Source organism: Salmo salar, chromosome ssa03, assembly GCF_905237065.1.
Source record: "Salmo salar chromosome ssa03, Ssal_v3.1, whole genome shotgun sequence".
NCBI lineage: Eukaryota > Metazoa > Chordata > Actinopteri > Salmoniformes > Salmonidae > Salmo > Salmo salar.
In genome coordinates, this window is record NC_059444.1 from 91,726,312 (window position 1) to 91,798,400 (window position 72,089).

Below are 72,089 nucleotides of genomic sequence, written 5' to 3' on the forward strand. Positions count from 1 at the left end.
TTTGCTTGTATATTTGTTGCTATGAGTAACTGAAATAGGGTTTGAATTTGCCAATTTCTGTTTTATTTCAGATACCAACTATCTGAATGCTGCTGTGGAAGACAATACATGAATGACCAATGACCATGAAGCAGTTAACAAATCAAATCAAATTCTACTGGTCACATACACATGATTAGCAGATGTTATTGCGAGTGTTATGAAATGCTTATGCTTCTAGATCTGACAATGCAGCAGTATCTAACAGGTAACATCTAACAATTCCACAACAAAACCTAATATCTAACACATTCCACAACAAAACCTAATATCTAACACATTCCACAACAAAACCTTATACACCAAATCTAGTAAAGGAATGGGATGAGAATATATAAGTATAAAATATATGGATGAGCAGTGACAGAGCGGCTAAGATGCAATAGATAGATAGTGCAGTATACAGTATTTTTTATTTAACCTTTAAGCCAGTTAAGAACAAATTCTTATATACAATGACAGCCTACCAGGGAACAGTGATACAGACGTGACTGTACTGCCTTGTTCAGGGGCAGAATGACAGATTTATTCTTGTCAGCTAAGGGAGTCAATCCAGCAACCTTTCGGTTACTGCCCCAACGCTCTAACCACTAGGCTACCTGCCGCACTATATGAGATGAGTAATGCGAGATATGTAAACATTTTTAAAGTGGCATTATTAAAGTGACTACTGTTCCATTTATTAAAGTGGTCAATGATATCAAGTCTGTAGGTAGTGCTATTGGTGGCTGTTTAACAATCTGATGGCCTTGAGATAGAAGCTGTTTTTCAATCTCTCTGTCCCAGCATTGATGCACCTGTACTGACCTCGCCTTCTGGATGGAAGCGGGGTAAACAGGTAGTGGCTCGGGTGGTTATTGTCGTTGATGATCTTTTTGCCTTTTTGTCATGGACGGCAGGTAGTTTGTCCCCGGTGATGCATTGTGCAGACCGCACCACCCTCTGGAGAGCCCTGATGTTGTGGGCGGTGCAGTTGCCGTACCAGGCGGTGATACAGCCTGACAGGATGCTCTCAATTGTGCACTTGTAAAAGTTAGTGAGGGTTTTTGTTGACAAGACACATTTCTTCAGCCTCCTGAGGTTGAAGAGGCGCTGTTGCGCATTCTTCACCATACTGTCTGTGTGTGTGGACCATTTCAGTTTGTCGGGGATATGTACACCGAGGAACTTAAAACTTTCCACCTTCTCCTCTGCTGTCCCGTCGATCTGGATAGGTTGCTCCCTTTGCTGTTTCCTGAATCCACGATCATCTCTTTTGTTCTGCTGACATTGAGTGAGAGGTTATTTTCCTGAAACCACACTCTGAGGGCCCTCACCTCCTCTCTGTAGGCTGTCTTGTTGTTAGTAATCAAGCTGTCGTCTGCAAACTTGATGATTGAGTTGGAGGTGTGCATGGCAACACAGTCGTGGGTGAACAGGGAGTAAAGGAGAGGGCTGAGAATGCACTCTTGTTGGGCCCCAGTGTTGAGTATCAGCGGAGTGGAGATGTTTTTTCAGAGTGGGGTCGAGACCCAGGGTCTCAAGCTTAATTATGAGTTTGGAGGGTACTATGGTGTTGAATGCTGAGCTGTAGTCAACGAACAGGATTTTTACATAGGTATTCCTCTTGTCCAGACGGGATAGGGCAATGCTCAGTGTGAAGGTGATTGCATCGTCTGTGGACATATTGGGGTGGTAAGCAAATTGGAGTAGGTCTAGGGTAACAGGTAGGGTGGAGGTGATATGATCCTAGTCTCTCAAATCACTTCATGATGACAGAAGTGAGTGCTACGGGGCGATAGTCATTTAGTTCAGTTACCTTAGCTTTCTTGGGAACAGGAACAATGGTGGCCATCTTGAAGCATGTGGGAACAGCAGACTGGGAAAGGGATTGATTGAATTTGTCCGTAAACACACCAGCCAGCTGGTCTGCACATGCTCTGAGGACGCGGCTAGTGATGCCGTCTGGGCAGGCAGCCTTACGAGGTTTAACACATTTAAATGTTTTACTCACGTTGGCCACGGAGAAGGAGAGCCCACAGTCTTTGGTAGCAGGACGTGTCGGTGGCACTGTATTGTCCACAAAGCACGCAAAGAAGTTGTATAACTTGTCTGGGAGCAAGACGTCGATGTCCGCGACGGGGCTGGTTTTCTATTTGAAATATATGATTGTCAGTAGACCCTGCCACATACGTCTCGTGTTTGAGCCGTTGAATTGCGACTCCACTTTGTCTCTATACTAACACTTTGCATGTTTGATTGCTTTACAGAGGGAATACCTACACTGTTTGTATTTGGTCATGTTTCCATTCGCCTTGCCATGATTAAATGTGGTGGTACGTGCTTTCAGTTTTGCGCGAATGCTGCCATCAATCCACGGTTTCTGGTTAGGGAAAGTTTTAATAGTCACAGTTGGTACACATCTCCTATACACTTCCTTATAAACTCGCTCACCGAGTCAGAGTACACGTAAATGTTATTGTCTGAGGCTACCCGGAAAATATCCCAGTCCACGTGATCGAAGCAATCTTGAAGCGTGGAATCCGATTGGTCAGTCCAGCATTGGATAGACCTAAGCACAGGTGCTTCCTGTTTTAGTTTCTGCCTATAGGAGGGGAGCAACAAGACAGAGTCATGGTCAGATTTGCCAAAAGGAGGCGGGGGAGGGCCTTGTATGCATCGTGGAAGTTAGAGTAGCAGTGGTCGAGAGTGTTACTCGCTCGTGTACTGCAATCGATATGCTGATACAATTTAGGTTGCATTGTTCTCAGATAAGATTTGTTAAAATACCCAGCTACAATAAATGCAGCCTCAGGATATATGGTTTCAAGTTTGCATAAGGTCCAGTGAAGTACTTGATGGCCGTCTTGGTATCCGCTTGAGGGGGGATATGCACGACTGTGACGACAACCAAGCAGCGTTCTCTTGGGAGATAATACGGGCGGCATTTGATTGTGAGGAATTCTAGTTCAGGTGAACAAAAGGACTTGATTTTTTTAATGTTGTTACAATTACACCATGAGTCGTTAATCATGAATCAAATCAAATCAAATCAAATGTATTTATATAGCCCTTCTTACATCAGCTGATATCACAAAGTGCTGTACAGAAACCCAGCCTAAAACCCCAAACAGCAAGCAATGCAGGTGTAGAAGCACGGTGGCTAGGAAAAACTCCCTAGAAAGGCCAAAACCTAGGAAGAAACCTAGAGAGGAACCAGGCTATGAGGGGTGGCCAGTCCTCTTCTGGCTGTGCCGGGTGGAGATTATAACAGCACATGGCCTAGATGTTCAAATGTTCAAAAATGACCAGCATTGTCAAATAATAATAATCATAGTAGTTGTCGAGGGTGCAACAAGAGTAAGTGTCAGATGGCTTTTTCATAGCCGATCTTTGAGAGTATCTCTACCGCTCCTGTTGTCTCTAGAGAGTTGAAAACAGCAGGTCTGGGACAGGTAGCACGTCCGGGTTCCACGTCAGGGTTCCATAGCTGCAGGAAGAACAGTTGGAACTGGAGCAGCAGCACGGCCAGGTGAACTGGGGACAGCAAGGAGTCATCAAGCCAGGTAGTCCTGAGGCATGGTCCTAGGGCTCAGGTCCTCCGAGAGAGAGAAAGAACATACACCCCGCCCTTCTTCTTACCAGAGAGATGTTTTTTCCTGTCGGCGCCATGCACTGAAAATCTCGTTGGCTGTGCAGACTCCGACAGCACGTCCTCAGCTAGCCATGTCTCCGTGAAACAGAGTATGTTAACATCCAGGATATCTCTTTGGAAAGCAACTCTTTCCCTAATTTTGTTGACTTTGTTAATCTGTTTAGGAGAGGGGGCAGTATTTTCACGGCCGGATAAAAAAACGTACCCGATTTAATCTGGTTATTACTCCTGCCCAGAAGCTAGAATATGCACATAATTATTTGATTTGGATAGAAAACACCCTAAAGTTTCTAAAACTGTTTGAATGGTGTCTGTGAGTATAACATAACTCATATGGCAGGCCAAAACCTGAGAAGATTCTATATGGGAAGTGCCCTGTCTGACCATTTCTTGTCCTTCTATAGCCTCTTTATCAAAAATAGAGGATCTCTGCTGTAACGTGACATTTTCTAAGGCTCCCAAAGGCTCTCAGAAGGCGCCAGAACGGGGAATGATGACTCTGCAGTCCCTGGGCGAAAAACAGTAGGGGTTTTGGAAAGTGGTCGTTCTGAGAACAATGACACTGGTGCGCGCGTGCATGTGAAGACTCCATTTTCTATTTTCAGTGTTTGAACGAAAACAAGGTCTCCCGGTCGGAATATTATCGCTATTTTACGAGAAAAATCGCATAAAAATTGATTTTAAACAGCGTTTGACATGCTTCGAAGTACGGTAATGGAATATTTTGAAATGTTTTTGTCACGATATGTGCCAGCGCGTCACCCTTCGGATAGTGTCTTGAACGCAAGAATAAAACGCAGCTATTTGGATATAACAATGGATTATTTGGAACCAAAACAACATTGGGTGTTGAAGTAGAAGTCCTGGGAGTGCATTCTGACGAAGAACAGCAAAGGTAATCCAATTTTTCTTACAGTAAATCTGAGTTTGGTGAGTGCCAAACTTGGTGGGTGTCAAAATAGCTAGCCATGATGGCCGGGCTATCTACTCAGAATATTGCAAAATGTGCTTTCACCGAAAAGCTATTTTAAAATCGGACACCGCGATTGCATAAAGGAGTTCTGTATCTATAATTCTTAAAATAATTGTTATGTTTTTTGTGAACGTTTATCGTGAGTAATTTAGTAAATTCACCAGAAGTTTTCTGTGGGTATGCTAGTTCTGAACGTCACATGCTAATGTAAAAAGCTGTTTTTTTATATAAATATGAACTTGATTGAACAAAACATGCATGTATTGTATAACATAATGTTCTAGGAGTGTCATCTGATGAAGATCATCAAAGGTTAGTGCTGCATTTAGATGTGGTTTTGGTTTTTGTGACATTATATGCTAGCTTGAAAAATGGGTGTGTGATTATTTCTGGCTGGGTACTCTCCTGACATAATCTAATGTTTTGCTTTCGTTGTAAAGCCTTTTTGAAATCGGACAATGTGGTTAGATAAAGGAGAGTCTTGTCTTTAAAATGGTGTAAAATAGTCATATGTTTGAGAAATTGAAGTTTTTGGATTTTAGAGGTGTTTGTAATTCGCGCCACGCTCTATCATTGGATATTGGCGAGGCGTTCCGCTAGCGGAGCATCTGTCCCTAACAGGTTTTAACAAGGGAGTGGACATTAGCAAGTAATATACTCGGAAGCGGTGGGAGGTGTGCGCGCATCCAAAGCCTCACTGGAAGACCACTCCAGCACCCTCTCCTCCGACGGCGTTGTTTTGGGTCGGCCTCTGGAATCTGGAATTTTATTTCAACTTTGATCAAAGTGTTTTGTACAGAAATGTAGTTGCTAGTTGTTTAACTAAATGTGTTGCTAGTTTCTTTTAAGGATCAGGCCCTTCTTTTCATTTCCCCTCATAAAATGACATACCCAAATCTAACTGCCTGTATCTCAGGACTTGAAGCAAGGATATGCATATTCTTGATACCATTTGAAAGGAAACGCTTTGAATTCCATGCTGTCACAGTTACCAGCCCTTTCAAGCTTAACATCCTTATAATTTATCGCCCTCCAGGTTCCCTTGGAGAGTTCATCAATGAGCTTGAAGTCTTGATAAGTTCCTTTCCTGAGGATGGCTCACCTCTTACAGTTCTGGGTGACTTTAACCTCCCCACGTCTACCTTTGACTCATTCCTCTCTGCCTCCTTCTTTCCACTCCTCTCCTCTTTTGACCTCACCCTCTCACCTTCCCCCCCTACTCACAAGGCAGGCAATACGCTTGACCTCATCTTTACTAGATGCTGTTCGTCCACTAATCTCGTTGCAACTCCCCTCCAAGTCTCCGACCACTACCTTGTATCCTTTTCCCTCTCGCTCTCATCCAACACTTCTCACTCTGCCCCTACTCGGATGCTATTGCGCCGTCCCAACCTTTGCTCTCTCTCTCCCGCTACTCTCTCCTCTTCCATCCTATCATCTCTTCCCTCTGCTCAAACCTTCTCCAACCTATCCCCTGATTCTGCCTCCTCAACCCTCCTCTCCTCCCTTTCTGCATCCTTTGATTCTCTATGTCCCCTATCCTCCAGGCCGGCTCGGTCCTCCCCTTCTGCTCCGTGGCTCGACGACTCATTGCGAGCTCACAGAACAGGGCTCCGGGCAGCCGAGCAGAAATGGAGGAAAACTCACCTCCCTGCGGACCTGGCATCCTTTCACTCCCTCCTCTCTACATTTTCCTCTTCTGTCTCTGCTGCTAAAGCCACTTTCTACCACTCTAAATTCCAAGCATCTGCCTCTAAGCCTAGGAAGCTCTTTGCCACCTTCTCCTCCCTCCTGAATCCTCCTCCCCCTCCCCCCCCCTCCCTCTCTGCGGATGACTTCGTCAACCATTTTGAAAAGAAGGTCGACGACATCCGATCCTCGTTTGCTCAGTCAAACGACACCGCTGGTCCTGCTCACACTGCCCTACCCTGTGCTTTGACCTCTTTCTCCCCTCTCTCTCCAGATGAAATCTCGCGTCTTGTGACGGCCGGCCGCCCAACAACCTGCCCGCTTGACCCTATCCCCTCCTCTCTTCTCCAGACCATTTCCGGAGACCTTCTCCCTTACCTCACCTCGCTCATCAACTCATCCTTGACCGCAGGCTACGTCCCTTCTGTCTTCAAGAGAGCGAGAGTTGCACCCCTTCTGAAAAAACCTACACTCGATCCCTCTGAAGTCAACAACTACAGACCAGTATCCCTTCTTTCTTTTCTGTCCAAAACTCTTGAACGTGCCGTCCTTGGCCAGCTCTCCTGCTATCTCTCTCAGAATGACCTTCTTGACCCAAATCAGTCAGGTTTCAAGACTGGTCATTCAACTGAGACTGCTCTTCTCTGTGTCACGGAGGCTCTCCGCACTGCTAAAGCTAACTCTCTCTCCTCTGCTCTCATCCTCCTAGACCTATCTGCTGCCTTTGATACGGTGAACCATCAGATCCTCCTCTCCACCCTCTCCGAGTTGGGCATCTCCGGCGCAGCCCATGCTTGGATTGCGTCCTACCTGACAGGTCGCTCCTACCAGGTGGCGTGGCGAGAATCTGTCTCTGCACCACGTGCTCTCACCACTGGTGTCCCCCAGGGCTCTGTTCTAGGCCCTCTCCTATTCGCACTATACACCAAGTCACTTGGCTCTGTCATATCCTCACATGGTCTCTCCTATCATTGCTATGCAGATGACACACAATTAATCTTCTCCTTTCCCCCTTCTGATAACCAGGTGGCGAATCGCATCTCTGCATGTCTGGCAGACATATCAGTGTGGATGACGGATCACCACCTCAAGCTGAACCTCGGCAAGACAGAGCTGCTCTTCCTCCCGGGGAAGGACTGCCCGTTCCATGATCTCGCCATCACGGTTGACAACTCCATTGTGTCCTCCTCCCAGAGTGCTAAGAACCTTGGCGTGACCCTGGACAACACCCTGTCATTCTCTACTAACATCAAGGCGGTGACCCGATCCTGTAGGTTCATGCTCTACAACATTCGCAGAGTACAACCCTGCCTCACACAGGAAGCGGCGCAGGTCCTAATCCAGGCACTTGTCATCTCCCGGCTGGATTACTGCAACTCGCTGTTGGCTGGGCTCCCTGCCTGTGCCATTAAACCCCTACAACTCATCCAGAACGCCGCAGCCCGTCTGGTGTTCAACCTTCCCAAGTTCTCTCACGTCACCCCGCTCCTCCGCTCTCTCCACTGGCTTCCTGTTGAAGCTCGCATCCGCTACAAGACCATGGTGCTTGCCTACGGAGCTGTGAGGGGAACGGCACCTCCGTACCTTCAGGCTCTGATCAGGCCCTACACCCAAACAAGGGCACTGCGTTCATCCACCTCTGGCCTGCTCGCCTCCCTACCTCTGAGGAAGCACAGTTCCCGCTCAGCCCAGTCAAAACTGTTCGCTGCTCTGGCACCCCAATGGTGGAACAAGCTCCCTCACGACGCCAGGACAGCGGAGTCAATCACCACCTTCCGGAGACACCTGAAACCCCACCTCTTTAAGGAATACCTAGGATAGGATAAAGTAATCCTTCTAACCCCCCCCCCCCCCTTAAAAGATTTAGATGCACTATTGTAAAGTGGTTGTTCCACTGGATATCATAAGGTGAATCCACCAATTTGTAAGTCGCTCTGGATAAGAGCGTCTGCTAAATGACTTAAATGTAAATGTAAATATAACAACTGGTGCACGTTATCTAAGGAAGTCTCAAGCTATTGCTCACCTGAGGTAGAGGATCTCATGATACGCTGTAGACCACACTATCTACCTAGAGAGTTTTCATCTGTATTTTTCGTAGCTATTTATATTCCACCACAGACAGAGGCTGGCACTAACACAGCATTGAATGAGCTGTATTCCGCCAAAAGCAAAAAAGAAAACTGATTTACAGTTTAAGTCAGAAGTTTACATACACTTAGGTTGGAGTCATTAAAACTCATTTTTCAATGAGTTGGTTAGGAAATCTACTTTGTGCATGACACACGTAATTTTTCCAACAATTTTTTACACACAGATTATTTCACTTATAATTCACTCTATCACAATTCCAGTGGGTCAGAAGTTTACATACACTAAGTTGACTGTGCCTTTAAACAGCTTGGAAAATTCCAGAAAATGATATCATGGCTTTAGAAGCTTCTGATAGGCTAATTGACATCATTAGTCAGTTGGAGGCGTACCTGTGGATGTATTTCAAGGCCTACCTTCAAACTCAGTGCCTCTTTGCTTGACATCATGGGAAAATCTAAAGAAATCAGCCAAGACTTCAGAAAAAAATTGATGTCCTCCACAAGTCTTGTTCATCCTTGGGAGCAATTTCCAAACACCTGAAGGTATCACGTTCATCTGTACAAACAATAGTACGCAAGTATAAACACTATGGGACCACGCAGTCATCGTATACCGCTCAGGAAGGAGACGCGTTCTGTCTCCTAGAGATTAAAATACTTTGGTGCGAAAAGTGCAAATCAATCCCAGAACAACAGCAAAGGACCTTGTGAAGATGCTGGAAGAAAAAGGTACAAAAGTATCTATATCCACTGTAGAACGAGTCCTATATCGACATAACATGAAAGGCCGCTCAGCAAGGAAGAAGCCACTGCTCCAAAACTGCCATAAAAAGCCAGACTACGGTTTGCAACCTCACACGGGGACAAAGTTCATACTTTTTGGAGAAATGTCCTCTGGTCTGATGAAACAAAAATAGAACTGTTTGGCCATAATGACCATCGTCATGTTTGGTGGAAAAAGTGAAGCATGGGGGTGGCAGCATCATATTGTGGGGGAGCTTTGCTGCAGGAGGGACTGGTGCACTTCACAAAATAGATGGCATCATGGCGATGGAAAATTATGTGGATATATTGAAGCAACATCTCAAGACATCAGTCAGGAAGTTAAAGCTTGGTCGCAAATCGATCTTCCAAATGGACAATGACCCCAAGCATACCTCCAAAGTTGTGGACAAATGGCTTAAGGACAACAAAGTCAAGGTATTGGAGTGGCCATCACAAAGCCCTGACCTCAATCCTATAGAAAATGCGTGGGCAGAACTGAAAAAGCGTGTGCGAGCAAGGAGGCCTACAAACCCAACTCAGTTACACCAGCTCAGTCAGGAGGAATGGGCCAAAACTCACCCAACTTATTGTGGGAAGCTTGTGGAAGGCTACCCGAAACATTTGACCCAAGTTAAATCATTTAAAGGCAATGCTACAAAATACTTATTGAGTGTATGTAAACTTCTGACCCACTGGGAATGTGATGAAAGAAATAAAAGCTGAAATAAATCACTCTCTAATATTATTCTGACATTTCACATTCTTAAAATAAAGTGGTGATCCTAACTGACCTGAAACAGAGAATCTATACTGGGATTAAATGTCAGCAATTGTGAAAACTGAGTTTAAATGTATTTGGCTAAGGTGTATGTAAACTTCCGACTTCAACTGTACAAGCAAAGATATGTGTTAGCGGTTAGGTGTTGAAAAATAGAAAAAGGATCTGATAAAATTTGGGAAGCAAAAAATGTATAGGCTTTTTTCTAAGTAATTTAAATATTAATAATAATAATAATTTAAATAAGATTATTTATATGTAATTTAAATAGGATTATTTATAAGTAGTTGAAATAGGATTATTTATAAGTAATTTCAGATGAATCAGAAAAAAATACACTCCCTATAAAGCATTTACAAGGACTTCATCAGAATTGTCAAAACAAATCTGAAATACTGGTAGACATTTCGAATGACAAATTTAATACCTCAACATATGTGACCGACCGGCTCGATTCGGTCTTATGTAGCAAGTAATGCTAAAACAGGGACCAGGGATATATAGCATTTAACTTAAAAACAGAAACAGAAGCCAGTTTCCATATTTCGGCTGGAAGCCTTGGTCAAGAGCATAAACAATTACCAAATCAAATCAAACTTTATTTGTCACGTACAAGTGTAGACCTTACCATGAAATGCTTATTTACAAGCCCTTAACCAACAGCGCAGTTCAAGAAGAGTTAAGAAAATATTTTAAAAAAGAAGAAAGTAACACAATAACATAACAATAACGAGGCTGTATACAGGGTACCGAGTCAGTGTGCGGGGGCACAGGTTAGTTGAGGTAATTTGTACATGTAGGTGGGGGTGAAGTGACTATGCATAGATAATAAACAGCAAGTAGCAGCAGTGTACAAAACAAAGGGGCCAACGTTCTGGTCAATGTAATAGTCCGGTGGCCATTTGATTAATTGTTCAGCAGTCTTATGGCTTGGGGGTAGAAGCTGTTAAGGAGACTTTTGGTCCTAGACTTGGCGCTCTGGTACCGCTTGCCGTGTGGAAGCAGAGAAAACAGTCTATGACTTGGGTGACTGTAGTCTCTTACAATTTTGTGGGCTTTCCTCTGACACCGCCTATTATATAAGTCCTGCATTGCAGGAAACTTGGCCGTACGCATTGCCCTCTGTAGCACCTTACGGTCAGATGCCAAGCAGTAACCATATCAGGCGGTGATACAACCAGTCAGGATGCTCTCGATGGTACAGCTGTAGAACTAAAATTGGGGACCTATGCAACATCTTTTCAGTCTCCAGAAGGGGAAAAGGCTTTGTCGTGCCCTCTTCACGACTGACTTGGTGTATTTGGACCATGATAGATTGTTTATAATGCAGACACCAAGAAACTTTAAACTCTCGACCCACTCCACTACAGCCCAGTTGATATTAACGGGGGCCTGTTCGGCCCGCCTTTTCCTGTAGTCCACGATCAGCTCCTTTGTCTTGCTCACATTAAGGGAGAGGTTGTTTTCCTGGCACCACACTGCCAGTTCTCTTACCTTCTCTTACCTTACCTCCCTATAGGCTGTCTCATTGTTGTTGGTGATCAGGCCTGCCACTGTTGTGTCATCAGCAAACTCAATGATGGTGTTGGAGTCGTGTTTGCCACGCAGTTGTAGGTGAACAGGGAGTACAGGAGGGGGCTAAGTACACACCCCTGAGGGCCCCAGTGTTGAGGATCAGCATGGCAGACGTGATGTTGCCTACCCTTACCACCTGGGGGCAGCCCGTCAAGAAGTCCAGGATCCAGTTGCAGATGGAGGTGTTTAGTCCCAGGGTCCTTAGCTTAGTGATGAGCTTCGTGGGCACTATTGTGTTGAACGCTAAGCTGTAGTCAATGAACAGCATTCTCGCATATGTGTTCCTTTTGTCCAGGTGGGAAAGGGCCGTGTGGAGTGCGATTGAGATTGCGTCATCTGTGGATCTATTTGGGTGGTATGCTAATTTATCTGGGAGGATGCTGTTGATGTGAGCCATGACCTGCCTTTCAAAGCACTTCATGGCTACCGACGTGAGTGCTATGGGCTGGTAATTATTTCGGCAGGTTTCTTTTGCTTCTTTGGGCACCAGGGACTATGGTGGTCTGCTTGAAACATTACAGACTCAGTCAGGGGAGAGGTTGAAAATGTCAGTGAAGACGCTTGCCAAAGCACATGCTTTGAGTACACTTCCTGGTAATCCATCTGCCCCCGCTGCTTTGTGTATGTTGCCCTGTTTAACGCCACAGAAGGGAATTATGATGTGGGGAATCGATAACTGCACGTGGTGAAGATGGCATTGTAGGAGTGGAGACACTAATTAGAGGGCGCGGAACTTCCGTTCATAGTGTGGACGGACCATAAGAACCTGGAATATTATCGCATCGCCAAGCATCTCAACTCCAGGCAAGCTCAATGGGCCGGTTCAAATTCACCATCTCCTGGACACAATTTCATGCCGCTATAGCCCCGCATCTACACCCTCAGACCCAGAGACCATTCTTCCTACCTCAGATGCTGCCCACTCCACGATCCTGGAATGGGCTCTTTCCTCCAGGCTTGCCTGTCAACCTGGTTCCCGTCGGACCCTGGCCTTTGTGCGAAAACGCTTTTGGCGGCCCACCATGGTCCCTGACGTCTCCGTGTTCATCGCCGCCTTCACTGCCAGTGCTCAGAACAAGACTGATCCCGAGCATTTCTGCAGTTCTGTACCTTACGGACTCTGCCATGGATTACTGACCTTTGCCTGACCTTGACCTGTCGTTTGCCTGACCCCTGTTTTTGTAATAAACGTTTGTTATTCTGAACTGTCTGCATCTGGGTCTTATCCTGAGGTCTGATAACTACAGTCCCAGAGTAATAATGTCATTATAGAAGCATGGGCTCTGAAGAGGACTACAGCCCCAGAGTAATAATGTCATTATAGAGGCATGGGCTCTGAAGAGGACTACAGTCCCAGAGTAATAATGTCATTATAGAAGCATGGGATCTGAAGAAGACTACAGCCCCAGAGTAATAATGTCATTATAGAAGCATGGGCTCTGAAGAGGACTACAGTCCCAGAGTAATAATGTCATTATAGAGGCATGTCACAGGGCTCTGAAGAGGACTACAGCCCCAGAGTAATAATGTCATTATAGAGGCATGGGCTCTGAAGAGGACTACAGTCCACAGTATTAAAATCATTATAGAGGCATGGGCTCTGAAGAGGACTAAAGCCCAAGAGTAATAATGTCACTATAGAGGCATGGGCTCTGAAGAGGACTAAAGCCCAAGAGTAATAATGTCACTATAGAGGCATGAGCTCTGAAGAGGACTAAAGCCCAAGAGTAATAATGTCACTATAGAGGCATGAGCTCTGAAGAGGACTAAAGCCCAAGAGTAATAATGTCACTATAGAGGCATGATCTCTGAAGAGGACTAAAGCCCAAGAGTAATAATGTCATTATAGAGTTTTGTCACAGGGCTCTGAAGAGGACTACAGCCCCAGAGTAACAATGTCATTATAGAGGCATGGGCTCTGAAGAGGACTACAGCCCCAGAGTAACAATGTCATTATAGAGGCATGTCACAGGGCTCTGAAGAGGACTACAGCCCCAGAGTAATACATCTAATAATAATAATAATAATAATTAAAATAAAAAGATAATAATTAATAATGTTAACAGCACAAATACATTAAAGAGTTTACCCACCTCCTCTTTTAATATTTATATTTACATGTACAAGATAATTCAATAAAGTTAAACTAAAATGAAGTACTGTACTCTAATTCATATTTCATTACAAACTGCTGATATTTTAGTGAGACTCAACAGTCTTCTGAAATCTATCATGTCCAAACAGGTCCTTCATGTAAATTCTTTTTTTATTGACTGTAAGTTTCTTTTCAGGAACTGAAAGAGAGACATGTAAAAACAGGTAAAAATAGACTTTCGCAAGCTGTTTAACATACAGTGTGACTGTGCTGTACAAACAGGATGCTGCTCCTTCGATGCATTCAGACATCAACTGTGGCGGTCAGAGAACACGTTGCAGCTCTGCATTCTTTTCTTCATTGTCTGTGGGACATTTTATTGTTTCTTTACTTTTGGAACAAATCTAACCACTAAATATTTACTCCTGTTCCCTTGCGATACAAATCAACTGGAGGGTGAAAGGGCAGAACATTGGAACAACCAAAAGGTATGAACTGCTGTTAGTTACCAAGGAGGAACCCATCTGACAAACAACAACAAGAAGAAAGACTCCATACTGTTTGCCATATTCCCAAGGATGTTACAATATCAAACCAATGCTCTACCGATATCCACCGGAACAAAACTATTCTGACAATTATCTCAGTAAATTTTGACGTTGGACGAGATGAGAGCTATGTTTTCCCACCCTGCCGTCCTGTTCCTGTGGATTCAGAGTACTAGTGGATGGATGCATCCTAAATGCCGGATTTATGACAGTGGTGAAGACTTGGGACACTTTCCCACCTGGATCTGCAGCTACCTACCTCGTCATGCAGAACATTACACTGCTGCCTGTGAAGATGTCACAGCCATCGAGGAGGATCTACTTGGACTTCCCCCTAATATCAATACCCTCTGCGTATGTATGACAGATGGCGAAAATAATTTGATGTCTCTGGGTTTTTTCTCTCAGTTTCAGGATCTGGAGTACCTGTACATTAAGGGCTGTTTTACTCAAATCCTTCCATCTGGGAAAAGCCACCTTCCAAATCTGCAGTATTTACATTTGGATGGAATGGGCTCTGGGTGCTGTGATTGTCATACTGGGCCTCATACATTCAGAGATCTAGTCAAGCTGAGTCATTTGACCATATGGGGTTATAGACTATCAGCAATGGCCCCAGATGTTTTCCATGGCATGACTCAGGTACAAAGTTTCATCATTAGTGAACCCTGTGTAGATGATTTGTCAGAGATACTATGCAGAATAATGAATATAAAGTCACTTATAAAGCTAAATATAGAAGCACTAGAGATACAATCGTTAAACCAATCAAACTGCTCCATCTTAAACACCAACGAAAGCATGACACCTGTTTTTAACAATCTAGCAATCTCTGACTTCTCATTTGGTGAAATAACACATGTAGAGGAAGGTGCACTGGCTTGGCTCCAGAACCTCACAAGGTTAACAGGGGCTTTCAGCCAGGAAGTCCTTCTGCGCCTTCCCCTGTCTGGGATTCAGCAAATCCGGTACTTCAGTTGCTCTGGTAGCAATGAAATAGATATTGAAAGTATCTGTAATGTGGTGTTTTTGCTTTCAATCAAGACATTATATTTATACAATGGCAATACAAGCAGCCTCTCCATGTCCAGTGTTGAATTGTGCATTGGGCTAGAATATATGTATTTAGGTGGACCTGGCTTTTTCCATTCAACTCTATATTTGGAATGGCATTTTATTTCCAGTCTAAAAAACCTTATTCAATTAACAATAGACGGCCTGAAAGACAACAGACTTGATATTTGCTCCTTCCAAAAACAACCAATAAAATCGTTAACAAAACTGACTTTAGAGTTGAACAATATACAAATGCTTTTTGCAAAACAATTTATCTGTTTTGGTAACATGCTGTATTTGGATTTAGCAGATAATTCAATTTCAAACATTGAAGACTTTGCTTTCCTGGGATTGACAAATCTGGAATCCTTAGACATTTCAAGAAATAAGATTACGCAGATAAATACAAACACATTTTTTGGTTTACAACTGACAAAACTGACTTTAAGGTTGAACAAGCTACACATGCTTTTTGCTAAACAATTTAGCTGTCTTGTTAAGCTGCAGCATCTGGATTTAACACAGAATTTAATTTCAAACATTGAAGACTTTGCTTTCCATGGATTGACAAATCTGGTGTCCTTAGATATTACAAAAAATAAGATAACGCAGATAAATGCAAACACATTTTTTGGTTTACATAGTTTGACATGGTTAGACCTCAGGAACAATCCACTTATTCACAACATTGAGGCAATGTCTTTCACACACCTCACGTCTCTTAGACAAGTGTTTCTCGGGCAAGTGCACAATCCACTAATAGAACCTGTGATCAAGCTGAATCTGACACTTATATTTGGTGGCATTCTGAGTCAGCTGACCCATCTGTACATTAGTTCAGCTATGAGGCCAATGCAGCTGATTATCGGCAGTAACATCACATCTAAACAGAACCTGAGTCTCCAGCTCAAAGGCCAGACGGTGTCATTTCAGGACTGTGACAGACCTTTCTTTCAGTCTGTAACCCATCTTCATGCTGAAGCTGAAGAATTCCTTTGTGGATCTGAATTCATGGGAAAGTACTTCACGTCTGTGGAGACATTTGACTACAGATCTAAGCTTTCAGCTAAAAGTGTTGATTTAACATCAATTAATCAGCTGATTCACCTGAGGAAACTGACTCTACGACAGGTGGATCTTTTAATACAGCGTTCTGCCGACATCATTTTTCACAACTTGACCAAACTGGAGGTTTTGGAAATGTACCACTGCAGGATTTATTCTTTAGAGGGGAGTTTAACTAAAGACTTGAAATCTTTGAAAACATTGTATTTGCATATAGAGAACATTTATAATGTCTTCTACAGCTTTACTGAACCTCTCTCTAGCCTTAAGTATTTGATACTTCCTCAGATCCAGATCTTTTGCAGTTGTGACAATGCTTGGATCATTACATGGGCCAAAGTGTACAGGCAGGTTGAAGTGATCATGCTTACTCCGTATACTAATCCCGTTATGTATGCTTTGGAGGACTTGATATGCTTGTCGGACAATGGAATAGACACACCTAATTTTGTCAGGTACACAGAAGCCAACTGCACAACAGAGGTTGGCTTTGTGCTCTTTGCTGCGACTGTCCTGGGAGTCCTGTTCTTCATGCTGGTGGTGTTGGTCCATAACCTGGCCGGCCCCTACCTCCTCCCCCTCTACCACATCACCCTTGGCTGGCTGTCGGAGGCCATGCGATCCAATACCAGGGGGCGCTACCACTACGATGCGTTTGTCTCCTATAGCGGGAAGGACGAAAGTTGGGTGGTGGAGGAGCTGCTTCCCAATCTGGAGCAGAGGGGTCCTCCTTTCCTGCGCCTCTGTCTGCACAGCAGGGACTTCCAGCTGGGGAAGGACATTGTGGAGAACATTACAGACAGCCTCTACCGGAGCCGCCACACCCTCTGCCTAGTCAGCCGCCACTACCTGCGCAGTAACTGGTGCTCCCTGGAGATGAAGCTGGCCACCTCCAGGCTGCAGGTGGAGCAAAGGGATATCCTCCTCCTTGTCTTCCTGGAGAAGATCCCCCCTCGCCAGCTGTCTACCCACCACAGGCTGGCTCGCCTGGTGAAGACCAGGACCTATCTGGACTGGCCCCAGGACCCTGATCAGCACCAGGCATTCTGGGACAGACTGTGGGCTAAACTGTCTGAAGCGTGAGATCAGAGGTTGATGTAGGACCTAGTGGACCGAAATGTGACATCAGAGGTTGATGTAGGACCTTGTAGAGTGAATTATGACATTAGAGGTTGATATAGGACCTTGTGGACTGAAGCTTGAGATCAGAGGTTGATGTAGGACCATGTGGACTGAAATGTGACATCAGAGGATGATGTAGGACCCTGTGGACTGAAGCTTGAGATCAGAGGTTGATGTAGAACCTTATGGACTGAAATGTGACGTCAGAGGTTGATGTAGGACCATGTGGACTGAAATATGACATCAGAAGTTGATGTAGAACCTTGTGGACTGAAATGTGAGATCAGAGGTTGATGTAGAACCTTGTGCAAATGAAGCTGTAATGTTGACACATATGTTGAGGTATTGAATTTGTTGTTAAAAGTCCTCCTTACAAAATGTCTTCCAGAATTTTAGATGTGTTTAGACAATTCTGATGAAGTCATTTTAAATGCTCTGTACTTTTTCTGATTAATCTTGAACTACTTATATGTATATATATTCCTATTTAAGTTACATAGAAATAATCATATTTAAATTACTTAAAAATAACTATTTTTAAATTTCATAAAATAATAATATTTAAATTACTTTGAAAAAATGTAATATATTTTTTTCCTTCCACGAATTTTATGATATCCGTTTTGTACTTTTTTTATCACCTAATCGCTAACACATATCTTTGCTTGTATATTTCTTGCTGAGAGTAACTGAAAAAGGGTGTGAACGACAATACATGAATGAATGAAATACATACAATGAAATACATGAATGAAAGACCATGAAGCAGTAATTAATGACAATATGTGAATGATCACAAAGCAGTTCTTTTTATTTCAATATTGATCAAAGGGCTTTGTATTGAAATGTCGTTTTCAGTTGTTTAACTAAATGTAGACGCTTGTTGTTTAACTAAATGTAGTTACTAGTTGTTTAACTAAATGTGTTACTAGTTGTTTAACTAAATGTAGACGCTTGTTGTTTAACTAAATGTGTTACTAGTTGTTTAACTAAATGTAGTTGTTAGTTGTTTAACTAAATAAAGTTGCTAGTTGTTTAACTAAATATAGTTGCTAATTGTTTAACTAAATGTGATGTTAGTTGTTGTAACGGCCGTCGTTGAAGAGAGAAGGGGAACAAGGCGCAGCGTGGTGAGTGTTCATATTAATGTTTTAATAATAAGAAACACTTCAAAACAAACAAGAAAATGAACGACAGCCAACAGTTCTGTCAGGTCACAAAATACTAAACAGAAAACATCTACCCACCAAACCCAAAGGAAAAACATGCTGCCTAAGTATGACTCCCAATCAGCAACAACGATGTACAGCTGTTCCTGATTGGGAGCCATACCTGGCCGAAACAAAGCAATCCCCAACATAGATATACAGACATAGAGTGCCCACCCAAATCACACCCTGACCAAACCTAAATAGAGACATAAAAAGGCTCTCTCAGGTCAGGGCGTGACAGTTGTTTAATTAAATGTGTTGCCAGTTGTTTAACTACATGTCTTGCTAGTTGTTTAACTAAATATAGTTGCTAGTTGTTTAACTAAATATAGTTGCTAGTTGTTTAACTAAATGTGTTGCTAGTTGTTTAACTAAATATAGTTGCTAGTTGTTTAACTAAATATAGTTGCTCGTTATATAACTAAATGTGATGTTAGTTGTTTAACTAAATGTGTTGCTAGTTGTTTAACTAAATGTATTGCTAGTTGTTTAACTTAAGGTGTTACTAGTTGTTTAACTAAATGTGTTGCTAGTTGTTTAACTAAATATAGTTGCTAGTTGTTTAACTAAATCTAGTTGCTCGTTATATAACTAAATGTGATGTTAGTTGTTTAACTAAATGTGTTGCTAGTTGTTTAACTAAATGTATTGCTAGTTGTTTAACTTAAGGTGTTACTAGTTGTTTAACTAAATGTGTTGCTAGTTGTTTAACTAAATATAGTTGCTAGTTGTTTAACTAAATCTAGTTGCTCGTTATATAACTAAATGTGATGTTAGTTGTTTAACTAAATGTGTTGCTAGTTGTTTAACTAAATGTATTGCTAGTTGTTTAACTTAAGGTGTTGCTAGTTGTTTAACTAAAGGTGCTGCTTGAGTGTAGCCTGTATATGGTTCGTGACACATGCATTTGATACATGTCTTAACTCCTGGGCTCGGGGAGTTGTACGCCTTTCTGGACAATTAAGTAATTTCTGCACAATATTGGAGGTAACATAGTTTAATTGTATTATTTCATTATGGTTTGTGCTCTTGACAAAGGCATACAGCCGAAATGTTGGAAACTGGCTTCTGTTTCTGTTTTTAGATAAAATGCTATATGTCCCTGGTCCCTGTCTTAGCATTAATCAGAACAAGTTATTTATATTTTCAGATAAATTAATTGTATTATCTAGAATGCTCCCATATTCTGTATTCTATATGTTCTTAGATCTGACACATGCTGAGCAGATAACTGTCCCTAACTGAGGCCAGCTTTCAGGATCTTGCCCAGGCTAGAAATGATCTATCTACAGTAGACCACAGAGTAGACCACAGAGTATCAAATCAAATCAAAATCAAATCAAATGTATTTATATAGTCCTTCGTACATCAGCTGATATCTCAAAGTGCTGTACAGAAACCCAGCCTAAAACCCCAAACAGCAAGCAATGCATGTGAAAGAAGCACGGTGGCTAGGAAAAACTCCCTAGGAAAAACTCCCTAGAAAGGCCAAAAACCTAGGAAGAAACCTGGTATGGCTGGTTAACCTCCATTATCATGGTGTCTGATGGAGACTACAGCCTTCTCAGTAACATCCACAAAGAAGCATCATCCCTCCAGCTAAATGTCAGGTCTTCCCCGGTGGTAACCTTGCCCGACCCCTGAAGAATTCTGCTGCTTGAGGCCTACAGTAGGATTGAGTTTTGTTTTTATTTAACACTTATTTTACCAGGTAAGTTGACAGAGAACACATTCTCGTTTAAAGCAACGACCTGGGGAATAGTTACCAGGGAGAGGATGGATGAGCTTGGTACGATTAGGTGGCCTTGATGGTACGAGGGTGGTAGGGGAGGGAGGGGGGTATGGGATTCAGGGTGGTATGGGATGAAGGGTGTAATGGGATGCAGGGTGGTATGGGATAGAGGGTGTGGATTGCAGGGTGGTATGGGATACAGGGTTATATGGGATGTAGGGTGGTATGGGATGCAGGGTGTGGATTGTAGGTTGGTATGGGATGCAGGGTGGTATGGGATGCAGGGTGGTTTTCTGCAGGCAACAAATGAAGGAGACCAGAGAAAACCCAATGGCTGAAAGAACATCTCTCTAGGTCAAAGTTCAAGGCCTCCCAAGGTCTTCTGAACAGGTCAATGTAGGAGTAGGTGAAGGTCCCATACAGACAGCAGACAGACCAGTCTATAATCCCGCAGGGGTCACAGTCATTATCAAGGTGACTACGGGCTCCATAGAGAGCAGGGGGGTACACAAACATGACATTGTCACAGGGAAAGCCAGGGGGAGGAGACTGGAGATGTCTGAGCTTCCTGGTTGGGTGGGTTTACAGAGGTGAGGGGGTGGAAGAAGAATCACAAGACTTCTTCTGTGTTTTCAACCACACAGTGTAGCTCTGTCATACTGTACATTCCTATAGAGTGGAAGAGATAGCTTTTAGTGAGTACAGTAGGATATCTGACCAGAGTGGAACAGATAGCTTTTAGTGAGTACAGTAGGATGTCTGACCAGAGTGGAACAGATAGCTTTTAGTGAGTAGAGTAGAATATCTAACCAGAGTAGAACAGATTGGTGTTAGTGAGTACAGTAGGATATCTAACCAGAGTGGAACAGATAGCTTTTAGTGAGTACAGTAGGACATCTAACCAGAGTAGAACAGATTGGTGTTAGTGAGTACAGAAGGATATCTAACCAGAGTAGAACAGATTGGTGTTAGTGAGTACAGTAGGACATCTAACCAGAGTGGAGTCTCAGTGCATGTAGCCCCAGAGTAATAATGTCATTATAGAGGCATGTCACAGGGCTCTGAAGAGGACTACAGCCCCAGAGTAACAATGTCATTATAGAGGCATGGGCTCTGAAGAGGACTACATCCCAAGATAATGGTGACATACTGTAAGACAACAGAGGTACAAGGCAGGCGGGTCACGCCAGCAAACAGTCATGGTAGTTGTGGGACTGAGAACACAGAATAATATTAGTAATGGAACTGCCTTGACTGGTGGACACACACTCTGTCTCCTCCATTTTCACATGCGGTGTGTGTGTGTTTATTTGTTTTGTTTTATTTATTAACTAGGCAAGTCAGTCTTATTTACAATGGACTCCCAATCACGGCCGGATGTGATACAGCCTGGAAGTTTTTGTGTGTGTGCAGAATTTTCAATGCTCAGATGATTTCAAAGATCTTCCTCTATTTACAGCTTTCCTGTAGCTTTCCTGTAACGCTCTATTTATGTTGAAATGAATAAAAATCTGTTGAAATAATGTGTGTTCCGTATGTGGGAAGCTGAGTTTAATCAGCGATGGGGATGGCAACACAGAGGAAAGAAGAAGAAAAAATCAGAAAACTTTCCAACTTAAGGACCATGTTGAGTACCATATGTGATGTCCTCTAAGCTCATTTGGCAAAGCCCCCAGACCTCAGCCCTCAACCCCCAACCCCCAACCCCCAGACCTCAGCCCTCAACCCCCAACCCCCAGCCCTCAGCCCCCAACCCCCAACCCCCAGCCCTCAGCCTCAACCCCCAACCCCCAGCCCTCAACCCTCAGCCCCCAGCCCTCAGCCCTCAATCTTCAGACCTCAGCCCCCAGACCTCAGCCCCCAGCCCTCAACCCTCAGCCCTCAACCCTCAGCCCCCAGACCTCAGCCCTCAGCCCCCAGACCTCAGCCCTCAACCCTCAGCCCTCCCTCAGCCCTTATCCCTCAGCCCCCAGCCCTCAACCCTCAGCCCTTAGTCCTCAGACCTCAGACCTCAGCCCCCAGCCCTCAGCCCTCAACCCTCAGCCCTCAATCCTCAGCCCTCAGCCCTTAGCCCTCAGCCCCCAGCCCTCAACCGTCAGCCCTCAGCCCTCCCTCAGCCCTTAGCACAACCCTGGCATGGCTACCATTAAAGACATGCAGTATACATTTTGGACTGAACAGTTAAAAGACAAAGAACAAAAGAGGAGATTTGTCTCATGGACAATGTGTTCCAGTAGGTGTGGCCTTGACACATGTATGGATCCTGTTGGATATCCTGAACTCATGATGATGATGATGATGTACATCCCAGATTAATGATATGTACTGTACATAGATACACTGTGCACTCTAATCTTCATCCACATATACAATAGGTATTTATTTCAGACGTTGACATAAGTTTATGAAAATGGTTATGTGCCACTTATCAATGTGCTATGCCTGGGTTATGAATGTGGTATCATGTGGGCCTAGGTACCCATCAAGTGTGAACCTTGGTACCCATCAAGTGTGGGCCTAGGTACCGATCAAGTGTGGGCCTTGGTACCCATCAAGTGTGGGCCTTGGTACCCATCAAGTGTGGGCCTAGGTACCCATCAAGTGTGAACCTTGGTACCCATCAAGTGTGGGCCTAGGTACAATCAAGTGTGGGCCTAGGTACCCATCAAGTGTGGGCCTTGGTACCCATCAAGTGTGAACCTAGGTACCCATCAAGTGTGGGCCTAGGTACCCATCAAGTGTGGGCCTTGGTACCCATCAAGTGTGGGCCTAGGTACCCATCAAGTGTGAACCTAGGTACACATCAAGTGTGGGCCTAGGTACCCATCAAGTGTGGGCCTAGGTACCCATCAAGTGTGGGCCTTGGTACCCATCAAGTGTGGGCCTTGGTACCCATCACGTGAAGTATGACCTGCTGATTTTAAATATAATGGATGTTGGAATAACTCCCTGACATCAACAGCTTTAATAGAACTGTTGAATATTCACCTTATAAGGAGCGAAGGAGTAGTCTCAGTTTCTCACAGACATGTTAAACAGATTTAATCACTCAAACACTAGCTTGTCTGTTGTAATGGTGTAAAACTCGATTGTAAAAAAGATTGTAACAGTCATCTTAAAAAGTAATATTCTAAACCCAGTTATTAAATCTGTATGTCTGCACTCCTTAAACGGGAAGGAATCTCAAAGTACATTATTCACTTTGAGATTCCTTCCTGTTTAAGGAGTGCAGCCATACAGCTGTAATAACTGAGATTCCTTCCTGTTTAAGGAGTGCAGCCATACAGCTGTAATAACTGAGATTCCTTCCTGTTTAAATAGTGCGGCCATACAGCTGTAATAACTGAGATTCCTTCCTGTTTAAATAGTGCGGCCATACAGCTGTAATAACTGGCTTTAGGAAGAGTTGAATAGGAGGGCTGTGAGCTAATACATGTTGTTAATTCAACGAGGACGACTTGTTGGGAACTTTTCCCTCACATTAGTGGCTGTCACATGACTTTTCTGGCAGGCTGAAGAACTGTCTGCACATCCAGGATCTACAAGGATAAAATGCTCGAACTTGACCAATAGAAAGGTGGGGTGGAGGGACTTGGTTCAACCATCCACCATGACAAAAACAATGAAAATATGGTGGGTGTTGTGTTCTCCCTGTTAGGCTAATTCACCTGCCAATCACTTATCATTCCTCCAGTGTATAACCCAGGGATTGTGCATTTAAATGTTAAAACCCCCTCGGGAAGTGAAAATTCCAATCCCAAACCCTGCTGGTCCTAGACAATGGGCCTGCTGATCCTAGACAATGGGCCTACTGGTCCTAGACAAGGGGCCTGCTGGTCCTAGACAATGGGCCTGCTGGTCCTATACAATGGGCCTGCTGGTCCTAGACAATGGGCCTGCTGGTCCTATACAATGGGCCTGCTGGTCCTAGACAATGGGCCTGCTGGTCCTAGACAATGGGCCTACTGGTCCTAGACAAGGGGCCTGCTGGTCCTAGACAATGGGCCTGCTGGTCCTAGACAATGGGCCTGCTGGTCCTAGACAATGGGCCTGCTGGTCCTATACAATGGGCCTGCTGGTCCTAGACAATGGGCCTGCTGGTCCTAGACAATGGGCCTGCTGGTCCTAGACATCATCCCAATCCCAAAGTGTGCTGGTCCTAGACAATGTCAATGGTCTGGCTGGTATTAACAGGGATTAGGGCATGGCTATTCTCATTGGTTCAGCCATCAATCTTCAGTCACGTGATTCATTTAAAACCCAGAAGATTGTACATTTACATTTTAAAACCCATGTGCCTTGTCTTCTGAGGGAGTTACAGTAACATCCCAATCCCATTTCGTGCTAGTCCTAGACAATGTCTGCATCCCAAATGGCACCCCATTCCCTATATAGTGCACTATGGCACTATGGGCCTTTTCAAACTATATAGGGAATAGGTTGTAATTTAATGCCAATGGGCCTGATGAATGAACAAGGATTAGGATTGGGATTAGCCTTGTCAGCACATATGTTACTGACACCCCCAGCGCACAACCCCTACTCAGATTAACACGGCATGGCCTTTCCTTCCAGATTAGGATTAGGCCATTTAAACAATGGCAAGGACAAAAGAGGTGGAAGACAAAGCCCACAGCACTGGGAGACAATGTCGAATTACTGTAACACTTGAAACTGTGTGTTCCTTTACCAGAGGGGGGTGCATTTCTCTGTGTGAGAGAGTGAGTGATCATATCAGCCTCTTCTTGAAGAAATACGTGTTTTTCATTATAGAAAATGGGGGTGGGGGGGAATAAACATTAAAAGTGGGTCATTCACCTGAGTTATTTTTTTTCTATTATCTTTCCATTTACTTAAGATTCACCAGCTGATGAGTAAGATGAGGAGGTCTGGAAAGAGAACAGTCCTTTACACTGACCGGCTGATGAGTAAGATGAGGAGGTCTGGAAAGAGAACAGTCCTTTACACTGACCGGCTGATGAGTAAGATGAGGAGGTCTGGAAAGAGAACAGTCCTTTACTCTGTCTGGCTGATTAATAAGATGAGGGGGTCTGGAAAGAGAACAGTCCTTTACTCTGTCTGGCTGATGAATAAGATGATGGGGTGTGGAAAGAGAACAGTCCTTTACTCTGTCTGGCTGATGAATAAGATGAGGGGGTCTGGAAAGAGAACAGTCCTTTACGCTGTCTGGCTGATGAATAAGATGATGGGGTGTGGAAAGAGAACAGTCCTTTATAGTACATTCTGAAAGTGATGGTTTGAGAGGGTTTTCAACACGTTCATGTCAGAAGAAAACCAGTGTTCCCTGGGCCAAGGACTCAAGACCTCCAGACTGAACCATGTAATCCTGCTCTCAGCTATTTTGTTCACGCTTAAGATTCTGTAGGAGAAGTGCACATTGAAGGTCATCAGCAAGCCTTACCTAACCTGTTGAATTGAGCAATAGAGTAGTTCTCAAAAGGACAAAGAGCGTTTATAAAACAGTTGTCAATACTTAACTCTGTTCAAGTTCTGCAGAAAACATGTATATCAAACATCTTCACCAACCCTTAACCTTACCTAACCTATTGAATCCATTGAATCAATATCTACAGATGTAGGATCTTAATTTCAGCCAGTTTGCTACAGCATGAAAATAATCCTGCAGCAACAAGAAATGTGAATTATTATGATGGATTGTAATGAATGTACATTTTGGTAGGGGTGATACATTTTACGTTAGGTTAAATCAAGTCTGACACTTTAAAGTGAAAATTGCAAACTTTAGAAGCCACCTTAAACCTTGAATACACCTCAAGTTTTCAGCAACAAAAAAGTTATCAAATTATGATCCTACATCTGTGTAAAGCTGCACAGTGGCTCTTAAAGGGATGAAAACCGCAAGAGAGCAGTCCTCAAAAGGTCAACAATGACAAGTACTTGAATGTGTCCATGAGCATCTACCAAAGCACTCAAGTGTTCCCATTGCAGAATACTGTACATTGACCCAGCGAGCAAAAACAGGTTGCGATGACGTTATTCTGAGGTATTTGGTGAAATCATGGTCATGTTGTATAATAGTTGTATGAGGATGTTTTTTTTTGTCACGTTGACAATGTCCATGGATGTTCCACTCAAAATACAAACTCTGAACCATATCAGAGGTCCCCAGTATATTGGTCTGTCTCTGCCTGTTATTAGTCAGCCACACACTACAAACCTTGTCAAGTCCTAAAGCACTGACAGACTACATGACATACTCCTGAAGACCACTGATCTCTCTCTCATTTCCTCTGTCTTCTTTACTACTTACTTACTCTTAATCGGCTTCTTACCTGGTCCTTACCGTGCCATGACACAAACACTACCTTACCTGGTCCTTACCGTGCCATGACACAACACTACCTTACCTGGTCCTTACCGTGCCATGACACAAACACTACCTTAGCTGGTCCTTACCGTGTCATTACACCAACACTACCTTACCTGGTCCTTACCGTGTCATAACACCAACACTACCTTAGCTGGTCCTTACCGTGTCATAACACCAACACTACCTTACCTGGTCCTTACCGTGTCATGACACAACACTACCTTACCTGGTCCTTACCGTGCCATGACACAAACACTACCTTACCTGGTCCTTACCGTGCCATGACACAACACTACCTTACCTGGTCCTTACCGTGCCATGACACAAACACTACCTTACCTGGTCCTTACCGTGTCATGACACAACACTACCTTACCTGGTCCTTACCGTGTCATGACACCAACACTACCTTAGCTGGTCCTTACCGTGTCATGACACCAACACTACCTTACCTGGTCCTTACCATACCATGACACCAACACTACCTTACCTGGTCCTTACCATACCATGACACCAACACTACCTTACCTGGTCCTTACCGTGTCATGACACCAACACTACCTTACCTGGTCCTTACCGTGTCATAACACCAACACTACCTTACCTGGTCCTTACCATACCATGACACCAACACTACCTTACCTGGTCCTTACCATACCATGACACCAACACTACCTTACCTGGTCCTTACCGTGTCATAACACCAACACTACCTTGGCTGGTCCTTACCGTGCCATGACACCAACACTACCTTGGCTGGTCCTTACCGTGCCATGACACCAACACTACCTTACCTGGTCCTTACCGTGTCATAACACCAACACTACCTTGGCTGGTCCTTACCGTGCCATGACACCAACACTACCTTACCTGGTCCTTACCGTGTCATGACACAACACTACCTTACCTGGTCCTTACCGTGCCATGACACCAACACTACCTTACCTGGTCCTTACCGTGTCATGACACCAACACTACCTTACCTGGTCCTTACCGTGCCATGACACCAACACTACCTTACCTGGTCCTTACCGTGTCATGACACCAACACTACCTTACCTGGTCCTTACCGTGCCATGACACCAACACTACCTTACCTGGTCCTTACTATGCCATGACACCAACACTACCTTACCTGGTCCTTACCGTGTCATGACACCAACACTACCTTACCTGGTCCTTACCGTGTCATGACACCAACACTACCTTAGCTGGTCCTTACCGTGTCATGACACCAACACTACCTTACCTGGCCCTTACCGTGTCATGACACAACACTACCTTACCTGGTCCTTACCGTGCCATGACACCAACACTACCTTACCTGGTCCTTACCGTGCCATGACACCAACACTACCTTACCTGGTCCTTACCATGCTAGAACACCTGCTCTGCTCTACGACCTAACCAGATGGCCTCTGCCCTTTAGGCCTGTAATCTCTACATCTTAAGCCACTTTAGCTAAGTCAACTCTAATAAGGCCAAGTGTATTAAGGGACCTTGAGCATTCATTAAGTTACTAATTCCATTATACACTACCACTGGATTGGCCAACTTCCTTTGGCTCAGAGCCCATGTGACTTCAACAGAGAAGGGATGGAGAACCTACCCAAGTTGTCTGGAGGTAAGGAGTGCCATCAACCTAGATTCAAACCCTGGTCTCCTGCAGGCCATACAACCTGGGATAGAAGGCTTTAAAATGGATTTAAACCGTAGGACTGTGTTTGTCCTCTGAGCTAAAGCCAAGGCAATAGCTCGGGAAGCTAACACCAGGCTTCAGATCTCAGCCTTCCATTTTAACAACAGAGAGTTGTTTTTTAAAGTTTTAAAGTATTATTGTATTACAGTATTAAAGTATTACAGTATTACAGTATTAAAGTATTACAGTATTACAGTATCCCATAATATCAACAGCATGTTCTGTTCTACTGGATTGCTCTGTTTCTCTGCTCTGATGATACATCAGTCCTCCCTGGAAGGAAGTCATGCCAAGTGGTTGTCTTTCGTACTGCCAATCTGCCAGGTGTCTGTTCTGTAGAGTGTGTGTCAATGTGTGTGTGTGTGTGTGTGTGTGTGTGTGTGTGTGTGTGTGTGTGTGTGTGTGTGTGTGTGTGTGTGTGTGTGTGTGTGTGTGTGTGTGTGTGTGTGTGTGTGTTGCCAGATTCTGTGATTTCGATCCAGCCCTTCGAACAACAGCCTGAAGGGATGTGTGTTAACAACAGTCTCTCAGCTGGGAGTACAGCAATTATACACACACATAACCCCTCCAATCAGTCACTCTCACTCTCACACACACACACACACACACACACACACACACACACACACACACACTGCACTTTCAGAATTGCAGAGGGGGGCTGCCTCCTAAAGGAACTGGCTGCTAGCCTAGTAACTGAGGTACCTGACAGACTTGCTGTTATTCCCTTGCTGCACAGGTGTGTGCACACACACACACACACACACACACACACACACACACACACACACACACACACACACACACACACACACACACAGGGTTGTGTGAGAGGAACTGAACTGGTGTTTACCTCAACTAACATTCTCATTCAGTTCCTACAGGCCTCCAAAGCCCGCCTCTGGGTTCAGAGACAATGATATAGTATACATTCTGTACTCATCCATACAGGTACTATATATATATATACTGTCCAAATCCATACAGGTACAATATAGTATACATACTGTACTCATCCATACAGGTACTATATATATTATATATTCATCCATACAGGTACTATATATATACTGTACTCACCAAATACATATGCTATATTTACTTTACTCATCCATACAAGTACTATATATATACTGTACTCATCCATACAGGTACTATATATATATACTGTACTCATCCATCATGTACTAGTACACTTACATACAGGTACTAGTACATGTTCAATTCACTCCAACACAAACCCATTCACAGGGAATTCCAAAAAATGACTGATCGAACAACTGAACAATCATGTTGACCTGACGTTACTTCTTTACAGTGTCAGGTATTATTAAATATCAGGCTCTCCTTCTTTACAGTGTCAGGTACTATAAAATATCAGGCTCTCCTTCTTTACAGTGTCAGGTGTTATCAAATAGCAGGCTCTCCTTCTTTACAGTGTCAGGTACTATTAAATATCAGGGTCTCCTTCTTTACAGTGTCAGGTGTTATCAAATATCAGGCTCTCCTTCTTTACAGTGTCAGGTACTATCAAATATCAGGCTCTCCTTCTTTACAGTGTCAAGTACTATCAAATATCAGGCTCTCCTTCTTTAGTGTCAGGTGTTATCAAATATCAGGCTCTCCTTCTTTACAGTGTCAGGTGTTATCAAATATCAGGCTCTCCTTCTTTACAGTGTCAGGTGTTATCAAATATCAGGCTCTCCTTCTTTACAGTGTCAGGTGTCATCAAATATCAGGCTCTCCTTCTTTACAGTGTCAGGTGCTATCAAATATCAGGCTCTCCTTCTTTACAGTGTCAGGTACTATCAAATATCAGGCTCTCCTTCTTTACAGTGTCAGGTACTATCAAATATCAGGCTCTCCTTCTTTACAGTGTCAGGTGTTATCAAATATCAGGCTCTCCTTCTTTACAGTGTCAGGTGTTATCAAATATCAGGCTCTCCATCTTTACAGTGTCAGGTGTTATCAAATATCAGGCTCTCCTTCTTTACAGTGTCAGGTGTTATCAAATATCAGGCTCTCCTTCTTTACAGTGTCAGGTGTTATAAAATATCAGGCTCTCCTTCTTTACAGTGTCAGGTGTTATCAAATATCAGGCTCTCCTTCTTTACAGTGTCAAGTGCTATCAAATATCAGGGTCTCCTTCTTTACAGTATCAGGTGTTATCAAATATCAGGCTCGCCTTCTTTACAGTGTCAGGTGCTATCAAATATCAGGCTCTCCTTCTTTACAGTGTCAGGTAGTATCAAATATCAGGCTCTCCTTCTTTACAGTGTCAGGTACTATCAAATATCAGGCTCTCCTTCTTTACAGTGTCAGGTGCTATCAAATATCTGGGTCTCAGAGGAATGGCAGTGTTTTGATCATCTGTCTTTTCTCCTGCTTAGAGAGGTTTCCTGACAAATGGTGCTGTGACCATGGCTACAAACATGGTAGTGTTCCATTGAGTCGCTAACGCTAACACTAATGCTAACAGCGCTCATTAACCTGTCTGGCTAATGAGATTCAGGAAGCGTCAGACAACCCCTCTGGTGCCACTGTGCTCAGTGCTAGGCCTCCAATGACATAGTCACTGAAGACAATGAGGAGAAATGACAGGGGCTTTATAAGCTGGTCATAAGCTGGTTATAAGACAGCATAATTTGTTTATAATGTAGTATGTCAAAGGTGTAGTGTAGTTTTATGACAATGTGACATTCAGAGGATCATTTGGTTTTGGTAAAATAGATATATTCCTTACTTCAAAGAAATAACAACAATAACGCTATTTTACTCACAATGGCCTCATTTACGTCTTTGTAAAATGGAAACTATACAGCAAAATAGTGGATTTGTTCATGTATGTACACAGATTTTTATCAATACATTATCATCATATTTGATGGGTAGAAACATTGTCATTGACGTATCTCTCTGTATAGGGATGAATAAAATCACCCATACACAGACTTAGGAGAAAGGAATTGTGAGCCCTGAATAGCAAGACTTTGGTCACGATTCAATTCAAGGCTCGTTACAGCGCTGCACACTATCACAGAGGTAATGTTCCCGCTTTCGCAGAGGTGACATTGAAGGTAAACGCTGCATTACTTTTAAATGTCAAGAGCACTGCAACGCGCGATCGGATTGAATCGCAGCCTTTGAATTTCCATTTCAACAACAATAACACAACAATGCACCATTGAGTTCCCAATAAATGCGGTCTGATCCAACAGCAGCCCTTTAACTTTACCTAACAGGACTATAGAGGACTGTGATGATAACATCTGATCCAACAGCAGTCCTGTTAACTTTACCTAACAGGACTACAGAGGACTGTGATGATAACATTATACTGTATCATGGTCAGCTCATCATCCCAGAATAGAGTCATCATATCATTACACAAGCAAACCTCACTGCTAGCAAAGTATGGATTACAAACATGAAAAGGTGATGGCATCTCATCAAAAAGACAGCACATTTAAAGATTGTTTAGGTCGGTCAACTGCCTTCGGCAAGCAGAGGAACTAGGAGGGGTGCTAATGACTATGACAGTAATGTAAAGCTTCCTAAATAGCTTACCCCTTCAGAAGAGCCTTGAATCTGGAACATAAAACCCAGATCATTACGTTAATGTGTAGTGGTCACAAGGTCCCAACATACGTTGACTCCAAAGAATCTTTTGACGGATCCTTGTTTTATAGCAGGAGAGTCCAGACAGCACTGTGACATCACTCAGCTGTAATGTGACATCACTCACGTGTAATTGATGTGATGATGAGTTATTACTGTATTGATATAGCTGTCATAGTGACACTGGGAGGGCATCCCAAATGGTTCCTTGTTCCCTAAATGCCCCATGGGTCCTGGTCATAAGTAGTGAACGATTAAGGGAGCAGGGAGTCATATGGGACGCAGACTGACTGGATCAGCTGGGGTTGTATATATTGATCTGGTGGATGAAGTGGGCCCACAGGCCTCTGGAGGTCAGGCTGATCTTCAGGAGGTAAATGATGGGTTGTTTTGGACTCCTTGACTGGTTTTGAACATCTTTTAAAGAAGAGGCTAAAGAGATGTCTCCTTGTTCAATGACCCAACACTAATTCTCTGGTCGTTACAATATTTGTACAACCTCATTCTACCAACCTTTGTGATTGAACCATTTTTGCTGAGATGGTGTGGTATTCGCACAGCCATGTTAAAAACCAACGTGGTAAAGGTAGGGAGATTGAGCTAAAGCAGCATTATAAAGTCATTGCATGTATATAAAGGGAAACAATAGCTCTAGCCTAACCCTGCTGGCCGAGTGCTGCTACCCGTAACAGGATTGTGCTGTTATTCTTTCATTTCCACAATTCCTGCACATGTATTTTTCTGAGGTAATCTCAAGATTACAAAATGCCCTTCAAAGATTTTAAAAACAGGAATGTAAAGATGTGTGATGATCATCAACAAACATGGATAGGCAGCTCAGTAAGTTCCTAATATCCTAGAAATAAATTATCAAAAAATAGACTTCTGTACTTTTTACACACGCTGCCTTATATATACACAGTATAACAATATCTCCAAAATGTTACAATTACAACCAAAAAACCTCTCAAAGAAAAGCACGACATCTCTGTCTGAAAGGGCACCATAATACCTCAATAGTGCACTACATTTGAGCAGATTAGGGTACAACAACCTCAATAATGCACTACTATTGACCGGGGTAGTGTACTACATAGGGAATAGGGTGCCATTTTATCCTATAATATAGTGCAGTACTATTGACCAGGGTAGTGCGCTACATAGGGAAAAGTGTGCCATTTTGTTCTATAATATAGTGTACTACTATTGACCAGGGTAGAGCACAACATAGGGAATAGGATGCCATTTTCTCCTATAATATAGTGTACTACTATTGACCAGGGTAGTGCGCTACATAGGGAAGAGGGTGCCATTTCGGATTCACTCAATGTCTCCGTCGCTCAGCTCCATGAACCCCATCCAAAGTCATGTCCCGTCATCTGATAAAACCTCCTGTTGAAAGGTTGATAAAACTCCCTCAGCCTCTGTACCACCTCAGGGTCAATATTAGGATGAGTCCTTCCTTTGGTCTTCCCCAGACAGTGAGGTTTACTATTCCCCTCCGGCCTCTTCAGACAGGGGAAGCCCTTGGCTGGGTTGAAGTGAAAGTGTTTGTGACCGACCACCCTCCTGAGCCCCAGGAAGTCCTGTATGCGTGTCATCTCCTCGGCTGGGTCGGAGATCAACCTCTCCCCACTGATGAAGAGGAGCTGGTCCTTGGGGAAGTACTGCAGCCAGCGTTGTAGGTGCTTGGCATACATCCCGATCTGGACGGCGCTCCAGGACGTATCGATGAGACCCGTAGTCCTGTTCTTGAAGGCGAGGCTCTCAAAGGATGGGATGTCAGGTTTCTTGGAGCGGGTCTGAGTGTAGTCTGAGATGGCCCTGGTAACGGGGTCTCGGACCACCACAATCAGCTTGGTGTCTGGGGACATGGTGTGGATACGGGCGGGGACGTCTTTAGTGACGTAGTAGCTGGGGGTCTTCTCCATGGTGATCTGACCCTCCTGGGTCTCAGGCATACGGTCTCTAAGGAGAGGAGAGATGGAGAGGTTTGTTATTATACACACAGGATAAAGACAGGACTGTGAAGCACTCCATGAGATGAGGGATGGAGAGGAGAGATGGAGAGGTGGAGAGGTGGAGAGAGGAGAGGTGGAGAGGTGGAGAGGTGGTGACGTGGAGAGGTGGAGAGGTGGAGAGGTGGAGATGTGGAGAGATGGAGAGGTGGAGAGATGGAGACGTGGAGATGTGGAGAGGTGGAGAGGTGGAGACATGGAGAGATGGAGAGGTGGAGAGGTGGAGACATGGAGACGTGGAGAGATGGAGAGGTGGAGAGGTGGAGAGGTGGTGATGTGGAGAGATGGAGAGGTGGAGAGGTGGAGATGTGGAGAGATGGAGAGGTGGAGAGGTGGAGAGATGGAGAGGTGGAGAGATGGAGAGGTGGAGAGATGGAGACGTAGAGAGGTGGAGAGATGGAGAGATGGAGAGGTGGAGAGGTGGAGAGGTGGCGAGATAGAGAGATGGAGGGGTTAGTATTGGGCTAAGGCACATAGAGCACTGTGTGGTTCAGGAGTTACATTCTGGGACCATGCAGCAGCCAGGCTATAGTTCAGGAGTTACATTCTGGGACCATGCAGCAGCCAGGCTATAGTTCAGGAGTTACATTCTGGGACCATGCAGCAGCCAGGCTATAGTTCAGGAGTTACATTCTGGGACCATGCAGCAGCCAGGCTATTATTTCAGGAGTTACATTCTGGGACCATGCAGCAGCCAGGCTATAGTTCAGGAGTTACATTCTGGGACCATGCAGCAACCAGGCTATTATTTCAGGAGTTACAGCCTGGGACCATGCAGCAGCCAGGCTATAGTTCAGGAGTTATATTCTGGGACCATGCAGCAGCCAGGCTATTATTTCAGGAGTTTCAGCCTGGGACCATGCAGCAGCCAGACTATTATTTCATGAGTTACAGCCTGGGACCATGCGGCAGCCAGGCTATTATTTAAGGAGTAGTCAGACTGTGCATTCAGGTCAGATTACTCATGGAGACATAAAGGTTCAAGCGTTGTGGAATAGGAATGCTGATCTAGGATCAGATCCCCCTGTCCATGTAATCTTATTCATTATGATATAAAGGTCAAAACTGATTAAGGTCAAAACTGTTAGAGGTCTGTCTGTCTGTCTGTCTGTCTGTCTGTCTGTCTGTCTGTCTGTCTGTCTGTCTGTCTGTCTGTCTGTCTGTCTGTCTGTCTGTCTGTCTGTCTGTCTGTCTGTCTGTCTGTCTGTCTGTCTGTCTGTCTGTCTGTCTGTCTGTCCCATGATGCCCCCTCTTACTGAGCTGACCTGACTCTTTTAGATAATAAATTAGCCAGTTAACTGCAGCCCCAGACCGGGGTAATGACCAGGGCTCTGGGTAATGGCTAAAGTGGGCCACCAGAGATTTAGACTAAGCCTAAACACATAGGCATTAGGGGTAGTAGTCCTTGTAGTGCATTAGAAGGATAGGAAAGGAGGGAGGGAGATAGGGGTAGTAGACTAGTGATTAGTGAGTTAGAGGGGTAAGGGAGGAGGGAGGGTTGGAGGGAGGGGAGGAGGGAGTGGAGGAGGGAAGGGAGGGGAGGGGAGGAGGGAGGTAGTGGAGAAAAGAGGAAGACAGATAACATTACATTAGTACAGTCACTAACATTAGGAGTTGGTTGGTAGTATATATCTATCACTACTTTAGTACAGTCACTAACATTAGGAGTTGGTTGGTAGAACATATCTAACACTACTTTAGTACAGTCACTAACATTAGGAGTTGGTTGGTAGTATATATCTAACACTGCTTTAGTACAGTCACTAACATTAGGAGTTGGTTGGTAGTACATATCTAACACTACTTTAGTACAGTCACTAACATTAGGAGTTGGTTGGTAGTATATATCTAACACTACTTTACTACAGTCACTAACATTAGGAGTTGGTTGGTAGTATATATCTATCACTACTTTAGTACAGTCACTAACATTAGGAGTTGGTTGGTAGTACATATCTAACACTACTTTAGTACAGTCACTTTACATTAGGAGTTGGTTGGTAGTATATATCTATCACTACTTTAGTACAGTCACTAACATTAGGAGTTGGTTGGTTGGTAGTACATATCTATCACTACTTTAGTACAGTCACTAACATTAGGAGTTGGTTGGTAGTACATATCTATCACTACTTTAGTACAGTCACTAACATTAGGAGTTGGTTGGTAGTATATATCTATCACTACTTTAGTACAGTCACTAACATTAGGAGTTGGTTGGTAGTATATATCTATCACTACTTTAGTACAGTCACTAACATTAGGAGTTGGTTGGTAGTATATATCTAACACTACTTTAGTACAGTCACTAACATTAGCAGTTGGTTGGTAGTACCTATCTAACACTACTTTAGTACAGTCACTAACATTAGGAGTTGGTTGGTAGTATATATCTATCACTACTTTAGTACAGTCACTAACATTAGGAGTTGGTTGGTAGTACATATCTAACAATACTTTAGTACAGTCACTAACATTAGGAGTTGGTTGGTAGTACATAACTAACACTACTTTAGTACAGTCACTAACATTAGGAGTTGGTTGGTTGGTAGTATATATCTATCACTACTTTAGTACAGTCACTAACATTAGGAGTTGGTTGGTTGGTAGTATATATCTATCACTACTTTAGTACAGTCACTAACATTAGGAGTTGGTTGGTAGTATATATCTATCACTACTTTAGTACAGTCACTAACATTAGGAGTTGGTTGGTAGTATATATCTATCACTACTTTAGTACAGTCACTAACATTAGGAGTTGGTTGGTAGTACATATCTATCACTACTTTAGTACAGTCACTAACATTAGGAGTTGGTTGGTTGATAGCATATGTCTCGTAGGTTTTTTTTATTACAAGTTTTTTTAACAATGAATAACACAGTTCTAAATACTACTAAACTACTGCTTTGTCACAAATAAGGTATTTGCTAATCTCCTTCTGAATATGTGTAACCAACTACTGCAGAAACAGGCATGGTAGCTGAGCACTGCGGACTGGAGCCTTGGGGTGGGTCCTTGGCCTATGGGGAACGCTCCTTTTGGAAAGACCTCATTACTCCAATACAAACACACAGGGGGTTGCTCTTTCCTTCTGTCGCAATCACATAAACCAACAAAACCTCTTCCCCATTAGTCTCTCGATACATCTCTCTCCACTACACTCATACGTTCCATCTCCCTCTCTCCCTATTACTGTGTGAGGTGTGAACAAAACACCAACCACTACAGCTAGCAGCATCACTGCAACACTTCTGCAATTATCTGCCGTATCTCTTGGATACACAAGCGGAGTGCATTTTCTCAAGGCCCTGAGGGAGTCACAGAGAAACTTACTACCAATCAAAATGTACACTTAGTCCCAGAGCAAAACAAACCTGGATGGAAGATGGATGAATAATGCATTAGATAGATATGAGAGAGAGAGAGAGAGAGAGAGAGAGAGAGAGAGAGAGAGAGAGAGAGAGAGAGAGAAAGAGAGAGACGGAGACAGAGCAAGAGAGAGAGAGAGAGACAGAGAGAGACAGCGAGAGAGAGAGAGAGAGAGAGAGAGAGAGAGAGAGAGAGAGAAAGAAAGAAAGAAAGAAAGAAAGAAAGAAAGAAAGAAAGAAAGAAAGAAAGAAAGAAAGAAAGAAAGAAAGAAAGAAAGAAAGAAAGAAAGAAAGAAAGAGAGATAGAGAGAGAGGAGAAAGAGAGAGGGAGCGAGACAGAGAGAGAGAGAGAGAGAGAGAGAGAGAGAGAGAGAGAGAGAGAGAAACGGAGACAGAGCGAGAGAGAGAGAGATAGAGAGAGAGGAGAAAGAGAGAGGGAGCGAGACAGAGACAGAGAGAGAGTGTTGTTAAACAAGTGTTGTTAAAATTGGCAAAAAACACACATTTCTTTCCACAGGGCTGTGGGGTGAGACAGGTATGCAGCTCAACCTACTAATCTGAAATCAAATGTCTACTGTTTGCTGATGATCTGGTGTGTCTTTCCTCAACCAAGGAGGGCCTACAGCAGCACCTAGATCTTCTGCACAGATTCTGTCAGACCTGAGCCCTGACATTAAATCTCAGTAAGACAAAAATAATGGTGTTCCAAAAAAGGTCCAGTTGCCAGGACGACAAATACAAATTCCATCTAGACACCGTTGCCCTAGATCACAAAAAAATATACATAAAAAGGAACATAAAATGTGACACACTAAATAGCATATGTCTAAAAACACTTGAATCAGTTATAGAGCCATTGCCCTTTACGTTTGTCCGCTCACTGACCAATAATTTACAAAATGTGACAAACACAAAATTGAGTTCCGCATGTAGAATTCTGAAAAAACATATCCACAGTGTACAAAGTAAAACACCAAATAATGCATGCAAAGCAGAATTAGGCCAATATCTGCTAATTATCAAAATCCAGAAAAGAGCAATTAAATTCTACAACCACCTAAAAGGAAGTGATTCCTAAAACTTCCATAACAAAGCCATCACCTACAGAGAGATGAACCTGGAGAAGAGTCCCCTAAGCAAGCTGGTCCTGGGGCTCTGTTCACAAACACAAACAGATCCCCAGGACAGCAACACAATTAGACCCAACCAAATCATGAGAAAACGAAAAGATAATTCGTTGACACATTGGAAAGAATTAACCTAAAAACAGAGCAAACTACAATTATATTTGGCCCTAAACAGAGAGTACACAGTGGCAGAATACCGACCACTGAGACTGACCCAAAATGAAGGAAAGCTTTGACTATGTACAGACTCAGTGAGCTAAGCCTTGCTATTGAGAGAGGCTGCTGTAGGCAGACCTGGTTCTCAAGAGAAGACAGGCTATGTGCACACTGTCCACAAGGCGGAAACTGAGCTGCACTTCCTAACCTCCTGACAAATGTATGACCATATGTATGACCAAAAAAACTAGTAATAAAAATAACCTACGAGACATATGCTATCAACCAACCAACTCCTAATGTTAGTGACTGTACTAAAGTAGTGATAGATATATACTACCAACCAACCAACTCCTAATGTTAGTGACTGTACTAAAGTAGTGTTAGATCTGTACTACCAACCAACTCCTAATGTTAGTGACTGTACTAAAGTAGTGATAGATATATACTACCAACCAACTCCTAATGTTAGTGACTGTACTAAAGTAGTGTTAGATATATACTACCAACCAACTCCTAATGTTAGTGACTGTACTAAAGTAGTGTTAGATCTGTACTACCAACCAACTCCTAATGTTAGTGACTGTACTAAAGTAGTGATAGATATATACTACCAACCAACTCCTAATGTTAGTGACTGTACTAAAGTAGTGTTAGATATATACTACCAACCAACTCCTAATGTTAGTGACTGTACTAAAGTAGTGATAGATATATACTACCAACCAACTCCTAATGTTAGTGACTGTACTAAAGTAGTGATAGATATATACTACCAACCAACTCCTAATGTTAGTGACTGTACTAAAGTAGTGATAGATATATACTACCAACCAACCAACCAACTCCTAATGTTAGTGACTGTACTAAAGTAGTGTTAGATATATACTACCAACCAACCAACCAACTCCTAATGTTAGTGACTGTACTAAAGTAGTGTTAGATATATACTACCAACCAACTCCTAATGTTAGTGACTGTACTAAAGTAGTGATAGATATATACTACCAACCAACTCCTAATGTTAGTGACTGTACTAAAGTAGTGTTAGATATATACTACCAACCAACTCCTAAAGTTAGTGACTGTACTAAAGTAGTGTTAGATATATACTACCAACCAACTCCTAATGTTAGTGACTGTACTAAAGTAGTGATATATATATACTACCAACCAACCAACTCCTAATGTTAGTGACTGTACTAAAGTAGTGATAGATATGTACTACCAACCAACTCCTAATGTTAGTGACTGTACTAAAGTAGTGATAGATATATACTACCAACCAACTCCTAATGTTAGTGACTGTACTAAAGTAGTGTTAGATCTGTACTACCAACCAACTCCTAATGTTAGTGACTGTACTAAAGTAGTGATAGATATATACTACCAACCAACTCCTAATGTTAGTGACTGTACTAAAGTAGTGATAGATATATACTACCAACCAACTCCTAATGTTAGTGACTGTACTAAAGTAGTGTTAGATATGTACTACCAACCAACTCCTAATGTTAGTGACTGTACTAAAGTAGTGTTAGATCTGTACTACCAACCAACTCCTAATGTTAGTGACTGTACTAAAGTAGTGATAGATATATACTACCAACCAACTCCTAATGTTAGTGACTGTACTAAAGTAGTGATAGATATATACTACCAACCAACTACTAATGTTAGTGACTGTACTAAAGTAGTGATATATACTACCAACCAACTCCTAATGTTAGTGACTGTACTAAAGTAGTGTTAGATATGTACTACCAACCAACTCCTAATGTTAGTGACTGTACTAAAGTAGTGTTAGATATATACTACCAACCAACCAACTCCTAATGTTAGTGACTGTACTAAAGTAGTGTTAGATATATACTACCAACCAACTCCTAATGTTAGTGACTGTACTAAAGTAGTGATAGATATATACTACCAACCAACTCCTAATGTTAGTGACTGTACTAAAGTAGTGTTAGATATATACTACCAACCAACTCCTAATGTTAGTGACTGTACTAAAGTAGTGTTAGATATATACTACCAACCAACTCCTAATGTTAGTGACTGTACTAAAGTAGTGTTAGATATATACTACCAACCAACTCCTAATGTTAGTGACTGTACTAAAGTAGTGATATATATATACTACCAACCAACCAACTCCTAATGTTAGTGACTGTACTAAAGTAGTGATAGATATGTACTACCAACCAACTCCTAATGTTAGTGACTGTACTAAAGTAGTGATAGATATATACTACCAACCAACTCCTAATGTTAGTGACTGTACTAAAGTAGTGTTAGATCTGTACTACCAACCAACTCCTAATGTTAGTGACTGTACTAAAGTAGTGATAGATATATACTACCAACCAACTCCTAATGTTAGTGACTGTACTAAAGTAGTGATAGATATATACTACCAACCAACTCCTAATGTTAGTGACTGTACTAAAGTAGTGTTAGATATGTACTACCAACCAACTCCTAATGTTAGTGACTGTACTAAAGTAGTGTTAGATCTGTACTACCAACCAACTCCTAATGTTAGTGACTGTACTAAAGTAGTGATAGATATATACTACCAACCAACTCCTAATGTTAGTGACTGTACTAAAGTAGTGATAGATATATACTACCAACCAACTCCTAATGTTAGTGACTGTACTAAAGTAGTGATAGATATATACTACCAACCAACTCCTAATGTTAGTGACTGTACTAAAGTAGTGTTAGATATGTACTACCAACCAACTCCTAATGTTAGTGACTGTACTAAAGTAGTGTTAGATATATACTACCAACCAACCAACTCCTAATGTTAGTGACTGTACTAAAGTAGTGATAGATATATACTACCAACCAACTCCTAATGTTAGTGACTGTACTAAAGTAGTGATAGATATATACTACCAACCAACCAAGTCCTAATGTTAGTGACTGTACTAAAGTAGTGATTGATATATACTACCAACCAACCAAGTCCTAATGTTAGTGACTGTACTAAAGTAGTGATAGATATATACTACCAACCAACTCCTAATGTTAGTGACTGTACTAAAGTAGTGATAGATATATACTACCAACCAACTCCTAATGTTAGTGACTGTACTAAAGTAGTGTTAGATATGTACTACCAACCAACTCCTAATGTTAGTGACTGTACTAAAGTAGTGTTAGATATATACTACCAACCAACTCCTAATGTTAGTGACTGTACTAAAGTAGTGATAGATATATACTACCAACCAACTCCTAATGTTAGTGACTGTACTAAAGTAGTGATAGATATATACTACCAACCAACTCCTAATGTTAGTGACTGTACTAAAGTAGTGTTAGATATGTACTACCAACCAACTCCTAATGTTAGTGACTGTACTAAAGTAGTGTTAGATATGTACTACCAACCAACTCCTAATGTTACATATTATGTATGACCACACATATTTCCCTCAGATTACACAGACAACCAAATAAATCAAAAAAGCCCTTTGAATTTAATTTATTTGAGAGGGAGAGAAGAGAGAGTAAGAGAGAGAGGAGAGAAAGAGAGAGAATGAGAACGAGAGAGAAAAATAATAGAGAGGAGAGAAAAAGAGAGACAAAGAGAAAGCGAGAGAGAAGAACGAACAGAGAGGCAGAGAGGGTACAAGCTAGATGAGTGAAGAAGAGTGCCCTTGGGGGCAGATGTAACAAGCTTTCACAATTGTTTCTGTGTTAATAAACTAGATTGCCTGGAGGAACCAATAGGTTGCAAAGCATCTTCCTCTATCAACCAATAGAGATTTAACATACGCTTCCTGTCCTCCTCCTCCTCCTGCTCTTCCTCCTCCTCCTCTTCCTCCTCCTGAACCACTAGATATCTCTTAGCTCCAGCCACTAATCACTGTGTGAGCTGTGAAACTGCTGTGTTGTGTCTGTTGGTCTGTCAGGTGACTTCATTAACCAATCTCCTCCTAGACAGAGGCTGTTTGAAGCTGCTGGTCTGTCAGGTGACTTCATTAACCAATCTCCTCCTAGACAGAGGCTGTTTGAGCTGCTGGTCTGTCAGGTGACTTCATTAACCAATCTCCTCCTAGACAGAGGCTGTTTGAAGCTGCTGGTCTGTCAGGTGACTTCATTAACCAATCTCCTCCTAGACAGAGGCTGTTTGAGCTGCTGGTCTGTCAGGTGACTTCATTAACCAATCTCCTCCTAGACAGAGGCTGTTTGAGCTGCTGGTCAGTGTTGATATCTGTTGCTATCAGGGAACAGGTTGAAAGGAAGACATCTACAACCCTGACTGACTGGCTGTATGGAGATTGTTGTGCTTGGCTGTTGCTGTCGATGACTTGGGGGAGGAGTGTGGTGTATAGTCATGTACTTTTATCTCTACATTCATATCCAAATAAAACGTTACTTACATACCTGGTCCATTGTAATCAGATAAAGTAATCCTTCTAAGAAGGGTCCACTGCTATCTATCAGCTCAGAGAGGAGGATTCACCAGGACTATAGGGTCCACTACTATCTATCAGCTCAGAGAGGAGGATTCACCAGGACTATGGGGTCTACTACTATCTACCAGCTCAGAGGGGAGGATTCACCAGGACTATAGGGTCCACTACTATCTACCAGCTCAGAGAGGAGGATTCACCAGGACTATAGGGTCCACTGCTATCTATGAGCTCAGAGAGGAGGATTCACCAGGACTATAGGGTGTACTACTGTGGGAACCACTCCTCTCCTCAGACCACCAAACACTGGATAAGAGGTGATGGTATGCAGACACTCAGAATAATCTGGCAACATTTCTGTGAGACAAGTTCCAGACATGAATCAAAGAGAACAGCTTCTTAGAAGGAACGATGAGGCCGTTCTTTGGCCATAGATACCGGTGGAACTTTCTCTTATCAACCGTGTAAAAGACATTCTCATCACTCTCTCTCTCTCTGTGCACTCAGTGCCTTCTTCACTGTGCTCTTATGTCCAATATCTCTACAGCATTCCTGTCAACACAGATAATGCAGAGAAAGGCTTTCCCATGCTCTCCTCCTCTCCTTTTCTATCCACTCCTCAACTCTTCCCATACCAGCAATATGCAGCAGCAGGAATCAAGGCCACCTGATTAACAGTTGGAAGAAGGCCCAGATCTAGAGAGAAGATGAGAGGAGAAGGACGGAGAATAGGCGTAATGTGTATGCACTCCTCTGGTTTTACATTTGAGTCATTTAACAGACGCTCTCATCCAGAGAGACTTACAGGAGCAATTAGGGTTATGTTGCTCAAGGGCACATCAACAGATGTTTTACCTAGATGGCTGGGGATTCGAACCAGCAACCTTTCAGTTAGCTACTTGCCACCCATAGATCTGTCACTTTCAGCCTTGCGCTACCATGTAGCAGTTTTATCACTCTCTGACTTCCTGCTGTTAACGGACCAACAGAACCAACACCTCTGTCAGGGTGGTAAGGATGGATAAATTACAGTTATACATTTTGATCATTTAGCAGACTGTCTTATCCAGAGTGATATACAGTCAGTAAAATAAATGTTTAGCAAAATGTGACAAAATATTCTGGGAAAGAAACTTCTTCCTGCCCAAAACTATATGTTTCCTGCTAGGTGATTTGTTTGATAAATTAATTTGGTAATCCAACTCATGGCTCTATCCTAGCTGCTGCAGGGATGTACAGGTCTACAGTCTGACAGGATCTGATCAGTGATAACATCAGAGATGTACAGGTCTACAGTCTGACAGGATGTGATCAGTAATCACATCAGAGATATACAGGTCTACAGTCTGACAGGATCTGATCAGTAATCACATCAGGGATGTACAGGTCTACAGTCTGACAGGATCTGATCAGTGATAACATCAGAGATGTACAGGTCTACAGTCTGACAGGATCTGATCAGTAATCACATCAGAGATATACAGGTCTACAGTCTGACAGGATCTGATCAGTAATCACATCAGGGATGTACAGGTCTACAGTCTGACAGGATCTGATCAGTGATAACATCAGAGATGTACAGGTCTACAGTCTGACAGGATCTGATCAGTAATAACATCAGAGATGTACAGGTCTACAGTCTGACAGGATCTGATCAGTAATAACATCAGAGATGTACAGGTCTACAGTCTGACAGGATCTGATCAGTAATAACATCAGAGATGTACAGGTCTACAGTCTGACAGGATCTGATCAGTAATCACATCAGAGATGTACAGGTCTACAGTCTGACAGGATCTGATCAGTAATAACATCAGAGATGTACAGGTCTACAGTCTGACAGGATCTGATCAGTAATAACATCAGAGATGTACAGGTCTACAGTCTGACAGGATCTGATCAGTAATAACATCAGAGATATACAGGTCTACAGTCTGACAGGATCTGATCAGTAATAACATCAGAGATGTACAGGTCTACAGTCTGACAGGATCTGATCAGTAATAACATCAGAGATGTACAGGTCTACAGTCTGACAGGATCTGATCAGTAATAAGAGGATAGAGAAGGAGAGAACTAAACAACAACTCCAGGAGGACAGAGAAGGAGAGAACTAAACAACAACTCCAGGAGGACAGAGAAGGAGAGAACTAAACAACAACTCCAGGAGGACAGAGAAGGAGAGAACTAAACAACAACTCCAGGAGGACAGAGAAGGAGAGAACTAAACAACAACTCCAGGAGGACAGAGAAGGAGAGAGCTAAACTACAACTCCAGGAGGATAGAGAAGGAGATAACTAAACAACAACTCCAGGAGGATAGAGAACTAAACAACAACTCCAGGACTACAAAGAAGGAGAGAACTAAATATCAATTCCAGGAGGATAGAGAAGGAGAGAACTAAACAACAACTCCAGGAGGATAGAGAAGGAGGGAACTAAAAAACTCCAGGAGGATAGAGAAGGAGAGAACTAAACAACTCCAGGAGGATAGAGAAGGAGAGAACTAAACAACTCCAGGAGGATAGAGAACTAAACAACAACTCCAGGAGGATAGAGAAGGAGTGAACTAAACAACAACTCCAGGAGGATAGAGAAGGAGATAACTAAACAACTCCACGAGGACAGAGAAGTAGGTAACTAAACAACCCCAGGAGGTTAGAGAAGGAGAGAAATAAACATCAACTCCTGGAGGATAGAGAAGGAGGGAACTAAAAAACTCCAGGAGGATAGAGAAGGAGAGAACTAAACAACAACTCCAGGAGGATAGAGAAGGAGAGAACTAAACAACAACTCCAGGAGGATAGAGAAGGAGAGAACTAAACAACTCCAGGAGGACAGAGAAGGAGGAACTAAACAACTGAACTGAAACACAATGTTTCCATGTTCTTCTAAGTGTCTGACAAAGTGCTGTGGTCTGATGACCTCCAATAAAACCCCGGGTTTTACCACCTGAAATGACAGTTTCCATCCATTTACATTTACATTTACATTTACGTCATTTAGCAGACGCTCTTATCCAGAGCGACTTACAAATTGGTGCATTCACCTTATGATATCCAGTGGAACAACCACTTTACAATAGTACATCTATATCTTTTTTTTTGGGGGGGGGGGGTTAGAAGGATTACTTTATCCTATCCCAGGTATTCCTTAAAGAGGTGGGGTTTCAGGTGTCTACGGAAGGTGGTGATTGACTCCGCTGTCCTGGCGTCGTGAGGGAGCTTGTTCCACCATTGGGGTGCCAGAGCAGCGAACAGTTTTGACTGGGCTGAGCGGGAACTGTGCTTCCGCAGCGGTAGGGGGGCGAGCAGGCCAGAGGTGGATGAACGCAGTGCCCTTGTTTGGGTGTCGGGCCTGATCAGAGCCTGAAGGTACGGAGGTGCCGTTCCCCTCACAGCTCCGTAGGCAAGCACCATGGTCTTGTAGCAGATGCGAGCTTCAACTGGAAGCCAGTGGAGAGAGCGGAGGAGCGGGGTGACGTGAGAGAACTTGGGAAGGTTGAACACCAGACGGGCTGCGGCGTTCTGGATGAGTTGTAGGGGTTTAATGGCACAGGAAGGGAGCCCCGCCAACAGGGAGTTGCAGTAATCCAGACGGGAGATGACAAGTGCCTGGATTAGGACCTGCGCCGCTTCCTGTGTAAGGCAGGGTCGTACTCCCTGATTGATAATAGTTTGATGAGAGATTAACTTTAGTTTTCCAGCTATTGAACTTGGAGAAGTAAAAGTAGGTCTTAACCAATACCGTTCACACAGCTGAGTCAGCTAAAAGTCAACTATTTCGGGAATGTTCAGAAACAAATGTCAGCATATTTCAATACCTACTGTAGCCCTATACTGCCCCTTTGGGCCCTTTCCTCATTCTCAACAGATGTTCTGTTCTTTTCCTGCCTATCAATATGCTGATGCATTGAATTTAGCTCGGAAGAATCTACATGGATGGCTTTCCTGCTTCTTAAACCATTTTATTCCCCTGTGTCCATAAAAACTACTAAGGGTTTGTAGTCAGCAAAAAGAAAACCAAGTGGACTTGTATGAACTACCTGAAGGGAAATGCAACTTCTCCCTCTGAAAGACCTCAGGAGGAGAGTCAACTTTCAGAACAGAATAGAGAACACTGAGGCTTAGTGTTAACAATCTGTCCATCCTGCTAGCCTCAGAGTTCCAGAACCCAGAGTTCCATTTGCAGGCAACGTTCTGAAGGATTCAAGCTGTGTTCGTTGAAAAAGCAGTTCCCCGCTCCTGAGGGACATTTGCATACAACGTAAAGTGAAGAGAAACCACGTTTCACTCTAATGGCCCTGTTCTATTATCACTAGGGTTAATATAAACCCCAGGGGTTCCTCTGCTCCTCTTTCAGCTGTACACCCCACCGCTGCTGCAGATTCTAAAGACTCACTTTCAATTTACTGCCCTCTCTCTGGCTGCATCCCCAATGGCACTCTATTTCCTCGAAAAGGCACTACTTTTGACCAGGGCATATAAAGCTCTGGTCAAACGTAGTGCATTATATAGTGGATAGGGTGCTATTTGGGACTCAACCCCATCTTTCTCTATATATACCTATCCCAAACCCAGCTCCGACCCAGCTCCCACCAAGCTCCGACCCAGCTCCCACCAAGCTCCCACCCAGCTCCCACCAAGCTCCGACCCAGCTCCCATGCAGCTCTGTTTGGGGTTAGAATAACTGTTTCCCGTCCTCTGACAATGTCAGTGAGATAGCAAGCAGAGGATTAGAATACAACCAATCATTGTTTCACAAAAAAGGAACTCTGGAAACTGACGAGAATAGAAAAACCCCACACTATCATATTTCAACAAAATGGGTTCATTTTCCAGGATCACTTCATGTCACATTTCAACAAAATGGGTTAATTTTTCAGGAATTCTTCATGTCATATTTCAAGAAAATGGGAACATTTTCCAGGATCACTTCATGTCACATTTCAACAAAATGGGTTCATTTTCCAGGAATTCTTCATGTCATATTTCAAGAAAATGGGAACATTTTCCAGGATCACTCCATGTCACATTTCAACAAAATGGGTTCATTTTCCAGGATCACTTCATGTCACATTTCAACAAAATGGGTACATTTTTCAGGAATTCTTCATGTCATATTTCAAGAAAATGGGAACATTTTCAAGGATCACTTCATGTCACATTTCAACAAAATGGGTTCATTTCCAGGAATTCTTCATGTCACATTTCAACTGAATGGGTCCGTTTTCCAGGATCACTTCATGCCTTTTGATTCCAGCAGCATGTGGTGCCCAGATGTCCTCCTCTCTAAATTCATAGTATCAAGAAGAGAATAAGTCAAGAAATCTAACTGGGAAATAAAACAGTGACTTATAGAGAAAGGAGGAGGAAGGTTGGATTGGAAAAAAACATTCCCACAGCCTTTGGGAGTTCCCTCCTCCCGCGCTCCCTCCCTCCTGTATGTGTGAGCGTGCAGCCTACAATTTGTCTGGCAGATGCTGTCTTTCTGCCTCTTGGTGTAAGTATGTCTATATTCTGTGAAAGCGTGGCCAACTAGCTATATCTGTGGCCGGAGTCCCCGCTGCGCCAGGCCTTGGCCATAGAAATAGAAGGACTAGATGAGAATCCCCTTTCAAGGCGACCATATTGTGTGCTGTAGTTATTCTATGTGTATGGCCTCTCCTCTCTGTGTGGCTCTAGACTGCAGGGTGGGGGGCTTCTACAGCACTGTTGGATCAACAGTGTGGAGATGTGGGCAGCAGAGATCAATGCCTCCACGGGGGACAGGCCTGGACCAGGCCACCCAGCAGAGCTGCTCCTCAGCCCCCTCTCTCCCCTCCCCTGCACCTCCTCTCCGCAGGCAACTGACTGATAATTAGACAGTGGTGGAGGCTTTACGAGAGTTAGTCAAGCCACACCATACCCTCTCCCTGTCCATCCCCTCCCAAGGATAAAGTTAGGACCAACAGTGAAATAACTAACCTCATGGTAAGAGGACTATCCTCCATGGTGAAAGAGTTGGGCCAACTCAAGTATGCACCGAATAACTGGCACCCTTTCTGATCATCTAGAATGTTTAGGCTGGGCTTAACTCAAGCTGAGGGGTTTTAATTAACCTAACAACCACTCCAGGGAATCAGCTACAGGGTTCTTTCATGACATCCTACAGAGACAACTGCACTGTGTTTCCCCACTGTGGATACTTACTGTAGGCCAACACAGTCATGAACCTGCAGCTCTAACGTGTTTAGAAATACCAGTTCTGAGCCAGAGGATGAGCTGTAGTCAGTTGTCATTCAGACGTTACTGTCATCCAGCTCATTATCTCCGCCAATAGCCTCCAGCTTCTATGATCAACACAGATCATATTACATCAGTTTGCCGTTCTGTATGAACGGTGACTGATTGGGTTATGAAATATGATACTTATAGACTCCCTAAACCACCAGAGGAAGAAACTGTCCGTTCCCCCCCCCGCCCCCCGCACCGCCCCCCGACCCGCCCCCCGACCCGCCCCCCGCCCTCTCACAGTGCGCTGGTCAACCTCACAACCTCAACACAAGTGTCCTAAAACTGTCTGGAGATTCTTGGAGCAGCTTAACCCAGAAGTCGTTTGAACGTTGCTCCCCTGACTACCTCCATTGTAGGGTTACGAAGAGAGTTTGATGAAGACAGCGTTGAACTAGTAGCATTATTAAGGAGCCATTGACATTGACTGCTAATCTCCATGGCTCAAGTCCTTTTAGATGGCTCCTCAAAGAAACCAAAGGTACACGTTTCAATGTTGATGAAGTGGCTCATCTGCTGTTTTTCTGTCTTCAATCAAAACCACAGAATTCCTGAAACTATTTGACTCTACATATCACTCTGATACTTTACAGAGGTCATGTCAAGGGTTGAATCAGGAACAGGTTATAGTTGTTTAGAACAGATGCTGTGGGTTACAACAGGTCTAGCTAACACTGGGAACTCACGGAGATATTGATCATTACAACCACACATTGTTGAACACTGGGCTAACTGTTCACTGTTCCTATAGCTTTGGATCACTGGAACTTGAAATTAACTCATTGTCTGTGTCCCAAGTGGCACCCTATGCCCTACATAGTGTGATATGAGCTCTATGAGCTCCGGTCAGAAGTAGTGCACTATATAGGGATTAGGGTGCCATTCGGGAACCAGGCATGGTTAAAGCTGTGTTGTCGTAAAGGGAATTACAGTCTAAGAATCAATACCTGGAACCAGGAGCACTCAATTGAATTACGATGCTTCTGGCTGCTAGGGGATGATGTCATGATTTAGTCTGTTGACTCCTGGCAGGTAACCATGTGCTGTTTGGGTCTAAACTCCAGAAGAAAAACTGAATAGAAGCTCTATGATGTTTTTCTGAGCTCCAGAAGGAACTGTCAAGCTGAATGGAAGCGGCAGGTAGCCTAGTGGTTAGCGCAATGGACTAGCAACCGAAAGGCTGCAAGATCAAATCCCCGAGCTGACAAGGTAAAAACTATCGTTCAGCCCCTGAACAAGGCAGTTAAAACCCGCTGTTCCTAAGCTGTCATTGTAAATAAGAATTTGTTCTTTACTGACTTGCCTAGGGAGCTCCAGAAGGAACTGTCAAACAAGTCAGTTTCTATGTGTCATTTAAGGTGCATAATTGAATATGGGCCCTTTTATTAGGCCAATGTAGTCCGCGTCCCAAATGGCACCCTATTCCCACTACTTTTGACCAGAGCCTATGGGTACCATTTAGGGCTCTCCCTATGACTCAGGACTATACTTTATATGGACTCTTTTATTACACCAAGGTGGTATTTAGATATGTTTGAGTTGGTAGTCAGCTGTTAGAGTGATACATTCCTCAGTTCACACTTATCACACTGTGAGGAGAGACTTCTAGCTTCATTATAACTTTATTATTGCTTTATTATAGCTTTATTATAGCTTTACTGGCCCAATGAAAATGTGTTTTATTTTCACCTTGAACAGGATATACATTCATAAACACATTCCATTGGATACCCATAGTGTCTGCACATTCATGTTACAGTTTTTCAGAACTACTGTAGGCCTATATTCACCAACCACATGAGCCACAATGAATGGTCACTACTTTAATTAACTTAACTTAGCTACAGGCACTGATTACTTTAACTAATTGTTACCATTGTGTGGAGTAGGCCTATTTCTATTCTATGTGTGTGTGTGTGTGTGTGCGTGTGGGTGGGTGTGGGTGTGGGTGTGTGTGGGTGTGGGTGTGTCTGTGTGTGTGTGTGTGTGTGTGTGTGTGTGTGTGTGTGTGTGTGTGTGTGTGTGTGTGTGTGTGTGTGTGTGTGTGTGTGTGTGTGTGTGTGTGTGTGTGTGTGTGTGTGTGTTTAAATCCATGCTAATCAATCTGGTTATTTTTTCCACTCAGCACAATGGCCATATGTCCATCTAATCTTAGTGTTGCATGTTATCTTAGAGGCGTGTTTAAAGACACTGTATGAATTCGTCCTCCAACAGCTATGTGAAGAGATATAGAGGCCAGCAAACATACTATTCTAAAGAGAGATATTCTTCCCTGACAGCCTTGAGGTTTTGTTTGATGTTCTTTGTGACTTTAAAAATAACGGTGTTTCTCAGAAACCCATTCATCGACAAGCCAACCTGTGACATATGTATGTGTTATAGACTGAATAGTAGCCTAGAAATGAAGATGGATACAAAATAAATAAAATAAAATAGATGGGCTCAATTAAATGGCAAATTATGAATTATTTTAGTAGTATATACATAATTCGTTTGTATTCTAATCAGTTAACGTTATTAAGTGTATGAAATGTACCTGTACCACTCCAGTCCCTTGTCATAGTTCCGATCAAAGAAGTGCGGCTCGGCCCCAACAGCTCTGATGTCTGGATGCACCCGGAGGAACTCCAGCAGCGCCCGTGTGCCTCCCTTCTTCACCCCGATGATAATCGCCTGGGGCAACTTCTTACTCTCCACCGGTCCTGACTCGTTGAAGAGACTTGACACGACATTATTATCCAACGTCCTCTGCTCGCTTCGAATCTCATCCCAGTCCTCCCCTCCTCTGCTGTCCAAATCATTCTCATTATTGAACAAGTCCCTGGATGATGCGCCGAATAACGGATCTAAAGAATCTAACGGGTCTTCTTGGTGTTCGGATTCCAAGTCCCCTTCGTTTTGGAGTCGGGGTTGAGTTCTGTTAGAGTCAACTTTTTCGAGATGTTGTGAATGTTTACTGCTGGCTGTACTGACCATCAGACTTGGCATGGTTGAACAGTATCCGACGCAGCAATATATCATATACACCCACAGGGACAACATGATGCAGAAAACAAATAGTTTATTCTTCACGGGGGATGACGAGGCAACATGCAGGTTCTGATATATTGGGCTATATTCCATAGGACAGTCGGGCGAGACGAGTCATAATCCAAAAACGCATATTGGCTAAAGTTATTCGCTCCTCTTCCACTGCAAACATCCTGGTGAAATTGACATAATTCCACAATTTGCCTACACGCTGTTTATAACGGACTTATTATTATTTAGTGATGAACGCATCTCCTTTCCAGCTCCATTCATACGGAATTCCAAACGAAACGAAAAGATACTCGGGTCAGGTGTGTCCGAGCACTGTGCGTAAAAAGACACTCTCGGTGATTGTTTCCCATCACTTGGCCAACAGGCTTCTGAGCGAGAGGGAGCGCACTACGGCGAATAGATGAGCAGGCTACATCCCATTCATCCCGTTTAGACTTGGTGCTTATGATTGACAGTAGAGCCGACCAATCCTAGAAGACTATAGTGAGAGATAATTATCTGTTGCTTTATTTCCAATGAGGAGTTATAGGCCTATAAACCCTTCACACATCATGGCTACGTGCGTAATAGTCACCTTATAATATAGGCTGATTATAACTTTAGGTTTTCACCACAAGTGTTTTGTGTTTAATATTTAAAACGTGAAAATATGATAGACTTTTTTTTACATAAAATATATTTTTTTTAATCTACATTTCAATTGTTATTTCTTTACTTTAACAAACTGGAATTGTTGGAGGAAATCAACTTTTGTCACTGAAGTGTGCCTGTTGGCGAAGTAGCCGAATCCTCTATCCAACCCGCTGAAATGCAAAATAAAATATTATGATAGTGTTTTAAACATCCTTTTATACACCTCAGACATATAGATAGCATGGCAGCTTCAACACAAGATCTGTTTACTGCCATTGGAATTAGCATCAGAATATCTACCGCTAGAACAAGTGCTTTTCTGCATGACCAGACAAGACAATAGTCTAATGCGGAAAGATCAGTACGAGCACAAGACGTTCTGAACGTGGCACGACGCGGGAAGATGTCCTGATTCTCCTGCGGTTCCAGGGTGAATGGCTAGTTTGTAAAGTTGCGTTCTTTCACTGCGCAACAGCGGTAGGGTGTCATGGGTTGTGACTACTCGACTTAAGGCGGTTTCTGTACTCCTGCCAGCCGGTAGTCAAGATGCGCTTGTAATGTACAGTATAACAAGTATAGGCTACAAGTGGTGTGTGTGCAAGCCTTTGTCCACGTGCCTGCGCCAGTGAGTCTGTCTGTGTGTGTGTGTGTGTGTGTGTGTGTGTGTGTGTGTGTGTGTGTGTGTGTGTGTGTGTGTGTGTGTGTGTGTGTGTGTGTGTGTGTGTGTGTAGTGTGTGTGGTGTGTGTGTACCCCTTCTTGTGTGTGTGGGCCAGGGAAGGTCAGGGGGCAGACATTGTGTTCAGATGGATTATGAGGATTACTGAAGAGCTTGCCATGTTGGTCAGTCTCACCAGAACCACCACACTGACACTGTAATCCCCTTATCTCATCACACACACTCACACACAAGGCTAGATATGGGGAGGGCTTGTGTGTCCTTGTGTGCGTGTGTGTGTGCTCTGTGTTTATCTGAATCCATACACCCAGGCATGTTCCAACAGAAAACCCATTTTCTTCAGAAAGTTGGAGACAGTTTTCTCAGCAGGCCTACTGGAGATGACTTTGACTGTTATAAAGTCAGACACTTATATGGTATACGTTTTATAATGGCCCCAAAAAAACTGAGTTAGTCCTTTACATCTTCAATCAGATTACAGTAACTGGACACATTAAAGGAGTTGTAGTCCTTTACATCTTCAATCAGATTACAGTAACTGGACACATTAAATGAGTCCTGGTCCTTCACATCTTCAATCAGATTACAGTAACTGGACACATTAAATGAGTCCTGGTCCTTTACATCTTCAATCAGATTACAGTAACTGGACACATTAAAGGAGTCCTGGTCCTTCACATCTTCCATCAGATTACAGTAACTGGACACATTAAAGGAGTCCTGATCCTTCACATCTTCAATCAGATTACAGTAACTGGACACATTAAAGGAGTCCTGGTCCTTCACATCTTCCATCAGATTACAGTAACTGGACACATTAAAGGAGTCCTGGTTCTTCACATCTTCCATCAGATTACAGTAACTGGACACATTAAAGGAGTCCTGGGGTTTCACATCTTCAATCAGATTACAGTAACTGGACACATTAAAGGAGTCCTGGTCCTTCACATCTTCCATCAGATTACAGTAACTGGACACATTAAAGGAGTCCTGGGGTTTCACATCTTCAATCAGATTACAGTAACTGGACACATTAAAGGAGTCCTGGTCCTTCACATCTTCCATCAGATTACAGTAAATGGACACATTAAAGGAGTCCTGGTCCTTCACATCTTCAATCAGATTACAGTAACTGGACACATTAAAGGAGTCCTGGTCCTCTTAACACGTAACTGTACTTATTTTCTTCTCTCACCTGTTCATATCAGTCACCATAACACACACAAGAAAAAACAATCAACTCATAAACTATAAGTACATGAATGATCATCTCAAGACCTCATCAGTATGAACAGAAAACTGGAACATTTGTTTTTGAGGGAATTGTATGAGGTTCCGTTATTGCATTGTTCCAGTTTTTCCCATCTGTTTACACATTAAAACTGGCCCATGAGGCACAATGACACAAACCTGTAACTTATTTAGCAGAACCATACAGCAAACCTGCAATACTACTGGCATGTTTTGCTTTACATTCAGATTGCAATTCTATAACAAACATTTGGCAGAACCTTCACAACTAAAATCTCGTGGGCAAATGAAAAGCAACACTGTTCAACAAGCTAAGATCAATTATCAATTGACCACTTTCACTCTTCACATGTGCAAACACTAAATGTTGCGTAAATGTTCACTTTGCAGTCAGACCTTTGGAATGGATAAAGGTGAGCACTCCTGTGTTTTGAGAGAGGTAGAGGTAGAGGTAGAGGTAGAAGTAGAGGTGGAGGTGGGGGTACCGGTGGAGGTAGAGGTGGAGGTGGGGGTACCGGTGGAGGTAGAGGTGGAGGTGGGGGTACAGGTGGAGGTAGAGGTGGAGGTGGGGGTACCGGTGGAGGTAGAGGTGGAGGTGGGGGTACCGGTGGAGGTAGAGGTGGAGGTGGGGGTACCGGTGGAGGTAGAGGTGGAGGTGGGGGTACCGGTGGAGGTAGAGGTGGAGGTGGGGGTACTGGTGGAAGTAGAGGTGGAGGTGGGGATACCGGTGGAGGTAGAGGTGGGGGTACCGGTGGAGGTAGAGGTGGAGGTGGGGGTACTGGTGGAGGTAGAGGTGGAGGTGGGGGTACCGGTGGAGGTAGAGGTAGAGGTGGGGGTACCGGTGGAGGTAGAGGTGGAGGTAGAGGTGGAGGTGGAGGTACCGGTGGAGGTAGAGGTGGAGGTGGGGGTACCGGTGGAGGTAGAGGTGGAGGTGGGGGTACCGGTGGAGGTAGAGGTGGAGGTGGAGGTGGAGGAAGACCAAGAACAAGGAGAGTAATCTCTGATGAAATTCGGGTGACTTTGGTGGACCATGAGGTCATCCGTGGTTTGACATTGAGTGAGGCTGGGCAGAGAGTGCAGCCCAATCTGAGCCACTTCACCATAGCATCCATCAGCCGGACGTTCCAAAATGAGAATAGATATGTACTGCAGACATTGGACCTCTCTACTACTTTTACTAATTGACAGTAGTACAACATAAAGCACAGTAAAGACTGTAGATTCCAATACATACTGGAAGGGGAAACAAAGTCACTGTTTAATGTATTAATGTATGTATGAAATTGGGAGCTATACTATTTTGCAACATGTTTATCTTGCATACTGTATTACTGTAGTGTTTACTGTACTGGATGCTATTTTGTGTTTGTAGAACTGAAAGACGACCACCACGTGGTGGTAGAACACGTCTGTTTCCAGACCAACAGGAAGCTGCTATTGTGCAAATGGTAGATGAAAATAATGCCATAAGACTGCGGGAAATTTAAAAATTCAATTTAGCGAAGACGAGAAGGGGGGGAAGGAACATCATTGGTCAACGGGCCATCATTGAGGTACCCGGCCAGCGCAGGTAAATGTCATCATATGCGCAGCTATGAGCCACAATGGAATCCTCCACATCCATGTCACCCTTGGACATACAAAACTACCCATCTCCTTCATTTCCTGAACACCTTACATGACAATCTTTTTCAGCCAGAGCAGAGAAGGCCAGGTGATCCTGAGCAGGAAATGTATGTTCTAATTTGGGACAACGTGAGTTTCCATCGGGCTGCTCAGGTACGGAACTGGTTCCGTGACCATCCCAGGTTTACAATTCTCTATCTCCCACCATATTCCCCATTTCTCAACCCCATTGAGGAGTTGTTTTCAGCATGGCGGTGGAAGGTGTATGATCGCAAACCCCATGAACGTATGGCCCTTCTCCAGGCAATGGAGGAGGCCTGTGTTGACATTCCAGCAGAGTCTTTCAGGGGTGAATGTGTCATGGCAGGAGATATTCCCCAGCTGTCTGGCCAAGGAGAATATCACCTGTGATGTTGATGAAAATCTGTGGCCGGACCAAAACATCAAACTTGACTGATTTTGTTTTCTCAATGGAGTATTTGTTTCTTGACTTATGATTTAGATTTGACAGTTTCTTTATAAAACATTTTTTTTGTGGTAGACCTCTGTCATTATCTCTTCCATACAATTGATGGAACATACAGTACAGTAGTACAAATAGGACTATTTCTCTTCCTTTGCATATGCAAAATATATTTACTGTATGTTTTCATTTTTACTGTATGTGTGCTTACAGTATGCTGTTTGACATGTATTGAGTCATGTTGAAATATAAAACAGACATTTTTACATTTGTGTTCCTTTTTTGTTTGAGTACACACAAACAATATACAGTATAACAACAAAAGTCTTTACACTGAAATAGGTTCTGAGAGTAGTGTTTTGAATATGTCACATCAGTGGGATCTCGGTTGTCACTAAGTTAGATTCATTTGATGTGTGTGTGTGTGTGTGTGTGTGTGTGTGTGTGTGTGTGTGTGTGTGTGTGTGTGTGTGTGTGTGTGTGTGTGTGTGTGTGTGTGTGTGTGTGTGTGTGTGTGTGTGTGTGTGTGTGTCTCATTTGTATGCAGAGTTTCATTTTGAGCAGGGAGTACATGATTTTGATTACTGTGTTTCATTTTGAGCAGGCAGTACATGATTTTGATTACTGTGTTTCATTTTGAGCAGGCAGTACATGATTTTGATTACTGTGATTCATTTTGAAAGACGTCTGTGGTGTTTGGGGAAATTGGCTAAAATGTTTTGTGTTTTACTGTTTTGAGTACCTGAGATTTAGTTTCAGAAAATGTGTGTTAAAAGCTGGGAAAAACTGTTAAGGGGGAAAGCATACAACCACAAAGTTTTGTTTGTCTTCCTCTAAATATAGCGATGTCGCGACTGCCTAACCATCTGGGCTTTCTTATCACCTCATCCTGGCAACACATTATTGTGGCAGAGTGCAGATTTCAGCACCTCACAGGATTTTGACAGGCTTTCCCACAGTGTTCAAATGACTGAGGTTTACCACATGGTTACAGATGTATTAATGACAGAGGTTTACCACATGGTTACAGATGTATTAATGACATAGGTTTACCACATGGTTACAGATGTATTAATGACAGAGGTTTACCACATGGTTACAGATGTATTAATGACAGAGGGTTACCACATGGTTACAGATGTATTAATGACAGAGGTTTACCACATGGTTACAGATGTATTAATGACAGAGGTTTACCACATGGTTACAGATGTATTAATGACAGAGGGTTACCACGTGGTTACAGATGTATTAATGACAGAGGTTTACCACGTGGTTACAGATGTATTAATGACAGAGGGTTACCACAGGGTTACAGATGTATTAATGACAGAGGGTTACCACATGGTTACAGATGTATTAATGACAGAGGGTTACCACGTGGTTACAGATGTATTAATGACAGAGGGTTACCACATGGTTACAGATGTATTAATGACAGAGGGTTACCACATGGTTACAGATGTATTAATGACAGAGGTTTACCACATGGTTACAGATGTATTAATGACAGAGGGTTACCACATGGTTACAGATGTATTAATGACAGAGGTTTACCACATGGTTACAGATGTATTAATGACAGAGGTTTACCACATGGTTACAGATGCATTAATGACAGAGGGTTACCACGTGGTTACAGATGTATTAATGACAGAGGTTTACCACGTGGTTACAGATGTATTAATGACAGAGGGTTACCACAGGGTTACAGATGTATTAATGACAGAGGGTTACCACATGGTTACAGATGTATTAATGACAGAGGGTTACCACGTGATTACAGATGTATTAATGACAGAGGGTTACCACATGGTTACAGATGTATTAATGACAGAGGTTTACCACATGGTTACAGATGTATTAATGACAGAGGTTTACCACAGGGTTACAGATGTATTAATGACAGAGGGTTACCACATGGTTACAGATGTATTAATGACAGAGGGTTACCACATGGTTACAGATGTATTAATGACAGAGGGTTACCACGTGGTTACAGATGTATTAATGACAGGGTAAACAGGGTAATTCCTAGTGAGGTGCTTCATTCAATCATTCTCTATTAATATCATACCTTTTCTCATTTTAAATACACAGACACACACACACACACACACACACACTGAGGACATAGGAGATCTCAGATGATGAGACAGTTCAAGAGGACTGGTTAATGACCTCATCTTTCACATCCAAAACATTTCCAACAAACCAAAACAACTCAATGAGAAATACACACGACACACCATCAGGACGTAGACACGCTAAGACCTGCAGTGATGACCGACACACACCCACACACATAAATACATACGCACAGACACGCACTAGAAACAAAGTGTATAAACGCTAAGCCCTCACAGTAATGACAGGGCTATAAGACATGCCAAAACAGCAGATCAAGACACTGCTCGGCATGCTTTAAGTCCTCCTAAGTCTCTCTCTCTCTCTCTCTCTCTCTCTCTCTCTCTCTCTCTCTCTCTCTCTCTCTCTCTCTCTCTCTCTCTCTCTCTCTCTCTCTCTCTCTCTCTCTCTCTCTCTCTCTCTCTCTCTCTCTCTCTCTCTCTCTCTCATTACACTCACAAAGGTTCCAAAAGAATACAGACATTTCAAAAGTCATATCATGTCTATGTACAGTGTTGTAACGACATGCAAATAGTATTATTTACAGTGATGTTTGTTCACTGGTTGCCCTTTTCTTGAGGCAGCAGATCACAAAACGTGCTGCTGTGATGGCAGACTGTGATGTTTCGCCCAGTAGATCCTTTTTATTTATTTAACTAGGCAAGTCAGTTAAAACTTCTTAGGGATCGACGTCCCGTTAACGGGACAGTTGTAAATCATGCAGCGCCTTGTGTCACGATCACAGATTTTAGAGAAACAACAAATGTCGGTACATATAAGTGTCTTATATTGGCTGAAAGCTTGAATTATTGTTAATTTAACTGCACTGTCCAATTTACTGTAACTATTACTACGAAAAAATGCCATGCTATTGTTTGAGGAGAGTTCCTAACAACTAAACACTTTTTTCACCGCGATAGGTTTGATAAATTCACCTCTGAAGGTGAAATGTGTACTTACATTCTGAAATCTTGCTCTGATTTATCATCCAAAGCGTCCCAGAGATTACATGAAGTGTTGTTTTGTTAGATAAAATCCTTTTTCATATCCTAAAAAGATCCATATAGCATGCACTATCGATTTTGTATTTCCACTCGTTCAATTTGCAAAGAAAGGAATCTTTGAAAATCTAACCCTAAACGTTGTTTCAACGAGTCAAATCACGTTGGTATGTATTCCTCAGAGATCCTAGAACGTAACCAGACTTCACTATATCATTCACTATATCATTAGAGAACCATTGTTTCTCTATGGTGAAGTGGTTCAGGGCGTGACTGGGGGTGATCTAGTTTATTTATTTCTATGTGGGGTTCTAGGTTTGATTTTCTATGTTGGTGATTTGTATGATTCCCAATTAGAGGCAGCTGGTAATCGTTGTCTCTAATTGGGGATCATATTTAAGTAACTGTTTTTCCCACCTGTGTTTATGGGATATTGTTTTGTGTAGCTGCCTATTTGCCCTTCACTGTCTTCATGTTTCGTTTATTCATTTATTGTTTTTGTATTTTGCTAAGTTTCACTTTATAATAAAGATGTGGAACGCTACTCACGCTGCGCCTTGGTCCAATCATTACGACGATCGTGACAAAATATCTCATCAAACCGGGACCAAGCAGCGTGTTCATCAGGTGAAGGATTTCTGGACATCGGAAGGAGATAATGGAGGACAGCGACGACGACAGGGTTCGCGGCTACAGAAAGCCCAAGGACAACCACAAGTTTTTTTTGGGGGGGGCACATGGAGCTGGCGACTGAGCAGAGGGAAGAGCCAGAGACTGTCAGGGAGGCAATGGCGAAGTTGGGAGAGAGTGAGATGGAAGAGATGTTGTGCAAGTGTGTTCTGCTCAACATCCGACCAGAGGATCCGGTTAGCAGTCTGGTGCAACCTGTGCCGGTTCCACGCTTCTGGCCTCAAGTGTGCCTCTCCAGTCCGGTATGTCATGTGTCTCCTCCTCGCACTCTCCCTCAAGTGCGCCTCCACAGCCCAGTACGTCCTGTGCTAGCTCCTCACACTCACCATGCGAAGTGTGTTATCGAACCGGTACCATTGATGCAGGCTATACGCACCAGGTCTCCGGTGCGCCTTCACAGCCCAGTACGTCCTGTTCCTTCTCCCCGCACTCGCCCTGAAGTGCGTGTCCCCTGTCCGGTGCGTCCTGTGCCTGCTCCTCGCACTCTCCCTGAAGTGCGTGTCCCCAGTCCGGTACGTTCTGTGCCTGCTCCTCGCACTCGCCCTCAAGTGTGCCTTCCCAGTCCGGTACGTCCTGTGCCTGCTCCTCGCACTCTCCCTGAAGTGCGTGTTCCCAGTCAGGTACGCCCTGTGCCTGCTCCTCGCACTCTCCCTGAAGTGTGTGTCCCCAGTCAGATACGTCCTGTGCCTGCTCCTGGCACTCACCCTGAGGTGCGTGTCACCAGTCCGGTGCCATCTGTGCCGGCCCCACGCATCAGGCCTCCAGTGCGCCTTCCCGTACCAGAGCTTCCGGCAATGGTCCCCAGTCCAGAGCTTCCGGCGACAGTTCCCAGTCCAGAGCTTCCGGCGACAGTTCCCAGTCCAGAGCTTCCGGCGACAGTTTCCAGTCCAGAGCTTCCAGCGACAGTTTCCAGTCCAGAGCTTCCGGCGACAGTTCCCAGTCCAGAGCTTCTGGCGACAGTTCCCAGTCCAGAGCTTCCGGCGACAGTTTTCAGTCCAGAGCTTCCGGCGACAGTTTCCAGTCCAGAGCTTCCGGCGACAGTTTTCAGTCCAGAGCTTCTGGCGACAGTTTCCAGTCCAGAGCTTCCGGTGATGTTTCACAGTCCGGAACCTCCAACAACGGTTCACAGTCTGGAACCTCCAACGACAGTCCACAGTCCGGAACCTCCAGAGATGGTCCACAGTCCGGAACCTCCAACGATGGTCCACAGTCTGGAACCTCCAGAGACAGTCCACAGTCCGGAACCTCCAGAGACGGTCCACAGTCCGGAAATTCCTTATGACGGTCCACAGTCCGGAACCTCCAACGATGGTCCACAGTCTGGAACCTCCAGAGACAGTCCACAGTCCGGAACCTCCAGAGACGGTCCACAGTCCGGAACCTCCAATCACGGTCCACAGTCCAGAACCTCCTGAGATGGTCCACAGTCCGGAACCTCCTGAGACTGTCCACGGTCTGGAACCTCCTGAGACGGTCCACGTTCCGGAATCTCCTGAGACAGTCCACGGTCCGGAACCTCCTGAGACGGTCCACGGTCCGGAACCTCCTGAGACGATCCACGGTACGGAACCTCCTGAGACGGTCAATGGTCCGGAACCTCCTGAGACGGTCAACGGTCCCGGAACCTCCTGAGATGGTCAATGGTCCGGAACCTCCAGCTCCATGGCTGGAGCCTTCCTCTGCGCCGATGACCAGTCTAAGCACGTCGGCCAGTCCAGCTCCAAGGCCAGAGTCTTCTTCTGCGTCGGTGCCCAGTCCAGGTACAGAGTCCAGTCCCGCTCCATGGCCGGAACCTTCTCCTGCGCCGATGCCCAGTCCAGGCACAGCGTCCAGTCCCGCTCCATGGCCGGAGCCTTCTCCTGCACCGATGCCCAGTCTGAGCATGGTGTCCAGTCCAGCTCCAAGGCCAGAGTCTTCTTCTGCGTTGGTGCTCAGTCCAGGCACAGCGTCCAGTCCCGCTCCATGGCAGGAGTCTTCCTCTGCACCGATGTCCAGGCCAGGGCCGGTGTCCAGTCCCGCTCCATGGTAGGAGCCTTCCTTGGCATCGAGATCCAGTCTAGGCACAGTGTTCAGCCTGGGTCCATGGCTGGATCCGCGGGATGAGCCTCAGTACTACTGACCAACATTACTCAATACTACTGACTAACATTACTCAATACTACTGATTAACATTACTCAATACTACTGACTAACTAACCATACCTGTGCCAGAAATCAAGGGCCAGAAATCAAGGGTCAGAAATCAAGTGCCAGAAACCAGGTGCCAAAAATCAAAGGGCCAGAAAATCAAGGGCCAGAAATCAAGGGCCAGAAATCAAGGGCCAGAAATCAAGGGTCGGAAATCAAGTGCCAGAAACCGGTGGCCAAAAATCAAAGGGCCAGAAAATCAAGGCCCTGAAAATCAAGGTCCAGAAGTCAAGGGCCAGAAAACAGGGGCAAGAAATCAAGGAGGAAGAAGGAGAATAATAAGGAGAAGAAGGAGAAGGTGAAGAAGAAGAAGAAGGAGAAGGTTAAGAAGAAGAAGCAGAAGAAGAAGAAGAAGGAGAAGGTTAAGAAGAACAAGAAGGAGAATGAGAAGAAGAAGAAGAAGGAGAAGAAGAAGGTTAAGAAGAAGAAGAAGAAGAAGGAGAAGAAGGAGAAGGTTAAGAAGAAGAAGAAGGAGAATGAGAAGAAGAAGAAGAAGAAGGAGAAGAAGAAGGTTAAGAAGAAGAAGAAGGAGAAGGAGAAGGAGAAGAAGAAGGAGAAGGTTAAGAATAAGAAGAAGGAGAAGGAGAAGGAGAAGAAGAAGGAGAAGGTTAAGAATAAGAAGAAGGAGAAGGTTAAGAAGAAGAAGAAGAAGAAGGAGAAGGTTAAGAAGAAGAAGAAGAAGAAGGAGAAGGAGAAGAAGAAGGAGAAGGTTAAGAATAAGAAGAAGGAGAAGGAGAAGGAGAAGAAGAAGGAGAAGGTTAAGAATAAGAAGAAGGAGAAGGTTGAGAAGAAGAAGAAGAAGAAGGAGAAGGTTAAGAAGAAGAAGAAGAAGAAGAAGGAGAAGGTTAAGAAGAAGAAGGAGGAGAAGGAGAAAGTTAGGAAGAAGACGGTTAAGAAGAAGAAGAAGAAGGAGAAGGTTAAGAAGAAGGAGAAGAAGGAGAAGAAGAAGAAAGAGAAGAACAAGGATAAGAAGAAGGAGAAGAAAAAGAAAAAGAAGGAGAATGTCACGATTTCCGCCGAAGTCGGTCCTCTCCTTGTTCGGGCGGCATTCGGCGGTCGACGTCACTGGTCTTCTAGCCATCGCCGATCCACTTTTCATTTTCCATTTGTTTTGTCTTTGTTTTCTACACACCTGGTTTCAATTCCCCAATTACATGTTCATTATTTAACCCTCTGTTTCCCCCATGTTTGTGTGCGTGTTTGATTGTTCAGGCTGTTACTGACGCTGGTTATTTGTTGCCGGGTTTTGTTATTATGCCCGTTTATTTCGTGGTACCAGTATATTCCCGCACCGTTGTATTGATTATACTGGTGTTTTCTTGTATTAAATACCTCAGCTCTCCTGCGCCTGACTCCTTTCACCAGTTACCCACAGCATTGACAGAGAAGAAGAAGAAGAAGGAGAAGAAGAAGAAGGAGAAGATTCCTACCATAGTTGCCGGGAATGTAATTATTGAACAAACAAAGGAACATATTGCAGGAACATAAATTAGTGTGCAAACTTTTTACTGTAGGCTACAATTTGGCACCAGTTGTAAAATTAATTAGTTGTATGCCTACAATCAAAATGCTATTTTGAGTCTCTGACATTTATGACTGATTTCATTAATTACAGTATGTCAATTGGCCAACTTGTTTCTAGATGTGGTGATGCTGGTTTTAGCTGGGGGGGGGTTGTAAATGTTTGCCTCATTATATAACATGGGTAGTACTGTTGACTATATCTTATTCTCTGAATATGTTTTTAACAAAACCACGGTTCCTAAATTACCAAATATTTTGTCTCAACTAAGCGACAATCTCCACCCAGTACTCTGGTTTGCTGACTTTAAATATCTGTCCTGCATTAGGCAGAAACTTTGAGTAATATTAAACCAGAAATATGCCAGTGTTATCGACATACCGGTTCCTCTTAAAACCCATACAGTGAGGTAGTCTGCAGACACCTAAATGTCAGAAGTGGTTCTAGGTATGTATTGTTGGAGAGTGATACCATGCCAGAAGTGGTTCCAGGTATGTATTGTTGGAGAGAGTGATACCACGTCTGAAGTGGTTCTAGGTATGTATTGTTGGAGAGAGTGATAGCACGTCAGAAGTGGTTCTAGGTATGTATTGTTGGAGAGAGTGATACCACGTCAGAAGTGGTTCTAGGTATGTATTGTTGGAGAGAGTGATACCACATCAGAAGTGGTTCTAGGTATGTATTGTTGGAGAGAGTGATACCACATCAGAAGTGGTTCTAGGTATGTATTGTTGGAGAGAGTGATAACACATCAAAAGTGGTTCTAGGTATGTATTGTTGGAGAGAGTGATACCACATCAGAAGTGGTTCTAGGTATGTATTGTTGGAGAGAGTGATACCACATCAGAAGTGGTTCTAGGTATGTATTGTTGGAGAGAGTGATACCATGTCAGAAGTGGTTGCTAGGTATGTATGGTTGGAGAGAGCGATACCATGCGATACCATGCTGGTCCATAGTAATGCCACCCTAGACACCCAGGGACCCTGGTCCATAGTAATGCCACCCTAGACACCCAAGGACCCTGGTCCATAGTAATGCCACCCTAGACACCCAGGGACCCTGGTCCATAGTAATGCCACCCTAGACACCCAGGGACCCTGGTCCATAGTAATGCCACCCTAGACACCCAGGGACCCTGGTCCATGGTAATGCCACCCTAGACACACAGGGACCCTGGTCCTTAGTAATGCCCTATATAGGGAGAAGGGTTCCATTTGGGACACAGTGCCTAAGTCTCAGTCTGGGCGGAGGTCCTCAAAGATGTCCACATTGTGTGGTCGTTTGTGCTTTTATTTCAGACATTCCTGAGATGTTTTACCTCTCATACCTCTTTTGTCTCGCTGGCCGGTCTACATTAGACAGATCTAGAATAACAACTAGCTATGCATAAATCTGAAGAATTTGAAACTTTATATTATCAAACTGATGGTCTGTGTATATCTATTTAAGTCACACCTCTTCTACTAACCTCTCCTTCATCCACAATGACCTGATAACACAGGATGTAGATATGCACACATGAAGGAAAGGAGAGGAAGCCACTTTAGAATATTGACATGCTCTCCAGGTCTCATACTGATCATCCTCTACAATAGACTAGGATGTCTCTCTCTCTCCATCTCCTTTCCTTGTCTCTTCTCCTCTCCTTCAACCTCTGCCAGCAGACTCACCTCTACCTCCACCAGGCTCCTCTCCTGACAGGCCTGGGCTGCACTGCTGTAAGGGCTGTCGTGAGAGAGAGTAGACCAAGGTGCAGCGGAGTTAGTGTTCATCATTGAATATTTAATCACAGAAAGAACACTATACAAACAAAACAAGAAAACTGACGGCCAAACAGTCCTGTCAGGTGCAAACACTAACAGAAACAATTACCCACAAAACCCCAAGGAAAAACATGCTCCTTATGTGTGACTCCCAATCAACAACAACGAACTTCAGCTGTGCCTGATTGGGAGCCACACACGGCCCAAAACACAGAAATACAAAAACCTAGAAAAAGAACATAGAACGCCCACCCAATGTAACACCCTGGCCTAACCAAAATAAAGAACAAAAAACCCCTCTCTATGTCCAGGGCGTTACAACTGCTGAGTTGACAAGGCTGTGTGGTCTGCCTGGCTGCCCCAGGCCCCTCCAGTCTCCTCATCCCCTTGTGGCAAGGTAATGTCCTGGGGATGGAGGCAGAGGGACATGTCGTCTCCAGCACCACTGCACTTCGAGCTCTGGGAACATACAGGAAGGGACAACCTGCAGGAGATGCCTCAGCCCAGCAACTAAAGACTGTGGTTATAACATCACCTTGTCCATGTCACTTTCAAGGCACAAGAACAACTGCTATGAGACATGAGACTAATGAAACTAGAACGTTTGGTTGATTACTTTTATTATACAACGGGTGGGTCTAATCCTGGATGCTGATTGGTTATAACATGTTTAATAGAACACAAGCAGGCCTAACAAAGAGATGTTCTCACATGACAGACAATCATGTATGCGCTACACAATACTGTTCTTTCTGAACGTTCTGGAAGATAACGCTGGCCCCCCTGTGAACAGACCCCAGGTATCAGGTTGCAGCCAAGTGGAGGGGCCAGCCTGCTGAACTAAGCTGAGCTACACTTGGTCACTAGGTGAGGTTAGTTGAGGTGGACGGGCCAGCCTGCTGAACTAAGCTGAGCTACACTTGGTCACTAGGTGAGGTTAGTTGAGGTGGAGGGGCCAGCCTGCTGAAATAAGCTGAGCTACACTTGGTCACTAGGTGAGGTTAGTTGAGGTGGAGGGGCCAGCCTGCTGAACTAAGCTGAGCTACACTTGGTCACTAGGTGAGGTTAGTTGAGGCCCTGAGCACCAGACAGAGGAGGATGATGATCTATATGAATAGTTCTGTAACGTCGCACCCCTTGAACAGACTCCTGGTTTCAGGTTTCAACGGGAGAGGACATGTTGGTCATTACTGGGTGAGGTGATGCATCTGTCTGAGAGTGAGAGAGAGAGAGAGAGAGAGCGAGAGAGAGGATGAAATACCACAGTGTGCCATCACAGCAGCAAGATTTGTGACCTGTTGCCACAACAAAAGGGCAGCCAGTGAAGAACAAACACCATTGTAAATACAACCCATATTTATGTTTATTTATTTTCCCTTTTGTACTTTAACTATTTGCACATCGTTACAACACTGTATATAGATAGACATAATATGACATTTGAAATGTCTTTATTATTTTGGAACTTTTGTGAGTGTAATGTTTACTGTTCATTTTTTTATTGTTTATTTCACATTTGTTTATTATCTATTTCACTTTTGTTTATTATCTATTTCACTTGCTTTGGCAATGTAAACATTGCATGTTTCCCATGCCAATGAAGCCCCTTAAATTGAAATTGAATGGAAAGAGAGAGAGCGAGCGAGCTAGAGAGAGAGAGCTAGAGAGAGAGAGAGAGAGAGAGCTAGAGAGAGAGAGAGAGAAAGAGAGAGAGGGCTAGAGAGAGAGAGCGCAAGAGAGAGGGATGGATGGATGGATGGATGGATGAATGGAGGCAGGCCAGACTGAGGAAGATGAGAGAGAGGGTGGCTCTGTGTAAATGACAGACTGCAGACACAACCTAATGGGGTTCCAGCCAGGGCACAGGGAAGGAAGTAAGGTTAGGTCACACACTAGATTCTGTCAGAGCTGAGGCCTGCATTCTCCACCATCAATGTCAACAGGAAGAGAGGTTTATTACCAGATACAGACAAAGCCTTTGTGAAGACAACCAGCACAGTCTACCATCAACCCTAGACCAACACACCAGTCAGACCACACCACTGTACACAGTACTGTCAACCCTTGACAAAGTTACCATGGGTTGTTAAAGTAGGCTATGCATAGTTGTAAATTGTAAATGAGAACAAATTCTCATTTACAATTGCGACCTGGCCAAGATAAAGCAAAGCAGTTCGACACATACAACAATACAGAGTTACACATGGAGTAAAACAAACATACAGTCAATAACACAGTAGAAAAATAAGTCTATATACAATGTGAGCAAATGAGGTGAGATAAGGTAGGTAAAGGCAAAAAAGGCCATGGTGGCAAAGTAAATACAATATAGTAAGTAAAACACTGGAATGGTAGATTTGTAGTGGAAGAAAGTGCAAAGTAGAAATAGAAATAATGGGGTGCAAAGGAGCAGAATAAATACATTAATAAATACAGTAGGGGAAGGGGTAGTTGTTTAGGCTAAATTATAGATGGGCTATGTACAGGTGCAGTGATCTGTGAGCTGCTCTGACAGCTGGTGCTTAAAGCTATTGAGGGAGATAAGTGTTTCCAGTTTCAGAGATTTTTGTAGTTCGTTCCAGTCATTGGCAGCAGAGAACTGGAAGGAGAGACGGCCAAAGGAGGAATTGGCTTTGGGGGTGACAAGAGAGATATACCTTCTGGAGCGTGTGCTACAGGTGGGTGCTGCTATGGTGACCAGTGAGCTGAGATTAGGGGGGACTTTACCTAGCAGGGTCTTGTAGATGACCTGGAGCCAGTGGGTTTGGCGACGAGTATGAAGCGAGGGCCAGCCAACGAGAGCGTACAGGTCGCAGTGGTGGGTAGAATATGGGGCTTTGGTGACAAAACGGATGGCACTGTGATAGACGGCATCCAGTTTATTGAGTTGGGTATAGGAGGCTATTTTGTAAATGACATCGCCGAAGTCGAGGATCGGTAGGATGGTCAGTTTAACGAGGGTATGTTTGGCAGCATGAGTGAAGGATGCTTTGTTGTGAAATAGGAAGCCAATTCTAGATTTAACTTTGGATTGGAGATGTTTGATGTGAGTCTGGAAGGAGAGTTTACACTCTAACCAGACACCCAGGTATTTGTAGTTGTCCACATATTCTAAGTCAGAACCGTCCAGAGTAGCGATGCTGGACGGGCGGGCAGGTGTGGGCAGCGATCGGTTGAAGAGCATGCATTTATTTTTACTTGTATTTAAGAGCAGTTGGAGGCCACGGAAGGAGAGTTGTATGGCATTGAAGCTCGTCTGGAGGGTTGTTAACACAGTGTCCAAAGAAGGGCAAGAAGTATACAGAATGGTACTGTCTGCGTAGAGGTGGATCAAAGACTCACCAGCAGCAAGAGCGACATCAGTGATGTATACAGAGAAAAGGGTTGGCCCAAGAATTGAACCCTGTGGCACCCATATAGAGACTGCCACAGGCCCAGACAACTGGCCATCCGATTTGACACATTGAACTTTATCAGAGAAGTAGTTGGTGAACCAGGTGAGGCAATCATTTGAGAAACCAAGGCTACTGAGTCTGCCGATGCGGATGTGGTGATTGACAGAGTCGAAAGCCTTGGCCAGGTCAATGAATACGGCAGCACAGTATTGTTTCTTATCGATGGCGGTTACGATATCGTTTAGGACCTTGAGCGTGGCTGAGGTGCACCCATGACCAGCTCTGAAACCATATTGCATAGCGGAGAAGGTGCGGTGGGATTTGAAATGGTCGGTAATCTGTTTGTGGACTTGGCTTTTAAAGACCTTCGAAATGCACGGTAGGATAGATATAGGGTTGTAGCAGTTTGGGTCAAGAGTGTCCCCCCCTTTGAAGAGGGGGATGACCGCAGCTGCTTTCCAATCTTTGGGAATCTCAGACGACATGAAAGAGAGGTTAAACAGGCTAGTAATAGGGGTTGCAACAATTTCGGCAGATAATTTTAGAAAGAAAGGGTCCAGATTGTCTAGCCCAGCTGATTTGTAGGGGTCCAGATTTTGCAGCTCTTTCAGAACATCAGCTGACTGGATTTGGGAGAAGGAGAAATGGAGAAGGCTTGGGTGAGTAGCTGTGGGGGGTGCAGTGCTGTTGACCACGGTAGAGGAAGCCAGGTGGAAAGCATGGCCAGCCGTAGAAAAATGCTTATTGAAATTCTCAATTATAGTGGATTTATCGATGGTGACAGAGTTTCCTATCCTCAGTGCTGTGGGCAGCTGGGAAGAGGTGTTCTTATTCTCCATGGACTTTACAGTGTTCCAGAACTTTTTTGAGTTTGTGTTGCAGGAAGCAAATTTCTGCTTGAAAAAGCTAGCCTTGGCTTTTTTAACTGCCTGTGTATATTGGTTTCTAACTTCCCTGAAAAGATGCATATCACGGGGGCTGTTCGATGCTAATGCAGAACGCCACAGTATGTTTTTGTGTTGGTTAAGGGCAGTCAGGTCTGGAGAGAACCAAGGGCTATATCTGTTCCTGGATCTACATTTCTTGAATGGGGCAAGCTTATTTAAGATGGTGAGGAAGGCATTTAAAAACAATAACCAGGCATCCTCTACTGACGGGATGAGGTCAATGTCGTTCCAGGATACCCAGGCCAGGTCGATTAGAAAGGCTTGCTCGCTGAAGTGTTTCAGGGAGCGTTTGACAGTGATGAGTGAAGGTCGTTTGACCGCTGACCCATTACGGATGCAGGCAATGAGGCAGTGATCGCTGAGATCTTGGTTGAAAACAGCAGAGGTGTATTTAGAGGGCAAGTTGGTTAGGATGATATCTATGAGGGTGCCCGTGTTTACGGCTTTGGGGTGGTACCTGGTAGGTTCATTGATAATATGTGTGATATTGAGGGCATCAAGCTTAGATTGTAGGATGGCTGGGGTGTTAAGCATGTCCCAGTTTAGGTCACCTAGCAGCACGAGCTCTGAAGATAGATGGGAGGCAATCAGTTCACATATGGTGTCCAGAGCACAGCTGGGGGCAGAGGGTGGTCTATAGCATGTGGCAACGGTGAGAGACTTGTTTTTAGAGAGGTGGAGTTTTAAAAGTAGAAGTTCAAATTGTTTGGGTACAGACCTGGATAGTAGGACAGAACTCTGCAGTCTATCTCTGCAGTAGATTGCAACACCGCCCCCTTTGGCCGTTCTATCTTGTCTGAAAATGTTGTAGTTAGGGATGAAGATTTCAGAGTTTTTGGTGGTCTTCCTAAGCCAGCATTCAGACACGGCTAGGACATCCGGGTTGGCAGAGTGTGCTAAAGCAGTGAATAAAACAAACTTAGGGAGGAGGCTTCTAATGTTAACATGCATGAAACCAAGGCTATTACGGTTACAGAAGTCATCAAAAGAGAGCGCCTGGGGAATAGAAGTGGAGCTAGGCACTGCAGGGCCTGGATTCACCTCTACATCACCAGAGGAATAGAGGAGGAGTAGGATAAGGGTACGGCTAAAAGCTATGAGAATTGGTCGTCTATGACGTCCGGAATAGAGAGTAAAAGGAGCAGGTTTCTGGGGGCGATACCATGGGTACCATGAGTTACCATGGGTTGTGACAGCAGGCTATGCATAGTTACCATGGGTTGTTCACATCGATGTATACATCACGGACAAACTGAAATGGTACACCACACTGATGGTGTGGTGAAGAAGGCGCAACAGCGCCTCTTCAACCTCAGGAGGCTGAAGAAATTTGGCTTGT

General features: G+C 43.8%; 2 protein-coding genes and 1 long non-coding RNA gene across 3 annotated transcripts; 1 reads left to right on the forward strand and 2 right to left on the reverse strand.

Annotated features, from left to right (window-relative positions):
* The first annotated feature begins 13,822 nt into the window (after positions 1 to 13,822).
* On the forward strand, positions 13,823 to 17,397 carry LOC106602030 (toll-like receptor 13). The gene has a single exon (XM_014194479.2). It carries the CDS (start codon positions 14,310 to 14,312, stop codon positions 17,391 to 17,393), a length of 3,084 nt encoding a protein of 1,027 aa, XP_014049954.2. The 5' UTR covers positions 13,823 to 14,309; the 3' UTR covers positions 17,394 to 17,397.
* Positions 17,398 to 25,473: 8,076 nt separating this feature from the next.
* On the reverse strand, positions 25,474 to 28,819 carry LOC123741744 (uncharacterized). Its single transcript, XR_006769286.1, has 2 exons — positions 28,090 to 28,819; positions 25,474 to 27,900 (listed from the first exon to the last, which is right to left on the reverse strand). It is a non-coding gene; the product is annotated as an uncharacterized lncRNA (long non-coding RNA).
* A 2,377-nt stretch (positions 28,820 to 31,196) lies between these two features.
* Positions 31,197 to 52,845, reverse strand: LOC106602031 (heparan sulfate glucosamine 3-O-sulfotransferase 3B1). The gene is made up of 2 exons (XM_014194480.2): positions 51,962 to 52,845; positions 31,197 to 34,012 (listed from the first exon to the last, which is right to left on the reverse strand). The coding sequence occupies exons 1-2, from the start codon at positions 52,546 to 52,548 to the stop codon at positions 33,385 to 33,387; spliced, it is 1,215 nt and encodes a 404-aa protein (XP_014049955.1). The 5' UTR covers positions 52,549 to 52,845; the 3' UTR covers positions 31,197 to 33,384.
* Between the last annotated feature and the right edge of the window lie 19,244 nt (positions 52,846 to 72,089).

Bases quoted from the DNA above. Each gene is read 5' to 3' on its own strand.
- LOC106602030 (XM_014194479.2), top strand. From the start codon at position 14,310: ATGAGAGCTATGTTTTCCCACCCTGCCGTCCTGTTCCTGTGGATTCAG.
- LOC106602031 (XM_014194480.2), bottom strand. From the start codon at position 52,548: ATGGAATATAGCCCAATATATCAGAACCTGCATGTTGCCTCGTCATCC. The intron at 34,013-51,961 runs GTACATTTCATA...TCCTCTCCTTAG, and splicing joins AAGGGACTGGAGTGGTACAG to AGACCGTATGCCTGAGACCC.